Genomic DNA, 72,089 nt, shown 5'->3' with positions numbered 1-72,089 from the left:
CCAAGTATTTCGACTTGACGCCACTTCGGCTACTTTCGCGTCGATGGGGATGAAATGATGATGATTAGGACAACACAACACCCAGTCCCTGAGCGGAGAAAATCTCCGACCCAGCCGGTAATCGAACCCGGGCCCTTAGGATGGACATCCTGTCGCGCTGACCACTCAGCTACCGGGGGCGGACCGAGTGCCTCATTCCCAGTCACCGTTATATATACACTAGCGGAAAAAATCAGAACACCGAAAAATAATTAACTTAGACTAATGAAATTTCGAGAATATATTTGTCTAGGTAAAATATTTAAATGATTAGCGTTGCAAGGACACAAGTTAATATAAGCGCGATATAAGCCATAGAAAATGTGACATGGAGGTACATTAATAATCGATGTAACCGCCAGAAAGTTGAATGCAAGCATGCATGGAGTCATCGTCCTATGATGACCCATATGTACGCCACTGGAGACAGATCTGGTGATTGATCGGACGAAGGCAACATGTCGACACTCTGTAGAGTATGTTGGGTAGTAACAGCGGTATGTGACCGAGCGTTATCCTGTTGGAAAATACTCCTGCAATGCTGTTCGTGAATGACAGCACAACAATCAGAATCTGAAACTGACATACAAATTTGGAGTCAGCGCGTGGGATAACCACGAGAGTGCTCCTGCTGCTATACGAAATGGCACCCCAGACCATAACTCCAGGTGTAGCTCCAGTGTGTATGGTAAGCAGACAGTCTGGCTGCAGCCCTCATCTGGCCTCCTTGTAACCGAGATACGCCCATCACTGGCATCCAGGGAGAGCCATCTTTTACGAGGAAACACAATAGACCTTCACCCTACCCTCCAATCAGCTCTCGCTTAATACGCTGAAGTCGCAAACTGGGGTGTTTTGTGCTCACTGGAATGCACGCTGCAGGTCGTCCGGCTCGGAGCTGTCCTTGAAGTTTGCAGTAGTTCGTTGAGTCACCGTAGTGCCAAGTGCTGACCAGATTGCTGCTGCAGACACAGTACAATGCACCAAAGCCAAACACCATACAGGACTGTTTTCCCTTTCGGTAGCCCACGTGGTCGTCAGGAACACGTTCTTCTTGCGACCTTACATTCCCTTTCTGCGATATTTGAGCAGGAAGATCCACATTCTCGTAGGCCTAAGACACGACCTCATTGAAACACAGTGAGGTGTTCACAAAAGCGACTTTGTCGCCTAAGAGGTATTCCTGACTAATGTCAACTCACCACGTCTATTCTCAAATGCAATCGACCCACGTTGCGGCTTGCATTGGTGCCGTTGGTAAGTTCGCATCGTGTAATACGGATAGTGGCGTCTCGTTTTCTTCTTCTGTTTACTGACACCACTACATTTGCTAGTGTTGTCTGTCTGCGAGTGGCAGCAGCAGCGGTTATCAATATCTAGTACCATGGTACTATCTTTGGAAGGACATCAAGTGTTTTCCGGGTTGCGTGTGTCGGGAGTTGGGTTGGGACGGAGCAGCAGTGAGATCTGGCAGCGCGAGGACATGCCGGGACCGCTGGCGGCACGCAGGCACTGCTGGATCGAGGGGCTGCAGTTGCGAGGGTCACAACCTCGTTGTCCACTGTATCCAGGACGTTTGAGTTGAGTGAACACTAACCCAGTAGTGAACACTTCACTATTTTGAGACCACACCATTTCGTCGCCCGTTGCTGCTCATAGGGTCTCTAAGATGAAGAGCAACTAGTGGAGTGTTTGGAGCTGTCGAAATTAGTTAGCCATCCTCCACTTCTTATTATTAATCATTGAATGTCTTGTATTTATTGATGAAGTTCAACCAGCGGTATTTTTCTGCCTAGTGGCCGCTAACGACTCAGTTACCTGCCCTGGAGGTTAGCGTATTTTCGTCACAGCGTACCATTCCTCGCCTTACTGCCGCTGCCTAGTAAGGCGTGTAGTTAGACAGCCTCCTTGATTGTGGTTCAGATATGTTGTTTCTGTTGGAGTGCTTTGGTCGTTGTGGTTCCTTCTACTTCTGGATGTTATAAACGCCGGTTTCTGAAGACTCAGTACTGTCCGTCGGTTCCGCCTTGCCTCGGTTATTCCATCGTTGTATGGGTTATCAGACGTTAGGTAGATTTTGAAAGAGTGTTGGTCTGCGTTTAAACTGCCAGTAGTTTGAGTTTCCATCCGATTAAGTGAATGCAACTCTGGGCTGCCTGTCTCATCGGTTACGAAGTTGAGTGACTTTCCGAGGCCGACCCATGGAGCACTGTCTGAGGCCCACTTCTCTCTTGGTTCGATCAGATTGTGATGATTGTTTCTTTTAAAGAAAATTTACTTTTGAGTTATTAATATTGGAGCCTTCAGCCGACACGTAATTTGAATTTCTTGTCGATAAGGCTTTCAGCCGTGAATGCAATTGGTCTTAAGAATTTTAATTAGATTTTGTATCTTAATAGTCAAATTTTGATGTTGTCTTTTTTAAGAAATAGTTTAGTATCTCTTGCAGAACTGTTGTTAAGAATTGCTATCCAGGCCTTCAGTCGTCAAATTGTTTTTGAATTATCACTACTGCGGCCTTCAGCTGACAAATAATTTGAATTTCTGGTCAATAAGGCCTTCAGCCGTGAATGCAATTTGTCTTAAGAATCTTTAATTAGATATTGTCTCTTAATAGTGAAATTCTGATGATTGTCTCTTTTTTTTAAAAAAAATTGTAATTTTGAGTTATTACTATTGGGCCCTTCAATCGACAAATAATTTGAATTTCTGGTGAATAAGGCCTTCAGCTGTGAGTGCAACTTGCTTAAGAATTTTTTTAATTAGGCATTGTGTCGTAACAGTCAAATTTGATAATTGTTCCTTATTGTCAACCTTATTTGCAATTGGTTCCAAATAAAGTGTACATGATTTAAAGGGAAAAATATAGCAACCAACGGTAACTGAGTAAGGCCCCATCTACACCGAATCCTGCCTTTCCCTAAGTCCCATCATTACAGCAATTAACGCTCAGGACCGTTACATCTTTTATTAAAAGTAACCTGATTTGCATTCTCATGGTGGCACTACTAGCGCCATTCTAAGGCGACTGGCGCTTAATTTGAACAGACATCATCTTTCAGCTGTAGAATCACGCCTACCAACTTTCGTTTATGTCGCACAACGTCTTCTTCGTGCTGCAATTTTTTTCTGTCACTGTATTTGTGATAAATATAGGTGCGTCTCACTGTTTGGTCATCACCCCTTCGTGAACTAAAAGTTACGTTTAATACAGACACAAGTCCACAGATCAGAAAGTTAACAAGAGATGGCGTACTAAGAGGTTGTTGGCGACTTTCTCATATACTGATTAGCGAATGCAGCCGGCGTGCAGCTAGGCATGAATGGGTGGCGGCGGTCCCACGGGCAGCTGCGCTCAATGAGAGAGAAAGCGGTTGTCCTTGGCGGCCATAGCCGCGGTGCCTGACGTATGGCAACGAGCTGCCGACTTGCCAGCGTGACCCGCGGCTCGACACGCCGCTACGTTCAGCACACCATATACAGTCGATCTGGGCGCCGCGCCGGCGGCTGTGTGGAGAAGAATGCGAGGAAGCCAGGCCCGTTAACGGATAAGCACATAAACGGGAAAACATTCTTCCTCTAACCATCCGCCCATTAACCTATTCCCACGTTTGTGAGAACTGAAACACAGGCTTCAGAAGCTGAAGTAGTCTCATATTTTAAGGTAGGTAGTATGACAGTAAAATTTCCCTTCTGTGATAGTCCCAGTCTAAACCCATGAAGTATACATGGTGGTCCATTGATAGTGACCGGGCCAAATACCTCACGAAATAAGCATCAAACGAAAAAACTACAAAGAACGAAACTCGTGTAGCTTGAAGGGGGAAACCAGATGGCGCTATGGTTGCCCCGCTAGATGGCGCTGCCATAGGTCAAACCGATGTCAACTGCGTTTTTTCAAACAGGAACCCCAATTTTTTATTACATATTCGTGTAGTACGTAAACAAATATGACTGGTTTAGTTGGACCACTTTTTTCGCTTTGTGATAGATGGTGCTGTAATAGTCACAAACGTATAAGTACGTGGTGTCACATAACATTCCTCCAGGGTGGACGGTATTTGCTTCGTGATACCATACCCGTGTTAAAATGGACCGTTTACCCATTGCGGAAAAGGTCGATATCGTGTTGATGTATGGCTATTGTGATCAAAATGACCAACGGGCGTGCGCTATGTATGCTGCTCGGTATCCTGGACGACATCATCCAAGTGTCCGGTTACATACGTTATTTAAGCAAACAAGAAGTGTTCAGCCACATGTGAAACGTCAACCGTGACCTGCAAAAAATGATGATGCCCAAGTAGGGTTTCTAGCTGCTGTCGCGGCTAATCCGCACATCAGTAGCAGACAAACTGCGCGAGAATCGGGGATCTCCAAAACATTAGTGTTGAGAATGCTACAGCAACATCTATTACACACGTACCATATTTCTATGCACCAGGGATAGCATGGCGACGACTTTGAAAGTCGTGCACAGTTCTGCCTCTGGGGACAAGAGAAATTACGTGACGATGACAGATATTTTGCACGCGTTCTATTTAGCGACGAAGCGTCATTCAACAACGTAAACCGGCATAATATGCACTACTGGGCAACGGAAAATCCACGATGGCTGCGACAAGTGGAACATCAGCGACCTTGGCGGGTTAATTTATGGTGCGGAATTATGGGAGGATGGATAATTGGCCCCCATTTTATCGATGGCAATCTAAATGGTGCAATGTATGCTGATTTCCTACGTTATGTTCTACCGATGTTACTACAAGATGTTTCACTGCATGACAGAATGGCGATGTACTTCCAACATGATGGATGTCCGGCACATAGCTCGGGTGCGGTTGAAGCGGTATTGAATAGCATATTTCATGACAGGTGGATTGGTCGTCGAAGCACCATACCATGGCCCGCACGTTCACCGGATCTGACGTCGCCGGATTTCTTTGTGTGGGGAAAGTTGAAGGATATTTGCTATCGTGATCCACCGACAACGCCTGACAACATGCGTCAGCGTATTGCCAATGCATGTGCGAACATTACGGAAGGCGAACTACTCGCTGTTGAGAGGAATGTCGTTACACGTATTGCCAAATGTACTGCGGTTGACGGACATCATTTTGAGCATTTATTGCATTAATGTGGTATTTACAGGTAATAGCGCTGTAACAGCATGCGTTCTCAGAAATGATAAGTTCACAAAGGTACATGTATCACATTGGAACAACCGAAATAAAATGTTCAAACGTACCTACGCTCTGTATTTTAATTTAAAAAACCTACCTGTTACTAACTGTTCGTCTAATATTGTGAGCCATATGTTTGTGACTATTACAGCGCCATCTATCACAAAGCGAAAAAAGTGGTCCAACTGAAACATTCACATTTCTTTACGTACTACACGAATATGTAATGAAAATTGGGGGGTACTCTTTAAAAAAAAGGCAGTTGACATCTGTTTGACCCATAGCAGCGCCATCTAGCGGGCCAACCATAGCGTCATCTGGTTTCCCCCTTCAAGCTAGACAAGTTTCGTTCTTTGTAGTTTTTTCGTTTAACGCTTATTTCGTGAGATATTTGGCCCAGTCACGATCAATGGACCACCCTGTATATACAGGGTGAGTCACCTAACATTACCGCTGGATATATTTCGTAAACCACATCAAATACTGACGAATCGATTCCACAGACCGAACGTGAGGAGACGGGCTAGTGTAATTGGTTAATACAAACCATAAAAAAATGCAAGGAAGTATGTTTTTTAACACAAACCTACGTTTTTAAAATGGAACCCCGTTAGTTTTGTTAGCACATATGAACATATAAACAAATACGTAATCAGTGCCGTTTGTTGCACTGTAAAATGTTAATTACATCCGGAGGTATTGTAACCTAAAGTTGACGCTTGAGTACCACTCCTCCGCTGTTCGATCGTGTGTATCGGAGAGCACCGAATTACGTAGGGATCCAAAGGGAACGGTGATGGACCTTAGGTACAGAAGAGACTGGAACAGCACATTACGTCCACATGCTAACACCTTTTTATTGGTCTTTTTCACTGACGCACATGTACATTACCATAAGGGGTGAGGTACACGTTCGACGGGCGTTTCATAGGACGTGGAGGACGCATAAATTGGCCAGCCCGTTCTCCTGATCTTACACCTCTGGACTTCTTTCTGTGGGGTACGTTTAAGGAGAACGTGTACCGTAATGTGCCTACAACCCCAGAGGATATGAAACAACGTATTGTGGCATCCTTCGGCGACATTACACCAGATGTACTGCGGCGTGTACATTCATTACGCCAGAGATTGCAATTGTGTGCAGCAAATGATGACCACCACATTGAACATCTATTGGCCTGACATGTCGGGACACATTCTATTCCACTCCGTAATTGAAAACGGAAACCACGTGTGTACGTGTACCTCACCCCTCATGGTAATGTACATGTGCGTCAGTGAAAAAGACCAATAAAAAGGTGTTAGCATGTGGACGTAATGTGCTGTTCCAGTCTCTTCTGTACCTAAGGTCCATCACCGTTCCCTTTGGATCCCTACGTAATTCGGTGCTCTCCGATACACACGATCGAACAGCGGAGGAGTGGTACTCAAGCGTCAACTTTAGGCTACAATATCTCCGGATGTAATTAACATTTTACAATGCAACAAACGGAACTGGTTACGTATTTGTTTATATGTTCAGATGTGCTAACAAAAATAACGGGGTTCCATTTAAAAAAACGTAGGTTTGTGTTAAAAAACATACTTCCGTGCATTTTTTTATGGTTTGTATTAACCAATTACACTAGCCCCTCTCCTCACGTTCGGTCTGTGGAATCGATTCGTCAGTATTTGATGTGGTTTACGAAATATATCCAGCGGTAATGTTAGGTGACTCACCCTGTATATATATATATATATATATATATATATATATATATATATATATATATATATATATATATATATACTGTGGGACTTGACATCTGAGGTCATCAGTCCCCTAAACTTAGAACTACTTAAACCTAACTAACCTAAGGACATCACAAACATTCATGCCCGAGGCAGGATTCGAACCTGCGACCGTAGCAGCAGCGCGGCTCCGGACTGAAGCGCCTACAACCGGTCGGCAACAACGCATGAAGTATATTATAATAAAAATATACCAATGAAAAATCATTTCCAGAGCGATTCTTTCGTTCTGCAGTGGAGTATGTGCTATTTTGAAACGTCATGACATTAATACTGTGCGCTGAACCGGGACTCGAATGCGAAACCTTCCGTTCCGCGGGCAAGAATTGAACTGGCAGGGAATGCGCGAAACACGACCAGTGGGCACAGCTTCAGTTCTTCCAGCAACTTTCTCGGCAATACACTGAAAAGCCAAAGAAACTGACACACCTGCCTGGTATCATGTAAGGCCTCCACGAGCACCCAGAAGTGCGGCAACACGGCGTGGCATGGACTCGACTAACCACTGAAGTAGTGCTGGAGGGAACTGACACCATGAATGCTGCACGGCTGCCCATAAATCCGCAAGCGTACGAAGGGGTGGAGACCTCTACTGAACAGCACGTTAAACGGCATTCCTGATATGCTCAATAATGGGAAGAGGAATTCCGCCTTATGGAACACACCTTTTTCCTCTTGTTTCGCCCAGACATGTTTCACCACACTTTGTGCTGTCTTCAGTGGATTCTTTTTATTCTTTAACTGTAAAATTGTTGTTACATATTAACATTTAGCGAAACTTTTGGTACCTAATATTTACAATTGTGAATGAATAATTGTTGTATAATATTACACACCATTTGTTCATAGTTCACAGTTGAGATATTTATTAACGACCTGATGCACTATGTGTTGTTTATAACATTATGCCAAAGTTCTGTTTATAGCTAACTGGCAAAAAGAGTGGATTTATGGATTAGTTTACATACCTTACATAATACTATTGGACATTTATTTTGGTAGCTATTCTGCTACACAATATACGACTTCTCATATGCAAAACAGCAAAAGGAATTTTTCATTTTTCTGTTTATTATGTATTTATAAACGAAAATGAATATATATCACGTTTTTCACGTGTAACTTACGGTTTTATTATGGTGGTGCTTTCTCATGTGTTGTTGGTTAAGTGAATAGGCAGATTTCATGGCTTATGGTCGCTTGACACTGCACTCTCTCCGATTTTTCAAACCATAGGCAGAGTTTTCGCCTCCATTACGTGTTATTGTGCCTGTGTGGTGTTCATTTGTTTCGTAGCGCGATTGGCTCGGTGAGGCGCGCCAGTTTTAAGTGTATTTAGCATCTGTGGTGTTTGGTTTTCTTGAGAGAGGGAGGGAGGGAGAATTTTCTTTTCCTGGGTTGTTTACGTGTGGGTGTTATTTGTATAGTTCATCTATTGTGGGAAAGAGGGTTTTATTTCACAGTGATTTGTATTCATTGAGTACTTTCTTTCCTTGGGCTACTGATTTTTGGATGTGATAGTTTTCTTCTATGGTTAATTTTTGGTACAAGCTGCTACTGGTTTTAAGGATATGTAAGTCAGCTTCAATGTTTGTTGGGTGGTGATTGTGTGCTATCAGGTGGCCTGCAAATGTTGAGTGTGTTCTATTGCTTTTCAGTGCTCTGAGGTGTTCTGTGTACCTGGTTCTGAAATTCCTGCATGTTGCCGACCGCATCGCCGTATTCTGTTAGTTAACATATCTCTGTATGTGAATACGCATGCCTATAACAGTTTCTCTTGCGATTCAGTGTTTTGTTACACGTGAAAGGTGAGCTAGGGTTCGACTCCCGGTTCAGCACCCAGCTTTTATCTGTCAGGAAGTTTCGATAACTGCTGATGCAAGAAATGTCAAAAACATTGTATGTTGAGCAGCTGTAAAAAGTGCTAGTGGTTGTGAAAATTCTGCATCCAGTCGTAATGGGTAAACCGACGCTCGAAAGATAGCTGCACTAGTGTTCCAGCAATTAATATTGCAGGGAGAGCAGAGTAAACCTCGGTCCAGGAGCGACGTTACTTGTGGCCAGCTCAGAACTTGATCATTCACTAGTTGTGAACGTGATAGCAAACTGGACTATGCTTCTCGCCAGCAAAGCGCGAAATACATTAGTGAGTTCTAACGGTGTAGAATCACAGTCCTCTGGCAAATGGATATTACAGAGAACCGTATTGCAATTTGTTCAGGGAATGCTAATGTCACAATGACTTGCGTAGTAAATGGAAGAGGGTCGAATGCACCGGTTAGCAGACACTGGACCACGTAGTGTAGGATGACCGCAGTCCTGTCCACCTGGCCATTGCGGTCCATTCAGCGTCGTCTGGCTGGACGTTGCAGCAATGAAACGAGTATTGACCTTTCCCGTCGACGCTTGCCGTAGGCTTTAGAAGCAGGACGCTTTTCATTGCTTTTGACTCCGTAACACAAAAGCCACAATCACCTCTTACTGTAACGAGTGCGCGACCACTGTCGCTATAGCGCTCTGCGGGAGAAGTTTTTTGCTGAGTACCACTTCGGCCTGACCTACAGTGTCGGCCGTATTCGTGTCAGGCGGCAAAGTCGTGGCCACAGTCCTTTTGCCGGCGTTGTGAACCGATGGAGGGGACAAACGTTAAGTGTGGTCGCCTGCTCTGGCAATTGATACAATACACCACATATTAAGGTCACTCTGAGCTGCAGTCGTTACAGAAGGGAGATTTTAAAGGACGAGCTGTTGCCTCGCTAACAACCAACACCAACTACTACATTTGAGTAGGAGTACGACCTCATTCTGCCAACGGGCTTGTCAAAGAGGGCGGAGGAGCAGATAGAGGTTCAGGGCACTCTCTTGTCCTAGGGGTGGGAAATTGCCCCTAAAGGCGGAAGAATCAACAATGATCAACGACATGAGAATGCAGAAGGCAATGGAAACCACTGCGTTAAAGACACGTAACGTGTATCCACAGGACAAGTGGCCTGTAATTGAAGAAGTGTCATGATGATCTCTCCATTGGCAAAAGATTCCGGAATAGTCCCCCATTCGGATCTCCGGCAGGGGACTGCCAAGGGGGAGGTTACCATGAGAAAAAGATTGAATAATCAACGAAAGGATGACGTTCTACGAGTCGGGGCGTGGAATGTCAGAAGCTTGAACGTGGTAGGGAAACTAGAAAATCTGAAAAGGGAAATGCCAAGGCTCAATCTAGATATAGTAGGGTCAGTGAAGTGAAGTGGAAGGAAGACAAGGATTTCTGGGCAGATGAGTATCGGGTAATATCAACAGCAGCAGAAAATGGTATAACAGGTGTAGGATTCGTTATGAAAAGGAAGGTAGGGCAGAGGGTGTGTTACTGTGAACAGTTCAGTCACCGGGTTGTTTTAATCAGAATCGACAGCAGACCAACACCGACAACGATAGTTCAGGTATACATGCCGACGTCGCAAGCTGAAGATGAACAGATAGAGAAAGTGTATTAGGATATTGAAAGGGTAATGCAGTATGTAAAGGGGGACGAAAATCTAATAGTCATGGGCGACTGGAATGCAGTTGTAGGGGATGGAGTTGAAGAAAAGGTCACAGGAGAGTATGGGCTTGGGACAAGGAATGAAAGAGGAGAAAGACTAATTGAGTTCTGTAACAAGTTTCAGCTAGTAATAGCGAATACCCTGTTCAAGAATCACAAGAGGAGGAGATATACTTGGAAAAGGCCGGGCGATACGGGAAGATTTCAATTAGATTACATCATTGTCAGACAGAGATTCCGAAATCAGATACTGGATTGTAAGGCGTACCCAGGAGCAGATCACAATATAGTAGTGATGAAGAGTAGGCTGAAGTTCAAGACATTAGTCAGGAAGAATCAATACGCAAAGAAGTGGGATACGGAAGTACTAAGGAATGACGAGATACGTTTGAAGTTCTCTAACGCTATAGATACAGCAATAAGGAATAGCGCAGTAGGCACTACAGTTGAAGAGGAATGGACATCTCTAAAAAGGGCCATCACAGAAGTTGGGAAGGAAAACATAGGTACAATGAAGGTAACTGCGAAGAAACCATGGGTAACAGAAGGAATACTTCAGTTGATTGATGAAAGGAGGAAGTACAAACATGTTCCGAGAAAATCAGGAATACAGAAATACAAGTCGCTGAGGAATGAAATAAATAGGAAGTGCAGGGAAGCTAAGACGAAATGGCTGCAGGAAAAATGTGAAGACATCGAAAAAGATATGATTGTCGGAAGGACAGACTCAGCATACAGGAAAGTAAAAAAAAAGCAACCTTTGGTGACATTAAAAGCAAGGGTGGTAACATTAAGAGTGCAACGGGAATTCCACTGTTAAATGCAGAGGAGAGAGCAGATAGGTGTAAAGAATACATTGAAAGCCTCTATGAGGGTGAAGATTTGTCTGATGTGATAGAAGAAGAAACAGGAGTCGATTTAGAAGAGATAGGGGATCGGGTAGTACAATTGGAATTTAAAAGAGCTTTGGAGGACTTACGGTCAAATAAGGCAGAAGGGATAGATAACATTCCACCAGAATTTCTAAAATCATTGGGGGAAGTGGCAACAAAACGACTATTCACGTTGGTGTGTAGAATATATGAGTCTGGCGACATACCATCTGACTTTCGGAAAAGCATCATCCACACAATTCCGAAGACGGCAAGAGCTGACAAGTGCGAGAGTTATCGCACAATCAGCTTAACAGCTCATGCATCGAAGCTGCTTACAAGAATAATATACAGAAGAATGGAAAAGAAAATTGAGAATGCGCTATGTGACGATCAGTTTGGATTTAGGAAAAGTAAAGGGACGAGAGAGGCAATTCTGACGTTACGGCTAATAATGGAAGCAAGGCTAAAGAAAAATCAAGACACTTTCATAGGATTTGTCGACCTGGAAAAGGCGTTCGACAATATAAAATGGTGCAAGCTGTTCGAGATTCTGAATAAAGTAGGGGTAAGCTATAGGGAGAGACGGGTCATATGCAATATGTACAACAACCAAAAGGGAATAATAAGAGTGGACGATCAAGAACGAAGTGCTCGTATTAAGAAGCGTGTAAGACAAGTGTTGTGTCGGTAGCTGGGCCGACACCGTGAAGCTGAGGTGGCTGAAAATGCACGCGAGACTAACGCAGACGGACGTGAAGTACTGGAACAGGATACGTAATTAATGTTAGGAAGAAAAGTACGGAGCAGGTTTAATACTTAACTTTAATTAATCCTTGTGGTACATCGATCTTCAGATACACAGGAGACTTTAAGTACAATCACTGTATGGCTGATGGCGCCTTGCTAGTTCGTAGCCATTAACTTAGCTGATGGCTATTCTGTCTCTCGGCTAATGAGAGAGAAAGGCTTCGTACAACTGGGCGGTAGCTAGGTTCTCGTACAACTGGGCGATAGCTAGGTTCGCGTACAACTGGGGCGAGTCCACTCTCGTATCACTAGACCTGCCTTGGTGGTGGCGCTAGGTCTGCGATTACACAGTGGCGACACGCGGGTCCGACATGTACTACATGGACCGCGGCCGATTTAAGCTACCACCTAGCAAGTGTGGTGTCTGGCAGTGACACCACATTCCTCCCCCGCAAATCGGCGAACGGTCGTGAGATAAGGCTTCCGCCCGCCGTGGGGAGGACCACATGTTGACGTATGCGATGAGGTGGGGAGCCTAACAACAGGCGAGGCTGTGCCACCCGCACCCTGCCATTCGGTCCGAGGGGAGCTAGGAAACGCCTGCAAAACTAGTCCAGGGTGCACGTCAACATGCGGTGTATGCGCCCGTAAAGAGACAGGAGGGACCGAAGGATCAATTTCCATTGCGTCGGGGTAGCCGACGCGCGATGACGTCATGTGGTCCGGAGCGGGCGGGAGTTCCATGGCGGAGGACAGCTGGTCACGGGAAGCGATCGGCGGCGCGTGACCCTGGGAGGCGCTTGGCGGCTGCAGCGAAGCGTCGAATGCGGGCGGCGCCGGCGGGAGAACAAGCGGCGGCGGCGGCGGCTGCTGCTGCTGCGGCGGCGGCGGCGCGTCGCCATGGGGCAAAATGGAAGGCATCGTCGGTAACACCTGGGGATGAGGCGAGCCAGTAGATGGGTCCCCAGGGCGCTGACCGGACGGCACCGACGCTGAAAGCAGACGGGGAGCGGCAGAACCCGAGCGACGACAGAGGCGCAGCTGATTGAGATGTCGACGCACCTCACCAGAGGCCCCCAAAACCAAATACATCGCGCGGCCGAGGCAGCGAAGAATGCGCCCTGCGAGCCAACGCCGTGAACCGCGATAGTTGCGATAAAATACAACGTCGCCTGGAGCAAAAGCAGGAGTCTGCCGCTGCACAGGAACCTGATGCGGCGGATGCAGCAAAGACATCAAGGTGCGATGAGGACGACCGTGGAGCAACTCAGCCGGCGAGCGACCATCTCGGGGCTGAGAGCGATACGAAGATAAAAAGAGCAACAATGCGTCCTCCCGAGAATGCGACTCTTTCAATTTCAACATCTGTGACTTGAAAGTCCGAACCAATCGTTCAGCGGCACCGTTGGACTGAGGCGAAAACGGCGCGGAAGTCAGATGTTGAATACCATTGGCCTGGCAGAATGACTGAAATTCTGCGGACATGAATTGTGGGCCATTGTCGGAAACAATAGTCTGCGGAAGACCTTCAATGCAAAAGATAGCAGACAACGCTTGGATGGTGGCGGAGGACGTCGTGGAAGACATCCGGACAACAAAAGGAAAATTACTGAAGGCGTCGACCAGAACCAACCATCGAGCATTCCAGAATGGACCAGCAAAATCAATGTGCAAGCGTTGCCAAGGGGAAGTGGCTTTTGGCCACGCAAAGACTTTCCGCGGCGGTGCGGACTGTTGTTCGGCACACGCCGGGCACGAAGAACACATATTCGTAATCGCAGCATCGATTCCGAACCAAGTACAGTGCTGACGAGCAAGTTGTTTCGTTCGCACTATACCCCAATGTCCTTGGTGAAGAAGCCGTAAAACAGAGGACTGTAACGAACGTGGGACCACGACTCTGGACTGATCATTATCAGAACGCAACAACAAAACACCACGTCGAACAAAAAGTCTCTCCTTGTGAGCAAAAAATTGGCGAACCAACGGATCCTCGATCCGAGACTTTGACAAAGGCCATTGCGTATCAACAAAACGGAAAACAGTAGCAAGGACAGGGTCAGCAGCTGTGGCTGTAGCGACACGACGAAAATCAATCGGAAACGATTCGACCACTTCATCGGTTTCCGAATCAATGAACATGCAAGCAAGTTCGGAAGAATCGAATGCTTTATCCTCAGCAACAGGCAAACGGGACAACGCATCGGCGTTTCCGTGCTTAGCAGTGGACCGATACAAGATATCGTAGCGGTACTGCGAGAGGAAAATAGACCAGCGAATGAATTTCTGCGCTGTACGTGGAGGTACAGGCTTGGTCGGATGAAAAAGCGATGTCAAAGGTTTGTGGTCTGTGATGATGGTAAAGTGACGACCATACAAGAAATCATGGAACTTAGTAACACCAAACACGAGAGCCAAAGCTTCTTTCTCTATCTGTGAATAATTTCTTTGCGCAGACGAGAGCAATTTGGACGCAAAGGCAATAGGGCGATCATGGGAGCCAACTTTGTGCGCAAGCACAGCACCGATCCCGAAATCCGATGCATCTACCATCAACAAAAGGGGTTTCTGGGGATCGAATGGCGTAAGGCAAGTATTAGAAAGCAACGCCGATTTCAACTGGCGAAAGGCGCGTTCGCATTCCGTCGTCCAGACGAACGGAACACCTTTACGGCGTAAGCGATGAAGCGGAGCTGAAATGGAAGAGGCATTGCGCACATATTTATTGTAATAATTAATTTTACCCAACACACTCTGTAGCTGTTTCACATTTTGAGGGGAAGGCAATTCTTGTATGGCACGGAGGTGCTCTGGACTCGGATGTATGCCTTGGCATTAATGACATGTCCCAGGTATGGTAAGTCACGAGCAAAAAACACACATTTGTCCTTCCTCAAGCGAAGACCATTTTGCCGCAAGACCTGAAATAATGTTCGTAAATTCGCAAGATGATCTTCTTCTGTCTGTCCGGAGATCACTATATCGTCCAGATAGTTTGCTGCAGTAGGGACCGACGCACAAATAGTTTGTAAATATTGCTGAAACAAAGCAGGGGCGGATGCACACCCGAATGGCAGTCTTTTGAAGCGATACAATCCAAGATGCGTGTTAACCACCAATACGCGCTGGGATTCGTCGTCCACCGGTATTTGCAAGTACGCATCGGCTAGGTCCAACTTTGAAAAATATTTTCCCGGGCACAGTTTAGCAAAAAGATCTTCCGGGCGGGGCAAAGGAAAAGTAGCAGTCACTAGCTGTGGATTCACTGTGGCCTTGAAGTCCACGCAAAGTCTCAATTTTCCGGAAGGTTTTGGCAAAATGACTAAGGGTGAGGCCCAGAGAGAAGCTTGCACACGTTCAATTACACCCTGTGATTCGAGATCGTGTAACGTTCTTGCGACCTCATCACGCAATGCGTGGGGAACATTGCGCGCCCTGAAAAATTTCGGTTGCGCGTTTACCTTCAGTTCTAAATGTGCTTCATAGTTTTTAGCGCAACCTAAGCCCGGTGCAAAAACGTCTGCAAATTCGTCACACAGCCGAGAAACACTGTCTGTAGGCACAGTCTGATTCACTGATAGGACCTGATTGACAATAGACATGTTAAACAACTTAAATAAATCTAGACCAAACAAGTTCACTGCAGAAGAAGAACGAAGAACGTAAAATGACACAAGTTTTGTTTGTCCCTTGTATGTTGCAAGAAGGCTGCACTGTCCTAACACAGGAATTTTCTGTCCGGAATATGTAGTTAGCTTAACATTTGCGGAACGCAACGGAGGTTTGCCCAGTTGTTTGTACGTGTCGTGATTGAGCAATGAAACTGCAGCTCCGGTATCGAGCTGGAATGGTATCACTTGGCCGTCAAAGTCTAAGTCCACAAAAAGTTTATTGTCCTGCTGACGACAAGAGCGACTGTTTTGTGCAATTGGAACAGACACTGGTACAGAATCACTGGCTAATTGACGTGATGTCCGGCGACTTCGACGCACAGTTGTTGTGGGACGAACACAGTTACAGTTAGAGAAAGTGTCACTGGACGAAGTGGAATTAACGACATGAATGTCCATAGGCGAAGGTCCACGAGCCTGAGTGTCCTTGGTTCGATTCCGGCGCGAAGCAAAGGGCCTGGAATGATTGTGATTGTCTGATCTGAGCTTTTTCTGGCAAACACTTTGAACATGTCCTTTCTTATTGCAGAAAAAGCAAATAGCTTGGCGTGACGGGCAATGTTCACGCGAATGTCTAGTAGCACACCGCGGGCATGATTTCACTGCATTTGTGGGCTGGCGCGGCACACGTGGCGTAGCACGCGGCGGTCGCTGTGTCGACGTGCGCAAGGCCCGGTTACCGGGCCGCGCAGCGCGGCCAGCGGGCCGGTTAATGTTACACACGGCTGGCGAAGTTTCAAAAGATTCCTGAGCACAGTCAAGTGTGTCCTGTCTATCCAATATGTCTATCACTTGTTGAAGGGAGGGATTAACCAGTTTCAAAATTTGCTCCCGTATGCGAACATCAGAAACGTTCTGTGCAATTGCATCACGCACCATTGTATCTGAATAAGAAAGACCACAGTCACATTCAAAGGCACAGTCCCTAGTAAGTCCTTGCAATGTTGCTACCCACTCCCTATTAGTTTGACCGGCCGTACGTTTTGTACGAAAGAACGTATACCGTTTTGCAACCACATTAACTGTTTCTTTGAAATAGGCATCTAATGCAGACAAAATTTCCTCGTATGACAGAGTTGCTACGTCTCGTCGGGGAAACAATTTCACTATCACACGGTATGTGGACACACCGACACAAGAAAGCAAAAACGGCTGCCGCTCATTACCTTGAATTCTGTAGGCAGCGAGGTGAAAGTTGAACTGGCGAGACCACTCTTGCCAGGTCTCTTGGTTCGGGTCGTAGTGCCTAAAAGGCGGTGCCACGGCAGGTTGTGGCTGCGGTAGCGGTGAAGCGGCTGCGGCCGCATCGGTGTGCAGCGCACGTTGACCCTGGACGAGCTGTCCAAGGGCATCCAGTAACGCCTGCGTCTGCTGATTCTGCAAGCGATAAAATTCGGACAGTACATCTGGAGAATGTGGCGAAGCCATGACACAATTAAATGTAAGCAATCAGAAAAAGTTCACATATCCCATCCTCGTCGCCAATAAATGTTGTGTCGGTAGCTGGGCCGACACCGTGAAGCTGAGGTGGCTGAAAATGCACGCGAGACTAACGCAGACGGACGTGAAGTACTGGAACAGGATACGTAATTAATGTTAGGAAGAAAAGTACGGAGCAGGTTTAATACTTAACTTTAATTAATCCTTGTGGTACATCGATCTTCAGATACACAGGAGACTTTAAGTACAATCACTGTATGGCTGATGGCGCCTTGCTAGTTCGTAGCCATTAACTTAGCTGATGGCTATTCTGTCTCTCGGCTAATGAGAGAGAAAGGCTTCGTACAACTGGGCGGTAGCTAGGTTCTCGTACAACTGGGCGATAGCTAGGTTCGCGTACAACTGGGGCGAGTCCACTCTCGTATCACTAGACCTGCCTTGGTGGTGGCGCTAGGTCTGCGATTACACAGTGGCGACACGCGGGTCCGACATGTACTACATGGACCGCGGCCGATTTAAGCTACCACCTAGCAAGTGTGGTGTCTGGCAGTGACACCACAACAAGGCTATAGCCTTTCGCCCCTACTCTTCAATCTGTACATCGAGGAAGCAATGATGGAAATAAAAGATAGGTTCAGGAGTGGAATTAAAATACAAGGTGAAAGGATATCAATGATACGATTCGCTGATGACATTGCTATCCTGAGTGAAAGTGAAGAAGAATTAAATGATCTGCTGAACTGAATGAACGGTCTAATGAGTACACGGTATGGTTTGAGAGTAAATCGGAGAAAGACGAAGGTAATGAGAAGTAGTAGAAATGAGAACAGCGAGGAACTTAACATCAGGCAAAAAAGGCATTTCTGGCCAAGAGAAGTCTACTAATATCAAATACCGGCCTTAATTTGAGGAAGAAATTTCTGAGGATGTGCGTCTGGAGTACAGCATTGTATGGTAGTGAAACATGGACTGTGGAAAACCGGAACAGAAGAGAATCGAAGCATTTGAGAAGTGGTGCTATAGACGAATGTTGAAAATTAGGTAGACTGATAAGGTAAGGAATGAGGAGGTTCTACGCAGAATCGGAGAGGAAAGGAATATGTGGAAAACACTGATAAGGAGAAGGGACAGGATGATAGGACATCTGCTAAGACATGAGGGAATGTCTTCCATGGTACTAGAGGGAGCTGTAGAGGGCAAAAACTGTAGAGGAATAAAAATATACCAATGAAAAATCATTTCCAGAGCGATTCTTTCGTTCTGCAGTGGAGTATGTGCTATTTTGAAACGTCATGACATTAATACTGTGCGCTGAACCGGGACTCGAATGCGAAACCTTCCGTTCCGCGGACAAGAATTGAACTGGCAGGGAATGCGCGAAACACGACCAGTGGGCACAGCTTCAGTTCTTCCAGCAACTTTCTCGGTAATACACTGAAGAGCACTTGGCAGTCCCCTGCCGGAGATCCGAATGGGGGACTATTCCGGAATCTTTTGCCAATGGAGAGATACGTCAAGCAAATAATTGAGGACGTAGGTTGCAAGTGCTACCCTGAGATGAAGAGGTTAGCACAGGAAAGGAATTCGTGGCTGTCCGCATCAAACCAGTCAGTAGACTGATGGGGAAAAAAAAAAAAAAAAAAAAAAACGACCGGCTACATGTAGCAGGGAACAGAACATCGAGGTTGAACGGTGCCACTGCTTCCATGGCGTGTGCGTTCGCCCGGCGTGTCATTTACCTGACTCATTCGTCGTGTCCTCCAGCAACCTCTGTTGATGAATTCCAGGCCCTCTTTATGTCAACTGGCACTCTACCTTACGCACTCACTGCTCGGGCATTTCGTCGATCGAATACGACCGGTCGCTGAATTTCGCCCACAGCATCCGAGTGACGTCACACACACAGTCAGCCGCCAGTCAGGCGTCGAACAGGTGTACTGCTGCATCACACGACGGACAGTGGAGCTCTACTTTGTAGACCAGTGGTTCCCAATAGGTGGTCCGCAGACCCCCAGGGGTCCGGGAGCTATGCCAGCGGCGTCCGCAAGGTGCTATTAGAATAAAAAGTATATTAAATATACTTCGTATGATAACAGATTTTTTGTTTGGCCGCTTTCTGTATGAGCAGAGCTTTAGCGAACGCTAACTTCTGCGTCTAACGTCTTTCTAGAGCCAACTGACACTAGCACACTCTAGCGCAAAACTAGAATTGGATAGAGGAAAATAGTTCTGATGTATGTCGTTAGACTGCGCGCGGTGCCTCTTTGCTGCTGACAACTGACAGTCACTTTACACAGAAACTCGCATTTCAGACGACAATTGGCCATTGTTAATTTATTGCCAGTGCTTTCACAGACCGTGTTGTTTACATATTCAACATTCTGTAATAAAACAGTAGTGTTTGTAAAGCGTTGTTTTTCGTGGAAGCTACAGTTCACGTAATTAAAAGGGGACCGTTCGTTAAAAAGTGGTTCGTTAAAACGAGGAAGGCCTACAGATGAAGAGGAAGATAATGCATTTGATGTTCAAGCAAGTAAGTCATTCAGTTTTAATTTTTTCCTATCATTTTCAGTTCATACGCAATGTTTTTTAAGGAGTTTGTTATACTAAACACGCAGATTTGAAGACAAAGATTTTGAGCAGTAATCAAAAATTTAACAATAACAATGATGGCTAAATTGAAAAAGTTTGAAGCTCAATATTTTTTCAACAATGAAAATGCCAATGTTTTTTCTAAGTACCAAAAGTAGAAAACGTATAAAAAGACTCTTAATTTGGCTTTTTTAGGTACTTGATACTGCGATATGACAAGGTACCAATCATGCTCGATGAGGTGGTCCTCGAGAAAGTTTTGTTGGGAACCCCTGTTCTAGACAATGTGTACCGTATGATACAATAAACGCATCGGAAACAAAATTTCATGTTAGTCATCTTTAAGTCATATCGCTGAGCAACTGAAAAAATATAATTTTCGTTTTCAGAGGTGCTTTTCACCCATCTTTTTTCAGGCGTCTTTAGTGGCAGTATGCGTTGGAATTCTTAACATGTGTGATTCGCTGTTGCACTTGTTAAGCAATTTATTTGCTTACGCCGCTAATAATTCTTGTCAGCACAGCACGCAAACTGCTCACGTACCTGTCCACAATATCAGTACCACTGAAGATTGAGGCAAAATGCGCCTGATGAAACGAAATTTGCTCCTATTTGGTTGCACATAGGCAGACATGAGCTACAACACTTTAATTTATTTGGCTAGCGAGTCTGCATAAATCTATTAATATAATTTAGCTGACAAGTGAGGCTACACAGTCTAACAACATCAAACATGACACTAGGAGAACTGCATCATCTATGTGAAGACCGAAGAGAGCCAGCGGTAAAGTATTCTACTTCTTGCTACAGATAGACTATGGGAATGCCTTCAGTATTCCCTGACAGCTGCCGAGCATATAGTTACGAAACTAAAGGCTTTCAGAGACTCGGTACCAGTAGAGAAATATTGCAAATCGCTAACTACAAAGTATTTAATGGCCCCAGATATATCCTTTACGTAACCAGGATTGTTGTTGACACTAATCTCAATTTTTCTCTTCAGTTACATACTACAAACGTTCTTTTCACTTTTTATTTAATTTTATTTATATTTTATATATATTTTTTATGACAGCCTTGAATATACACTTTATGCAACGTTTACTTGTACTGGTTTCGTGAGAAACTAGATCAACTACCGATATTCAATAAATCTGACTTTTTTTCTAACTTGTGAGTAGCGTCATCATATACCTCTCACTCTTTTGTCCTCGACCCTAGCTTTCCTTGAACGTCACGTTGGCCATACGTCTTGTCTTGCATACCCTATTGTGTCCAATAAGATACGAAACACAATCAGACACATTACGTCCAACCACTCACACTTCACTGGGATCCTTCATTCAGTAGGCTGAGCTTGTATATTCAGGAGACTCTTACCCATAGATTTAGTGCGACTTAGAAGCTCTGATTACAGCGCGTGTGTTTTTCACACCGCAATGAAATCTCAAAGTGCGATTATGTGTAGTTCAGTAATTCTAGTCAATTATGCACTTCCGGTGTTTAAGCCTAAATGGTTCAAATGGCTCTAAGCAGTATGGGACTTAATATCTAAGGTCATCAGTCCGCTAGACTTAGAAATACTTAAGGCTAACTACGCATCCACGCCCGAGGCAGGATTCGAACCTGCGATCGTAGCAGCAGCGCGGTTCCGGACTGAAGCCCCTAGAACCGCTCGGCCACAGCGGCCGGCGTTTAAAACTAGTACCGCACTTTATTTCATTATAGAAACATAACTAGGAGACAGTTATTTAAAATACTAACAAGATCGTACACTGATGACGATTTCGAAAGTAATTTATGACAGTTTTAGTAAGTGAGAGCATGGAGATAGGCTCAGTTGACTTCCCCTAGCGTATGACAGCTGTCTACGTTACAATAGCGTTCTGCACGTTATGTAAGGAATTGTAACTTGATCCTGACCAGGAGTATGCCTTCTACGCTGTTTCCATAGCAGAAAAGGGATAAAAACGGAAATACAAAAAAACAACACAAAAATCAAATGAAACACTTTACTCGTGGGAGTCTTTATAAGATAAACGCTAAAGCTGCATTTCAAAGAATACTGAGTCGTGTAGTTTTTATTTTCAGCAGAAACTCATGCTGATATTTATACAGTAAACAAATATGAAGGACAATACTGAAAGCATGGAAAACTCCGCATTTATTAAATGAATACTAGCACTTTAATTTACTCACTGTGAATCATACTCACGAATGTAAAATACTGAATCCACATTTTTTTACCATTTAGTTTCATCTTATTACGCTTGTAATATTTCTGGATTTACAGCCATCATATTCGGCTACAGGAAGCTCTTTTTAGAGCAGTTTGGAAGGCAGCTGTGGCAAGATGACGTCATGTGGTCTGAGGTACCGATGACAGACGGTTTGTTCGGTATGGGTATGGTGAGAAAGACGGCCTAAATTGTTATTCTTCTCCGCGATTGGCTCCTGGATTCGGAAGTTGCTCGCCAAAATGACAATCCTCTGTTACTAATATTAGTCGAAGATGTCAAATGAAAGCATCTCTCAATAGCGTGCTGTCATTCCGTTATTTCACAAGTATTAATAACCAGCAGAACAATAAACAACTGCAAAACGAAAAGGCACACGAAGCACTTCGGCGATCTTCGGATCGCACCTAACTTGGATGGCGTGCGAAGGGTGGTTCGGCTGTAAGATCGGAGCTCGTTCCGCAGTCTCGGAGTACGGACATGTCAGCCGCATTATCAGTTGAGACTTAATTTTCGATGGTTTGTAAATGTGAAAACTAGTTGGGAAACCTCGGAGGACAGACATGTTGTCTGCCGCGGTATCAGTGACGACTTAACTTGCAATGTCTAGTCGAGAACAGCGTGATTGTAACTACAGAAACACGCAGTTAATTATTTTGTTGATGAATCGCAAGTACTTGTGACTCTGAAGTGGAATGTAATTGTGTGGTTTCTGGTGTTCTAATTAAAAAGCGAATGGCATCTCATAGAAACAAACTGATTGTAAATTAATCGTTTATAAAACAACAGTTCCTCGTTAAGAGTTTCCTACAGCCTCAAGATTACGGATTCACGACCTACGTGATGTTTTCTGCGCAGGGGACAACAACTATAGAAGACTGCAGGTTGGTGACCATTTGTTAAAACTTACGCATTCCACTCAGGGCGGTAGAAGCACATAAGCACCTCGCGTGTACTGCTATCTTGGTACAAAAGACGTCAGTATCACGTCGTTTGTGGTAGCACAGAGGAGGCATGAAGAAGAGAAATATTTTTGATGAAAGGGATTTATCATAAGCACGTATAAATGTCAACCTCTCTTATCTTTCTCCCACACTCCGCTACAGTGTCAACACACTCCGTGTCGATACAGATTTGCTAAACCGAAAGTAACCATTTGAAATGTGAAAGGCGCCCAGCTGCTTTGTTTCGGACGCAGATTGCTCGGCGGGAAAGAATACTAGAGGAACGAAACGTATTAGGAAGTAACGAATCGGTACTTCAAGTCTTGTGGAATACCAGTTACACAATAGCGAATATATCCGATTCGCAACAGTCCTAGCCCTCATCCTCGAAGCTCATCGTCATCTGCTTCATCCTAATTGAAAATATTTCTCTAAAGCATAGTGATGGTGCTGAACACTTCGGATCACGCTAGAGAGTGATAAAGGAAGTTGCCGATTTCCTTTAGCTGTATGACTTAAGCGTAGCCGGCCGGAGTGGCTGAGCGGTTCTAGGCGATTCAGTCTGGAGCCGCGCCACCGCTACGGCCGCAGGTTCGAATCCTGCCTCGGGCATGGATGTGTGCGATGTCCTTAGGTTAGTTAGGTTTAAGTAGTTCTAAGCTCTAGGGGACTGATGACCTCAGATGTTAAGTCCCATAGTGCTCAGAGCCATTTGAACCATTATTTTTTTTTTTTTTTAACTTAAGCGTAGGCACACTGAGATGCCAAAATTCGATAACTTCTCATTAGCTACAAAGAGGGCAGTCGTAACCATATTAGAGCATACGACGGGCAACAAGGGAAATCCCTAACAAGCACAACATGGAGGCAGCATTAAAACACTATGAGCAGACGGCCAAGAATCTGTAGAGAACATTCTACGTAAGCCAAAACCGAAGGAAATCTTACTATGCAACAGGGTGTGAAGAAATTGACTTGAGCACTGGATAGTGGCGTAAAGTATGGTCAGTTTGAAGGAGGTGGTATGATGGCGCAGATACCATGTCCAGTCATCTTTAAATCAGCGCGATTGGTTCTACCTGCTGGACAACTTTCCGGACACGTGCAACTTGTCCACTTAGATAGAGATGCTACACCACACTATCCAAAGCACGTGGAAATCATCCGATACGAGAGGCAGAGTTGCAGTAATGTCAAAGTCATTTCTATGGAGTGCAAAGTCGTGAAATGGCTGGATGCCACTGCAGTAAATCATCTAGGCGAGAGACTTCAGCCCTACTAAAATTACCCGGCATAATATCTCTTCTAGCATTTTATCGTGAAAATGTAGCAGACTACCGACACAACAGGGCAATGCGATCTGAACCATATTTCAGCCATGTGAGGAGGCCAAACATTAATAAAGGTTACTCTAAGAAAGCGGCAATAATCTACCGTTACATTGCCCATCAATTCATTCAGAACTAAAGGTGTGACACTAGCCCTCAGATTAGTGTGATAAGTGCAGTAGCTCGGTTCACGTTATTACGGAACAATAAACCAGCAACGCTGTCTTGTGGGTACTCACTTGCTATGTGCACAACATGTGGAAATAATTTCTTGGAATTATTCGATATCATATAATGAGCGATACTAAGAGGGAAGTGTTGTGTCTAGACAAGACAGCCTAGACACAATGAGAGGAAGCCGAAAGGCACGCGCTAAGCTAAAGCAGGATGGCGTGAGGTCTGAAACAGGATACGTAATGAATGCTATAAAGAAAAGTACGTAGCTTCTGGAATACTTAACTTTAATCCATCCTTTTGGTACATCTGGAGATTGTGGCGATACAAGTGAGACTCTTTAGACACATGCAATGTTACTAATGGCGCCTTGCTAGGTCGTAGCCATTGACTTAGCTGAAGGCTATTCTAACTATCTGCTCTGCCAATAAGCGAGGCTTCGTCAGTGTGCATCGCTAGCTACGTCGTCCGTGCAACTGGGGCGAGTGCTAGTCCGTATCTCGAGACCTGCCTTGTGGTGGCGCTCGGTCTGCGATCCCTGACAGTGCCGACACGCGGGTCCGACATGTACTAATGGACCGCGGCCGATTTAAAGCTACCACCTAGCAAGTGTGGTGTCTGGCGGTGACACCACAGGAAGAATACCTGGGAAACTGCGTATATCAGCGTTTGTACAGTTGAGAGAGGGAAAAGTAACTTTGATCGGGGTTCTTGTAGCGAGTGTCTTGTATCTCCGCCTGATAACGACACTGTTATGGACACTGCAGCCGATACAGATAATGTATACTGCGTATCGACTCGCGCGATTGGTCCCCACCTGCTGGTCTCGCAACACGTGCTTGAAATTGGTGGAGCCCGTATAGTTAAATGCCAGTGTACCACGCTGTTCAGATAGGGTCGATGTCATTTATGAAGTCTAATAGATCGACCCTGCATGTGCATTTGTATTTCGCATCAGATATCATCTCTCTGTTCACGCTGGTTCACGACAAGCTTGGCATTATTGTACTTTCTGTCAAAGTTCGAGATTTGGACTTGGTTGTAACTCCGCTGCGCTCTTGTGTATCGTTAGCTGTACACAGTGTTTTGGTGTATCTGCGGAGGAAAAATGCTTTTGGGTTATCTGTACCTAAAAATCACCTTGTCTGATGTAAGTTCTTGTGTGATGAGGGGCGCATTACGTTTATGTCTGGTGGTTGTTACTAACCAGTCACCAGAAAATTTTTCATGATTTTGATGAGCAACTGGCGTACTAAACATCCATTTACTTTATATTTTATACGTGTAGTATATTTGATGTTGTGATACAGAAATCGTGAGTAAACTGTTTTTCTTTGTTCAGTTGAGTGCATTACGCTGTTGGAAACCTCATTGCTTGATCTTCATCTGCTCTTCAGATGGTTAGTTGCGCGGCTTTTCAGTTTTTTTATTTTTAATTTTTAATTTTTTTATAGTGTTTAACCTCAGCGAACTATTTCTTGCTTAGCATTATGCTGGGGCTATAACATGCTGCAAGACCCATGGGACAGTTTCCTTAAATGTATCTTTCTCATTTCTTTTCTATATTTAATGTAGCCCGTACACATTTTTTCTGTACCTTTTTTGTTATGTGCGCCCTATGCTATTCCCGACGCATCGACCACGATCCGTCTCAGCTTTCTCACACTGAATGACAATTTTTTTTTTTTTAATATTCATATAGTGCAGCAATTTTAGCACTATTGACCACATTCTGACCGCTAGTGAAGTGATAAGCAGAGCGAATGAATAACAACTGCCTCTCTGCATTGCCTTTCTTGACTTTGAAAAGGCATTTGACTCCGTTAGCTATGTAGCTATCCTCCAAGCTTTGAGTGAGCAAGGAGTGGGAGCAGCATACATTGAAGTGCTCAGGAATATCTACGAGAATTCTTCAGCTTATGTTAACATCGGCGAATCAACTCAAGAATTCCGCATCATGAGGGGCGTCAAGCAAGGCGATCCCATCTCCCCAAAACTGTTTTCTGCTGTGTTGGAAATGGCTATGTCAAAGCTGAGCTGGGAAGGTAAGGGAATTAGAATTAATGGAAGAAGGCTTACCAATTTGAGATTTGCTGATGATATTGCCTTACTGGCCAAAGACTTCGCAGAGCTCCAAAACTTAGTTACAGATCTTGCATCGGAATGTCAGCTGGTTGGCTTGAACATGAACCTTTCCAAAACAAAAGTAATATCCAACAAATGGGTCCCAGCTGGAGATGTGAAAGTCAAGGACAGTCCACTAGAAGAGGTCAGTGAATATGTCTACCTTGGCCAGATTATAAATATGAAGGGAGACGTAAGACCAGAAATCTATCGAAGCATCAAGCTTGGCTGGCAAGCATTTTGGAAGAATTCAAAAGTATTCGGATCAAAAATGCCAGTAAATCTGAAGAAAGCAGTATTTGATCAATGCATTCTTCCGTGATGACGTATGACTGCGAGACATGGACACTGAACTCATTCACAAAAGGGAAACTTAGGACAGCACAGAGAGCCATGGAGAGATCAGTGCTGGGCTATACAAGAAAGGACAGGAAAAGGGCAGATGACATCCGGTCTGTGACGAAGGTTAATGACATCTTAGAGAGAGTAGGTTCCTTGAAATGACAGTGGGCTGGCCACGTTGCAAGAAGAAAAGACAACAGATGGACGAAGCTAGTACTGGAGTGGAGTCCGAGAGAGCACCGAAGGCCTAGAGGAAGACCACCAGACAGATGGGACAAAGACATCAAGAAGATCGCTGGTTACACCTGGCAGAGAACTGCCCAAGACCGTCCCACTTGGAGAAGACTCCTGAAAGCCTACCTGAATCCACGACTCGAAGAGGCCACATCATCTAATGATTGAATTGGCTGATGATGATGATGATGATGATTCATATAGGGGATCATGATTCTCCGATTCTTCTTCCAAATCCAAATTTTCTCATAATTACTCCTCTCCTCTGGTCTTATAATACGGAATTATGATCTGTAATTATCTACTAATTTTCTTTTTCGCGTTCTGCGACGTGTAATTTAAACTACTGCGTAATCTGTGTACTTCTTTCTATCAACGCAGTTATGATGGTAATTGCTGGCGACTTATTCATACTCACACTTACAACTTACGTCTGTTTTAGTAGGACCAAGTTTCGGTATTTACTTCAGCGACATCTTAAAGTAATGTATTCATATGTTCTGCATGTTTCCAAGTTTTATTATTCTGTATGGCAGGCTCTTTTCTCTCTGGAGGAACTCGCGAAACCTGTACAAGCATGAAGATACCCAAGTAGATGGTTAAATTTTCACTGCAGTTTCATCACTTACATTTTACTCACAGTTCTTGTCTCCCCCCTACCGTTACATCCGCGTCACAGGAGTTTATCTCACTCGGACGTTTGGGGTACAAACGGCTGTTTCCAACTTCCATCTCTGCGAACAGCTGCGGCAGTTTCGCGGTAGCTTGTACCCGTTTTTTAAAGCGCTCGCGGAAAAATGTCCCGATAAAATCTGCAGCGTCCCTCCTCAGAGTCAGCGCTGCTGGTTGTGCCTGCGACAGAAATGAGACAGAGGTACACGGCGTGTTCTTTACTTTTACGTCTCCGCAGGGGTAACGGTCAGTAGTGGACAAGGCGGAGATTTAGGGCACAGATAATTACGGCCATAGCTGAAACAGCTAAAACCACTTAAATGTCTGTGCCTGTCGCAAGTAGGAAATGCTTGGATGGGTAATACGTGTGGCTGTGAAACAGCGGTACATAAAACAGTTACGTAATTTTTTTCTTTCGGGACACACATCTAAAGTGAGGTAGGCTTTACTTGTTGTTTTTATTAACACGAGGCTCAACGGAAATTAATAAATGGCATTCTACTATATGCTTTTGAAGCTTCACTGAACACTGTGTAATCTATAGCGTGATGAATCACAAATGCACGATACGCTGATAAGTGAAGGGACATATTCGTATTTTACCGCTTAAAATGTCAGTACTTATTCATTTAGAGTTTATCGAACCTCCTCGCCCGTATCCAAATACCGCAGTCGTTAAAACATTACTTTATGCCCTTGTTAGCTGCCGGCTGCTGTGGCCGAGCGGTTATAGGCGCTTCAGTCCCTAACCGCGCTGCTGCTACGGTCGCAGGTTCGAATCCTACCTCGGGCATGGACGTGTGCGATGTCCTTAGATTAGTTAGGTTTAAGTAGTTCTAAGTCTAGGGGACTGATGACCTCAGATGTTAAGTTCCATAGTGCTCGCAGCCATTTGAACATTGTTAGCTGGTTTTTGTTACGATCTGCGTGAATCAGTGGTGTTTACTGTATACTGCTGACAATACGGACTAATGGCAGCTTCAACAGAAACACCTTGTCCGGCCATATCAATGTGACTACGTGTCAACAGCCTGAATAACCACCTTTTACAGCGCGGACCACTGCGAGACGCGCAGGAAGAGAATCAGTGAGATCCTGGAAGGTAGCGACAGGTATGTGGTGGAGACATGCCGACTCCTGCCCTTGAGGATCCATGTCGCGGACAGTTCTGTCGAGATGGTCCCACAGGTTCTCGATGGCGTTTAAATGCGGAGAGTTTGGTGGTTATGGGAGTACGGTAAACTCATGCTGGTGCTCTTGGAACCACTCATGCACACTGCGAGCTGTGTGACTCGTTGCATTGTCCTGTTGGTAGATGACATCTTCCCGAAGAAAAACAAACTGCGTAAAGGGTTGGACATGGTACCCACGAATAGATACACACTTATGTTGATCCACTGTGCATTTCAGATTGATGAGATCACCCAGGCAATTGCAGGAAAAAATTCCCCAGACCATAACGCTTCCCCCTGAGGCCTGGACACTTCCGTCGGTTGTTTCAGGGTGTTCGCTTTCAGACGTTTCGCTCCGTACACGCCAACAGCCGTCCGTCCTATGGAGCATAAAACGTGATTCCTCTGAAAAGGCCGCCTATCGCTACTTAGTGGACGTCCAGCAGTCGGCATGGGTGCATGAAGTAGGCACATACTGCAGAGGTCCATAAACAGTAACGTTCGCTGGACGGTCGTGAGATGGTACTGCCGTTTTGCCGTGCATGGTATTCTTTAACCACGGCGGCAAGCAAACAGTTTAGATACTTCCACGTTTCGGAAATGCTTCCACCCTTCACCCGAAAGCCAAACATCACACCGTTTTGGGCGACGTCCTATAAATGGCTCCGTTTCCGCATTACGACAACGACTGCACTGTTTTCCGCGTCCCCTAAGCACGCACTATGTACCCTTCACTGCTAGTGCTAACTACTTGCCGTCTGTGGGTGGCTGTAGCATGTTGATGACGAACATAGGCGGTGGTCACAGTAATGTGATTGGACAGTGCCACTCACATACAGTCGAAGGAGAACTAGCATATTTCGCATCAGAAAGCAAAGGAATGTGGCCACAGAGGAATATACATTAACTTAAAGCTACATTCATGCCCATAAATTAAGGATAATTGCAGAATGTGGTCGCACACAACGCGGCACTACACAAAACTGGCGCTAATAGCATTGGAACTTAAGGTACACACACGACACACATCTGTAACCCCACGGTATTGGTGATAAGTTGAGAAAAACCGTCCCGAAACACATGTGCTACTAAACGCCATTGTTTCCTGCGCATGTACCCCGACATCAATACGGGATATGATCATCATGCACACGTACACATGCCGCACAACAGGTTGGCATACTCTGGATCAGGTGGTCGAGCAGCTGCTGGGGTACAGCCTCCCATTCTCGCACCAGTGCCTGTCGGAGCCCCTGAAGCGACATGTGAAGACGTGCAGCGATACGTCGACCAAGAGCATCCCAGACGTGCTCGATAGGGTTTAGGTCTGCAGAACAGGCAGGCCACTCCATTCGCCTGACATCTTCTGTTTCAAGGTACTCCTCCACGGTGGCAGGTCGGTGGGGCAGTGCGTTATCATCCATCAGGAGGAAGGTGGGACCAACTGCACCCCTGAAAACGCTGACATACTGGTGCAAAATGACATTCCGATACACCTGATCTGTTTCAGTTCTTTTGTCAAAGACATGCAGGGGTGTACGTGCACCAATCATAATCCCACCCCACACAATCAAACCACGACCTCCATACACGTCCCTTTCAAGGACATTAAGGCGTTGGCATCTGGTTCATGGTTCACGCCAGATGAAAACCCGGCGAGAATGACTGTTCAGACTATACCTGGACTCGCCCGTGAACGTAAACTGGGACCACTGTTCCAATGACCAAGTACTGTGGTCTTGACACCAGGCTTTATGGGCTCTCCTGTGACCAGGGCTCAGTGGAATGCACCTTGCAGGTCTCCGGGCGAATAAACCATGTCTGTTCATTCGTCTGTAGACAGTGTGTCTGGAGACAACTGTTCCAGTGGCTGCGGTAGGGTTCGGAGCAAGGAAGGCTACCTGCAGTACTCGGTGGCCTTCTGCGGGCACTGCTGGTGAGATATCGGCCTTCTTGTGGTATTGTACACTGTGGACGTCACGTACTGCAGCGCCTGAACACGTTTCCTGTCTGATGGAATTGTTGCCATAATCTTGAGATCACACTTTGTGGCACACGGAGGGCCCGTGCTACGACCTGCTGTGTTTGACCAGTCTCCAGTCGCTCTAGTATTCTATCACTCATAACGTCATCGATATCTGTTCTTTGATCCATTTTCAACACACAGTCACCATTAGCACGTCTAAAAACGTCTGCACACTTACTCGCTGCACCGTAATCTGACATGCACCAACACACCACTGCGTATGTGGACTGCTGCCATCGCCACCGTGCGACGACCGCATGTCAAATGCACCTCATGGCCATGCCCTGAGGTGATTTAAACCCGCAAACTGCCCGCCAGAGCGTTGTTTCACCATGATTAGCATTATCCTTAGTTTATGAGCATGAGTGTATGTTGTTGTTGTTGTAGTCTTCAGTCCTGAGACTGGTTTGATGCAGCTCTCCATGCTACTCTATCCTGTGCAAGCTTCTTCATCTCCCAGTACCTACTGCAACCTACATCCTTCTGAATCTGCTTAGTGTATTCATCTCTTGGTCTCCCTCTACGATTTTTACCCTCCACGCTGCCCTCCAATGCTAAATTTGTGATCCCTTGATGCCTCAAAACATGTCCTACCAACCGATCACTTCTTCTAGTCAAGTTGTGCCACAAACTCCTCTTCTCCCCAATCCTATTCAATACCTCCTCATTAGTTACGTGATCTACCCACCTTATCCATGAGTGTATATATGACAATAAAACATCAGACGCACCGGATATTAGGGTTTAATGTGTAGTGCTTACATATGATCTGGCGACATGATTGCCAAGACGTTAGCTTGTATACAAACCATTATAATCCACTCTCATGTGTATTTCTGGACCTCCCTAAAACATTGAGATGGAGTTTCTTCTTCAAAGTTCCTGGCGGATTAAGATAATGTGTCGAACCAAGACTCGAATACGGGACCTCTGCCTTCTGCGGGCAAGCGCTCTACCGACTGAGGTACTCAGTCACGACTAACGACCAGTTCTCACGGCTCTAGTACCGACAGTACCGTATCTCCTACCTTCCAAACTGCGCAGACTTATTCCTGCTAAACTTTCAGGACTAGCATTCCTGGAAGAATTCGAGTCTCGGTCCGGCACACAGCTTTAACTTGCCAGGAATTTTCATATCAGCACACACTCCGCTGCAGCGTGAACGTTTCATTCTGGAAACATCCAGCAATCTATGGCTAGGCCATGTATGCAGGATATTCATTCTTCCAGCAGCGCTAGTCCTGCAAGATTCTCAGGAGAATTGTGTGCAGCTTGAAAGGTAGGAAATGAGGAAATGGGTGAAGTAAAGCTGTGAGGAGGGATCGTCTGTCGTGTTTGGGTGGCTCAATCGGTAAGAGCACTTGCCCGCTGAAGGCAAAGGTCGCGAGTTGAGCGTGCTACTATGCTAAACCGTACCCATTCAAAAAGCTAAATTCTACTCTGCAATCTGGTGCCTAATCACTCTAAACGTGAGGTTACTCATTTAAAGTTCCCCTCAGTATGAGTTTCCGCATATCCTCGTTATTTAGCCCTCATTACGTATCACGGTCTCTATTAAATTCTTAATAATATTAACCATATTAGAAATATAAATGTCTGTCACATTTTCTGCACAAGTCTGTATTGTATGTATAACTGTGATGAATGGTGATACAGTGTAATGTTCTACTTTTATGGATCGGTTTGGAGTAAAAGAATACAGGGTACTGAAGGACACCAAGGATAGACAAAGCTCAACAGCGTCTGTTGTCAACACTCCATGATAGGATCACCGTTGACACTGATACACTGTCTGATAATAAGGATAAGTTTTTTTTTTTTACCTTTTTCTGCACAGGTTGGCAAAATACTGGCAATCAGTAGAGACTTCCGGACGAGTGCAACCTCAAAAGGAAATAAACTGACTCACCGAATATGGGGCAGTAAGACCAAACCGTTAACGTAAGCATTCTGTGAGATGGCAATTCAACGCATCCAGGATGAGTGAGAAAGACAATAAAACACTCATCCTTTTCATGGGCCCATTTGCATCAGCACTTTCTCGTTTTTTTTCTCGATAAAACTCGACGGATATATGATTTATCATTGTGTAGAAGAAATACAATACAAGATGTTAAAATCACACCCGCAAGAAGCGTACATGTCGCTGTCATGAACTGCATATCGCGGATTCGGTTGGTTGGTTGGTTGTTTGGGCAAGGAGACCAGACTGCGTGGTCATCGGTCTCATCGGTTTAGGGAAGTATGTGGAAGGAAGTCGGCCGTGCCCTTTCAGAGGAACCATCCCGGCATTTGCCTGGAGTGATTTAGGGAAATCACGGAAAACCTAAATCAGGATGGCCGGACGCGGGATTGAACCGTCGTCCTCCCGAATGCGGATTCGGTACATGAGAGCGCACAAATAATTAGGATTGCGGAACGGTACATAGTCTGCGACTCCGAAATTTCCGTATGTTTTGAAGTGCTTATAAACTGTATTTATATCTAAATTTAAACCCGACTTCGGAAAACCACTGGGTCGCGTATGACGGGGGGACATATCATAGCACCAGATATTAGGATACCTTCTCGTTCCATCTTCGTATGAAACGCCAGAAGGAGTAAGTATGCACTTCAGTCCGTCTACTCTTATCTTTGCATCATAATGACACGTACGGCGTCGTATTCTGTTCCTAGATTACTCAAAACTGGGTCTTGAAACTCCATTGACGGGAAACAAATCGTCACATCAAAAAATAAGAGTAATTAATGTATAGTAGTGTAATGAGGAAGCAATGGCAAACCATCTCCGTTAGGACCTTGCCTAGTCGGCGGTACGGGTCTCCCGCATTGTCTCCTAAGCTCCTCGGAATATGGGACCTCATCATCATCAATGTATAGAAATGAAATTTCTGGAGTACATTTGTCTGAGTAACATTGCGAGATCACAGCGCGAGATAAAACATTGCAAATGTGAAATGCTGGTTCAGTAATAAACGGTGTAGGCCCAAATTGTCAAATGCGGCTTGCAAACGTTTATGTATTGTGCTGTACAGGCGCCGGATGTCAGTTTGTGAGACGGAGTTCCATACCTGTTGCACCAGTCGGTCAATACAAGAACCGTCGATGGTGTTTGTGGATGACGCTGGAGTTGTCGTCAGATGATGCCCCATACCTGTTCGATTGGAGATAAATCTCATGATCGAGTCGGTCAAGGCCACATGTCGACACTGTAGAGGATGCTGGGTTACAACAGAGGTATGGGCGAGCTTTATCCCGCTGGAAATCACACCCTGGAATGCTGTTTATCAATGGCAGTACAACAGGTCCAATCGCGAGACTGACAGATAGTTTCGCAGTTAGTGCGTGGCATAACAAAGAGAGTGCTCCTGCTGTCATAAGACCCCGCATCCTAGACCGTAACTCCAGGTCCAGCGTGTCTAACATGCAAACGGATTGGCTCTAGGGCCTCTCCTGGTCTCCTTCTAACCAACACACGCTCATCGCTGGTTCCGAGAAAGAGCCCGCTTTCATCAGAAAACACAACACATCTCCACCCTGCCCTCCAGTGAGCTCTCGCTTGACACCACTGAAGTCGCAAATGGCGATGGTTTGTCATCAGCGGAATTCACGCTACAGGGAGTCTGGTTCGGAGCTGTCCTTGAAGTAACTGATTTGTTGTGTCATTGTGGTGCCAACTGCTGCTCAATTTGCTGCTGCAGATGCGCAACGAGGCGCCAGATACATACGCCGAACACCATGGTCTTTCCTCTCGGTAGTGGCTGTCTCGAGCCCTGTCTTCTTGTGACCGTACATTCTCCTGACCAACGCTGCCAGCAATAGTGTACAGTTGCTACATTCCTACCAAGTCTTTCTACAGTATCGCAGAAGGAACATCCAGCTTCTGCGATACTGCAGAAAGACTTGGCAGGAATTACACGATCTCGTTCAAACGCAGTGAGGTGTTGATAACAGCGTCTTGTCGCCTTAAAGGCATTCTCGACTAACATCAGTCTCAAAGGTAACTACCACCGCGGTACACGGGTAGTTTCCTTATCGTGTATTTAATAAAAATAAATATCTATTAAATACTGCAATATCATTTATTTTGTTAAATATTGTGGGCTAGCATCAGGCTTTGAAATAACCCAATACAACGATAACTTACTTGCGGACCTTGGCTATTCCGAAGTACATGCGAAATAATATTTTAAACACAACGCGTGACTCACCGCCTTCCAATAGACAGTTCGCGTGAGCGCTGCTATTTTGAAAAGAAAATGTGCGTGCTTTTACGCAACCTGTAATAATTAATTTGGTTCTCAAGGAGCTACTGGTCATTATGCACCAAACTCCATAAAGAAACTCAGATGTTGTTTTGCTCGTGGAATGGAATATTTTTCATTATTTATTATTATTTATTTGCAAGGCAAAACTGGATAGAATCTCATTGGCGTTTAGTGGCCGAACTCAAAACATACTGAACTCATTCAGTAGTCTAAATATTAATAAATGAAATCTGTTTTTACTCTGTTAACTCTGAAACTATTGGAAGAGCAAAATAGAGAAATCTCTCACATTTACATTTAATATTATGACATTAATTTCTAATTATAAAATATCGTCAGCGTAATGGCCGACCAAATGCTGCTAGCGGAGATGAGCTCCCTACAACACGAAGTTCTGAAAATAAATTTGTTAATTATAATTAATGATTACTACCATTAGAGGTGCCCATTAAACCAATAATACACAATTTCTCATAACAATTACAAGTATATTTTGCTAAATTACAGCCAAACTTACATTAAATACCAGACGGTTATACAATTGCGGCCTCCCGATAGACGAAACAAAATAGGAGAGAGTTCAATAAAACAATAGTCTCTGTTCATGATCATTTTCATTACACAGATTCTAGACAAAAAAATGTTCTTTGTTAATCACATCGTTGTTTGTAAGCTTTCGTGGTAATAATTACACTTTTTAATATTTATTATAGATCGCGCACACGTACGCAGTCTTTAAATAATTTAAACTTCACACGTCACACAACCAAAAACCATTTTATTTTATTAAAATATCAATTTATGTCACGTACCGTCACACTGCCGCTCACGACCGTCACACACGCGTGTATTTAAAGAAAAATTATTTTGTATCCTTATAGCGCCACTATGAGGATGCAAAACAGTTTTTCTTTAGAAATTTTAACATCATCTTTCAGATGTACAAACTCACCTACCAACTTTCGTTTTTGACGCGCAACTCCTTCTTGGTGTTGCGATTTGTTTTCCGTCGGCATGTAAGTGTAGGCTTTCGCGCAGTACACTATTTCAGTTTTTCCAACATTTCCGCGACGCTCTCTCGTGAGTCGGGCAAAGATATGACCATTCGTGCTACCCTTCTTTGTGCACATTCAACACTTCCTGTTAGTCTACAAGGTTGCTGCTAGGTTTTGAAAATCGAATTACCTATGGAAGTAAGTTCGAATGTGCCCTGAATTAAAAATACGCCCTCGCATATACAATACTTAAATCCATAAATGAAACTAGCAATGCGATCTGCCTGCTACATTTGTAGAAAATTTTCTATACAGAAACATTTATTTTGCGAAACGATTTACAGCGAGCACATCAAAATGTAACTATTTACGTGAACCTGAGTAGTTGTAACAAATATCTCACCATGCGTGCAGATTTGAAATCAACGCGTCATGCGATGGGTATGGGAACCTAGCCTGTTACGACAGGTCACAAATACAAGCATCGAATAATAAACATTACTTTGGTCACATATATCAGCCCCAACACCCACATTTTTTGCTGGAAAATTACGCACAGAATCGCGATGTATATTGTACATAGTGATTGTTGATATTAACCGCAGTAAGAATTCTATAAAAATTCAATTAATACGGATTGCATGGAGTGATTGTATAGTACTGCTAGGCACAAGTCGGAATAAACTTGTCATGATAGGAACGCGAGGGCAAAGAAAAATTGATTTAAGAGAATGTTTGAATACAAATTTGTATAATTGTCTCCTACAGTGGTTAAATCACAATATCACAAGTAAGATGAATGCTCAGAAAACACGTGGCACATGGAGTTGCAACAAAGGAGAAAATTAAAGAAAACAAAATCTATACAAGTCCCAAAACATTGACAGGAAGTGTGATGAAACTAAAAAGTTATGGTGTCCAGATGTCTTAGTAACAAACAAGTTCTGTACCGAGTATCCAAATCGACTCTCCTTACGAAAGTCCGAAGACCAAACGTCCATGTGGGACACACTCTTCCATGTCATCAAAGTCTCAGAAAATACACTACTGGCCACTAAAATTGCTACACCACGAAGGTGACGTGCTGCAGACGCGAAATTTAACCGACAGGAAAAAGATCCTGTGATGTGGAAATTATTAGCTTTTCAGAGCATTCACATAAGGCTGGCGCCGGTGGCGACACCTACAACGTGCTGACATGAGGAAAGTTTCCAACCGATTTCTCATACACAAACAGCAGTTGATAGGCGTTGCCTGGTGAAACGTTGTTGTCATGCCTCGTGTAAGGAGGAGAAATGCGTACCATCACGTTTCCCACTTTGATAAAGGTCGGAGTACAGCCTATCGCGATTACGGTTTATCGTATCGCGTCATTTCTGCTCGCGTTGGTCGAGATCCAATGACTGTTAGCAGAATATGGAATCGGTGGGTTCAGGAGGGTAATACAGAACGCCGTACTGGATCCCAACGGCCTCGTAACACTAGCAGTCGAGATGACAGGCATCTTATCCGCATGGCTGTAACGGATCGTGCAGCCATGTCTCGATCCCTGAGACAGCAGATGGGGACGTTTGCAAGACAACAACCATCTGCACGAACAGTTCGACGACGTTTGCAGCAGCAGGGACAATCAGCTCGGAGACCATGGCTGCGGTTAATCTTGACGCTGAATCACAGACAGGAGCGCCTGCGATGGTGTGCTCATCGACGAACCTGGGTGCACTAATGGCAAAACGTCATTTTTACGGATGAATCCAGGTTCTGTTTGCAGCATCATGATGGTCGCATCCGTGTTTGGCGACATCGCGGTGAACGCACATTGGAAGCGTGTATTCGTCTTCGCCATACTGGCGTATCACCCGGCGTGATGGTATGGGGTGCCATTGGTTACACGTCTCGGTCACCTCTTGTTCGCATTGACGGCACTTTGAACAGTGGACGTTACATTTGATATGTGTTACGACCCGTGGCCTTATCCTTCATTCGATCCCTGCAAAACCCTACATTTCAGCAGGATAATGCACGACCGCATGTTGCAAGTCCTGTACGGGCCTTTCTGGATACAGAAAATGTTCGACTGCTGCCCTGGCCAGCACATTCTCCAGACCTCTCACCAACTGAGAACGTCTGGTCAATGGTGGCCGAGCAACTGGCTCATCACAATACGCCAGTCACTACTCTTGATGAACTGTGGTATCGTGTTGAAGCTGCATGGGCAGCTGTACCTATACACGCCATCGAAACTCTGTTTCACTCAATGCCCTGGCGTATGAAGGCCGTTATTACGGCCAGAGGTGGTTGTTCTGGGTACTGATTTCTCAGGATCTATGCACCCAAATTGCGCGAAAATGTAATCAATTGTCAGTTCTAGTATAATATATTTGTCAAATGAATACCCGTTTGTCATCTGCATTTCTTCTTCGTGTACCAATTTTAATGGCCAGTAGTGTAGTTACGCGTGCACGACACGCCCACTACGAACGATTAAAAAAAAGTCACGTTGGAAGTGCGCTCTTCCTGCACACAGCAAACTGCATCTCAACAACACGCAGGGCTGCAAACTGCTGGCTACGCGGCGTGATCGCGCGGTTTAGGGCGCCATCTCACGGATTTGGCGGCCCCTCCCGCCGGAGGTTCGAGTCCTCCCTCTGGCATGAGTGTGTGTGTTGTTCTTAGCATAGATTAGTTTAAGCAGTGTGTAAGTCTAGGGACCGATGACCTCAGCATTTTGGTCCATTAGGAATTCACACACATTTGAACATTTTGCAAACTGCTAACCGCGCCACCAGACCCCAAACGAGACCGCCCACTAGTTGTAAGCTCGCCAGAACACGTCTCCAGACATGCGGCACAGAACTTGCCGCGGGGTGGGATGTGACCTGATTGGCCACCTCATCCGGGATGTAAAGAGTACTTCCTGAAAACCTCGCAGATCTATGTTGTTCGCAAGAGGTAACTGGGTACAGAATCGTGTCTTTGCAGTAAACCTGTATTAACTAAGGTCCGAAATAATTAGATAGTAAAAACTGCAGGCTGAATAGAGAAAGTTGCGAATGTAAGATTGATTTTTCATGCTCTATTTGGTTTTAGTTCTCTTTGGCAATATTCTGATTTGCAAGCAGTCTCATCTGAAAAGTGACAGATTTTTTCCAGCATGTTAACAATGAACCAAATCCTGTCACTTCCCTTACCTACGAGTCAGGGAATGTAGTCATTCCATTTCAGATCCCCCAAAATCGACAGACCAAGTTTTTTATAGGAATCGACTGATTCGGATTGTGATCCATTGATATAGTAATTATAGGAAAGCACCTTTTTGTTTTGCAAGAAGAGCACATTTTTACGTTTCTAAATACTTAGAGTAAAACGCTAGTATTGGCATCATTATGAAACGTTATATTTATTGAGATCTAAATGGATTTAGAACAGATAGTCACAGAAACTACTTCATCACAGATAAGTGCCTCATTTGCAAAAAGAACTGAGATTACTGACTGTCGTAGGGTGGAATCAGGGAGGGTTTGTAGTGTCCCTGGGAATGTCTCCGCATGCCAGTCTCCGAATCATCAATGGTGGCTGCTGAAGTACAACAGCAATCACCTTGTGATCCATACACATGTCGTCTTGGATGAGTGACGCTGCAGACTACCTAGCACCTCTTTCTCTGAAGAAAGCTGAACCTTCCTCGCATTGTCCTGCTAATGTTAGCAGGAGCATCCTGAATGAGTGGCAGCACCGCTGCTTCTAAGTCGTCCTTGACGTAATGGCTGCCGTTCAGATTGTTTTCGATACATATGAGTCAAAACCGCATGTTTTATTAAACCAAAAATCTAGTTAGATGATTGCCCGCCACGACTCTCAAAACTACAGGATGCAAGACTACGGCCAGCCCAGTAACTTATCACACGCATATGGTAATCGCTTTACAATAGAAGATATTGAACTCCACCGAAAATATTATGTTTCGCCACTCATGGTTCTGGCAACAGCGTTCAAGTAGTCCATTACAAACTATGGCGTTTATGGCACCTTGCAAACACAGGTGCAATACTGTGCGATTCGCCAGTCCCGGTGGCCTCGAACTGTCGGTGCAGGCAGGTCCACAGTCGCTTCACTTCTACTGCGTCAATCCATCACCGTCACCAAAACTGAATAGTACGTTAGGGTCACACGGTAAAGATGCTTACCGTGCCGTTTACAGTTCCCCCGAATCCGTTCGCATCGTCATGCGGAGCCTAATGGGTCGGACCACACATGAACACTTCCGCAGGATTTTCTTCAGTGTCGCGTCCGGACCACAAGACCTCGTCCGCTATTGCTCTCTGGCCAACTGTGGTGTCACATGCCTACCAAAAATTCGCTGACAGTTCTTTTCGACTGAGCTCGCAACCCAAGCTACCACCCTTTCGCTCGGAAAATGCAGTCGCGCTGTGAGGTCCGGTTTCCGTTCACCTCCCAAATGTATAATTCGAAAGCCATCTGACGGTGTGTGGTGGAGGGTACTTTATGCACCATAATCACATTCCGCTTTTACGGTTTCTGTCACGAATGGTGTGGGGAAACAACGACTTCTGGTCTTGTGAGCTCGACTCGCTCTAATTCTAGTTCCACGGTCTATCGACGGCATACGCGTAGGAGAACCAATATATCGGGGGATCATCTAGGAAAGTGCGCTCTCAAAATAACAGTAAAGCCGTACCGTGACAATCAGTGGTTCTCTTGTAGAGGCTGCTCTTGAGTTGCACGTGGATTCCCGTAGCGCATTCGCGCTTGCTGAACAAATCTGCAAGCAAAAGTTCTGCTAAATTTTGCGTCTTTTGCCGGCCACGGTGGCCGAGCGGTTCTAGGCGCTACAGTCCGGAATCGCGTGACCGCTACGGTCGCAGGTTCGAATCCTGCCTCGGACATGGATGTATGTGCTGTCCTTAGGTTAGTTAGGTTTAAGTAGTTCTAAGTTATAGAGGACTGATGACCTCAGAAGTTAAGTCCCATAGTGCTTAGAACCATTTTGCGTCTTTTCTGTTTCCCCTATGATTCCTACCTGGCAGGGACATCACACACGGGGTTTTCGAAGCAGAAAGCGTTTTTATAAAAAATTCCCATTTTCAGATTAAAAGTAAGTGTACTGATGTAATACTGTCCTTTTCCGTTGATGTAACGACAGCAGTAAATGTCGTGTGACTAGGGCCTCCCGTCGTGTAGCCCGTTCGTCGGGTGCAAGTCTTTCGATTTGACGCCACTTCGGCGACTTGCGCGTCGATGGAGATGAAATGACGATGATTAGGACAATATAACACCCAGTCCCTGAGCGGAGAAAGTCTCCGACGCAGCCAGGAATCGAACCCGGGCCCTTAGGATTGACATTCTGCCGCACTGACCACTCAGCTACCGGGGCGGGAGGGGGGGGGGGGGGGTTGGACACCAAATTCGTAGTAGGAACATACAGTGCTACATTGGCCTCGTAGAGAAGGCTTATGATATGAAAACTGCCAAAGAAACTGTCTTTGCCCGCAGAAATCAACAACTCAGAAGTGCACAGGTGCTTGTTACATAACTCCCTTTACCTTGGGCTGCCTTTCGTGTAACTATATACAAACAAATTGAGTTGGCTGTGGTGAGCAGTTGATTGTGAAGGACGATGAAGCTCGCGGGGATGGGATGGGGGGTGGGGAGGGGGAGGGAGGAGTAGCAGACGACGACGCGGTGACACGTTCTGTCGAGAACGTTCCTTCCTGACAATGAATTTCTTCTTTCTCCTTTTGTCTATGCTCCTGATTTCCATAAATCTCAGTTTTCCTTAATCATCTTAACTGTTTATTAAAGTGAACTCGTATCGTACAGTGATGAGGTAAAAGGTATAAGGAAGCCGAAAACAGTGCGACACCCACAAACGACGCCTGACATTACAAGGAAACATTTTGGTTTGTAGACAGGAGTTTTACGTTTCCTAAAGACCGTGTTACTGCTTCAAGACCTTTGGAAAGAGAGTCTCAAAGGGTGTCTTCAGGAGTGGTATGATACAGAAAATACGTTAGAACTACTCTGACCACAAATCATGAAGTAGCTTATTTTGAGTGAACGTAATTAATGTGTTCGTTAAAACAAATTTACAACAGTGACAAGTAAGTTGAACGCTAAGCATGAACCTTCCATGAAAATATTCCAGCGCAAAAAATAAAAACAGATCAGAAATTCAACGAAAAGGTGGAAGCAAACGCTTTTTGCAAGCGAGAAGAAGTGCCAAGATGCACACAGTGGGTCGAAAAGTTGAATTATAAAACATTTACAGAAAAAGTCACAAAGCCGCAAAATAGAAGACAAATTGCTAAGATGAGGTAAAGAAGTTTGAGTATGAAAGCGTGTTTGATTTCGCTATGCTCTTGCACCGATATGCACGATTCCATAAACGCAATCCTAAGTCGATTTTGGATTTAAAATACAGTTGGTGGTGGTTAGTGTTTAACGTCCCGTCGACAACGAGGTCATTAGAGACGGAGCGCAAGCTCGGGTTAGGGAAGGATTGGGAAGGAAATCGGCCGTGCCCTTTCAAAGGAACCATCCCGGCATTTGCCTGAAACGATTTAGGGAAATCACGGAAAACCTAAATCAGGACGGCTGGAGACGGGATTGAACCGTCGTCCTCCCGAATGCGAGTCCAGTGTGCTAACCACTGCGCCACCTCGCTCGGTTAAAATACAGTTGTTACGTCTGCAGCGATAAAACATTTGCGGTATAGAGGAAGAGGCAAAATGTTAAATGTAGCTCTCTTGGAGACTCGGATGTTTCTAGTGAGTGAACATTACCGAGGAAAAAGCTCAATGAGTGAGGAGGAAATAAAAAAGAAACTTTGAAGATATGTACGTCTCTAGCTTAAGACGGTCGCCTGTCGTGAAGTACTAACGGCGCAGCTGTCGAAATTGTTCACAGAATGAAAATAAGAAGACCAACACGATCGTGCCTGTCAACAGCTGTCTCTCCACAGAAATCAGTCTTCGTTACCACTCTTTGAGAGAAGCCACGCCTCGTCCTGTCACCGGGTCGTCGTCTGCTACTCCTCCATCGTCCCCCCACACCCATCCCATCCCCGCGAGCTGACCATCCTTCACAATCAACTGCTCACCACAGCCAACTCAACTTGTGCAAAAAGAATTGAATTCGCTGGTGACGAGATGCATATTTATTTTTATATGTGCGTATCGCACTAGTTCTTCTTTATAAGACCTCTTAAACAGTTCAAGGTGTTATACTACACTCATGTTCATAAATTAAGGATAACTGCAGAATCTGGCGCCACACAACGTGACGCTACACAAAACTGGCGCTAATGGCATAGGTACATAGGGAACACACACGACACAGATCTGTAAGTCCACGGTATTGATGATAAGTTTAGAAAACCGTCCCGAAACACATGTGCAAACAAAACGCCACTGTTTCCAGCGCATGTACCCCGACATCAATATGGGATATGATTACCATGCACACGTACACCGGCCGCACAACGGGTTGGCATACTCTGGATCAGCTGCTGGAGTATAGCCCCCCCCCCCCCCCCCCTCCCTCCCATTCTTGCACCAGTGCCTGTCGGAGCTCCTGAAGTGTCTTAGGGGTTCGATACATCGACCGAGAGCATGCCAGACGTGCTCGATGGAGTTTATGTCTGGAGAACAGGCAGGCGACTCCATTCGCCTGATATCTTCTGTTTCAAGGTACTCCTCCGCGATGGCCGCTCCATCAGGAGGAAGGTGGGACCCACTGCACGCCTCAAAAGGCGGACATACTGGTGCAAAATGACGTCCGTATACACCTGACCTGTTACAGTTCCTCTGTCAAAGACATGCAGGGGTGTACGTGCACCAATCATAATCCCCATCAAACCATGACCTCCGTACAGGTCCCGTTCCAGGACATTAAGGGGTTCCTGGTTCACGCCAGATGAAAACCCGGCGAGAATCACTTTTCAGACTTTACCTGGACTCGTCCGTGAACATAACCTGGGACCACTGTTCCAATAACCACGTACTGTGTACACCAGGATTTATGGGCTCTCCTGTGACCAGGGGTCAGTGTAATGTACCATGCATGTCTCTGGGCGAATAAACTGTTGTGACTTGACAAGACAGCCAAGTCACAATGAGAGGAAGCCGAAAGGCACGCGTTAAGCTCACGCAGATTGGCGTGAGGTCTGGAACAGTTAAAGGAATTAATAGCAGCAAATAAAGTACGTAGTTGATGTAATACTTAACTTTAATCCATAATTGTAGAACATCTCTCTTGACGGTACATGTTATAACCACAATATAAAATAATATCCAATGCTATGGCGGCTTGCTAGGTCGTAGCAAATGACGTAGCTGAAGGCTATGCTAACTATCGTCTCGGCAAATGAGAGCGTATTTGTCAGTGAACCATTGCTATGAACGTCGGCTGTACAAATGGGGCGAGTGCCAGGACGTCTCTCTAGACCTGCCGTGTGGTGGCGCTCGGTCTGCACTCACTGACAGTGGCGACACACGGGTCCGACGTATACTAACGGACCGCGGCCGATTTAAAGGCTACCACCTAGCAAGTGTGGTGTCTGGCGGTGACACCACATAAACCATGTCCGTTCAGTGATCTGTAGATTGTGTCTTTGGAGACAGCTGTTCTAGTGGCTGCGGTAAGGTCCCGAGCATGGCTACCTGCAGTTCTCCATGGCTGTCTGCGGGCACTGATGGTGAGATATCGGTCTTCTTGTGGTGTTGTACACTGTGGAAGTCCCGTACTGTAGCGCCTGGACACATTTCCTGTCTGCTGGAATCGTTGCCATAATCCTGAGATCACACTTTGTGCCACACAGAGGTCCCGTGCTACGACCTACTGTGTTTGACCAGCCTCTAGTCGCTCTAGTATTCTACCCCTCATAACGTCATCAATATGTGTTCTTTGAGCCATTTTCAACACACAGTTACCATTAGCACGTCTGGCAACTCACTCCATCGTACTCTGCCAAGCACCATTACACCTCTGCATAAGTGGACTGCTGCCAGCGTCACCGTGCGACGACCGTAGGTCAAATGCACTGCATGATCATACCCCGCGGTAATGTCAACCCGCAAGCCACCCATCAGAGCTTTGTTGCACCATGTATCAGCATTGTCCTTAATTTGTGAGCATGAGTGTGTATGCAGAGAAAACTTTCAAGCAGTTTTACACTCTTAGTAGCATATACATTTCTCGGACATATTTTCCTAGAGTAAGATGAAATGCGATATACGAGACTAGATCACTATTTCAATAGAACTTTCATAAGGAAAGGAAAACTTTGGAAATTTGTGGTAAGTTCCTATGGGACCGAACTGCTGAGGTCATCGGTCCGTAGGCTTACACACTACTTAACCTGACTTACGGTAAGGACAACACACACACCCATGGCCGAGGGAAGACTCGAACCTCCGACGGGGGGAAGCCGAGCGAACCGTGGCAATGTGCCCATAGACCGCGCAGCTACAGGCTTGGACATCTCATTTGTGGACGAAACGCACTATATGCCACTGTTGTAGATAATCCCCGTTTTCCAGTTCGCATTTTATAGGAGATTTTAAAAGATTGTTACATCGCTAGAATTTAGAAATGAATTATATAAAAATAGGAACAAATAACTATGTTATTGATGAAATTTAAAAGTTAGTTACACTTTTTTTAATACGAGGCCTACCACCTCTCATTCTCCAACACTTCGCTGAAGTTTTGAGAAACCTAGGAGAGGAGGGATCTACAAAAATGCCACCGTCGGCTTAATGCTCCTCACACGGCAAAAACGTGTACTCCAAGAGTCTGTCTAGTACTTACCAGTCGCATATCCCTGTCTCTGACAATCGGTATCCAAACATCTCGACTGAATTTAGTTCTGGGCTACTCTAACTTCAACATCGTCTGTTCAGACGTATTTGGATGTTTTCGATGTGTGGACATGCTGTTAACGTACATGAAATGAGTGATAGTTATCTCTTCTACTGCATAAAGAGACGAAACTGTTGGCAGTATAAGCATGCGTTCTTGTAAAACGCGAACGCAATCCTCCGAGTCCATCCTGAATGAAACCCCAACCACTTCTCCCACTCCAATTGCAGCCATCCAACCACAGATAATCCTTCCACTTCGTGTTCTGTGTCAACAAACAGATCTAGAATGTAGCGAGAGCTATTGGGTCTCCATAACGACATTCGACCATCCTACAACGAAAAAATGGTAAGAAAAGGTTTTCATTGGACAAAATCTCGTAAGTCTTTGCCAACTTGGAGGTACTGAAGACAGGTCACCTTGCGAGTTTCTCAATAACGAGATGTAATGGCTTGTTTTCTTGAAAACTTGCGGTGATGGAAACCAGTATAATGAATGTGTTGACGAACTGACATCGATCCCTCTGTATAGTCCAGCAGGAGAATATAGTCATGTAGTTGCAGCGACGATTAAAGTGCCATAAAGCATGAACTGAAAAATGTATCCAGAATATGCAACTCTCATTAGCTCTAAACAATTCTGGGTCTTCAAAGTGTCCAGGGTAGCAGTCTCACAACAAATACCAGTAGATTATGCTAATGTGATGACCGCAAATGGTTTCGTTGCTCGTGGGCGATTTATGAAAATCTGTTCCTTAGCAGGTAGGACAACAGTTTGGTTTGCATGTGTTTGGAGGGGACGCTGACGCTATTGTGGATCTGACGCCATGGAGATAGGGTGAATTCGTGCACTTGTCTCAGGCTTTGACCTGCACTAATTTTGTCTTCCTTCGGCGCAAAATTCCTACTGCATAATTCTACAACTTCAGTTGCTCCTGATGTAACTTCCTGCTCTCATCTGTTGTGCCAAGAAGAAAGGAAAAGCCACCGGTGTACGTGAAAACATCATGCAACGTCAGCACTGGTAAATTAAGGTATCTTTTTTTTTTTTTTTTTTGTTGATTCCGGTTTCACTAAAAGAAAGAGGAATCACCTCGTACGTTAGGACAGCACAGACTGAGGAGTGCACGTGTGTTGGAGTTGTGGGTGTGTATACCTCCTTTATTGGACGACGCAATTTATTCACAATAGAATCATGATAAACACTCGCAGCCAGTAATATAGTTTACTGTAAATATAGGAGCTTGAAAGTAATTTTAATGCTCACCGGTGTGGGATCCGTACCAGATAGGTATGATAGAAGGGATAGAGAAGATCCAACGGAGAGCAGCGCGCTTCGTTACAGGATTATTTAGTAATCGCAAAAGCGTTACGGAGATGATAGATAAACTCCAGTGGAAGACTCTGCAGGAGAGACGCTCAGTAGCTCGGTACGGGCCCTTGTTGAAGTTTCGAGAACATACCCTCACCGCGAAGAGACCATGAGAATAAAATCAGAGAGATTAGAGCCCACACAGAGGCATATCTACAATTTTTCTTTCCACGAACAATACGAGACTGGAATAGAAGGGAGAACCGATAGAGGTACTCAAAGTACACTCCGCCACACACCGTCAGGTGGCCTGCGGAGTATGGATGTAGATGTAGATGTAGAAATACTTAAGCAACACAGAAGCATAGCAAATTTCAAGTCGGGTATTCAAGAATACCACTGCAGGCTTCCCATATAATACAGAGCAACAACAACTAGTCCTTAAATAATTAAAACCTACAACTAAAGGTCAAGATATAGAGAAGGAAAGGACAATACCAATAATACTAAAGACAACAAAATTTAATTACATTAGACTAAACCACAGAATTACAATTCACAATGAAGAAGTAAAATTTTATATTAAATCATCGCGCCCGGGTTCGATTCCCGGCGGGGTCAGGGATTTTCTCTGCCTCGTGATGACTGGGTGTTGTGTGATGTCCTTAGGTTAGTTAGGTTTAAGTAGTTCTAAGTTCTAGGGGACTGATGACCATAGATGTTAAGTCCCATAGTGCTCAGAGCCATTTGAAACATTTTTATTAAATGATCAACCTTAATGGTATCAGAAAAGCAAATTTAATTACGTTAGTGCCTAACAATCAAATGCAAAGGATCATCTGTCGTGCTCAGAAGCCCCACAAAATGAAACAATGAAATGGGCATCAAAATTAACAACATAATCTGCGCCAAAATTTTTTTATCTTGTAAGTGCAAATGTAAAGCACATGAATAAATTTTGCTTCTCCCTATACTGCTGCAAGGACTGCACGAAATCATATTTCCCAATGCACACGCTTTGCCCGAACTCTTACCGGACTCGGAGCTTAGTCTGCTGCGAGTAATGAGTGAATGGGTAAATATCTATTAGGAGCACTACGAATGTAGGTTGTGGGCAGTTTGGAATGTGGGTCTCACGGCAAGCGTGCAAGGGATAAGTCCCCGCAGTCGCGCTATCTGCTGTGCCCTCGGTGGCTCAGATGGAGAGAGCGTCTGCCATGTAAGCAGGGGATCCCGGGTTCGAGTCCCGGTCGGGGCACACCTTTTCAACTGTCCCCATTGATGTATAACAACACCTGTCGGCAGCTAAGGGTTTCTATTTAATCATCATTTCCCAGGAGATTCACTATCAGGCATAACAAATCACACACGAAATCAGTCAAAGGCAGTGTAAAATATGGTCAACATTGTACAGACCCACTGCCCATCCACGCCAAGTAGCGTTAGTGCCTGCTCTGTTTCCTGTACAAGCTCGGCCATATAGCGGACAATCTTAACAACTTGCACTCGTCCTTGCGAAGCGCTGTTTGCTAGGGGCACACACAGTCCAGGACGACAATCGACCCCGTGCTCTCCAGGGACGGCAATGAACAGACTTCCAGACACGAAGGCAACAACGGACGTCCTGTACTTCTCGCCCTCGGTATCGCTCACCCATCAGCCGCCAACCAGCACTCAGTTCCTCGGACGCCTCGCCAAGTTGATGCTGTTCCACTGCTTCACACTACACCGACCGCCCCACGACAACGGCGGCCGCCCCGTCATTCATACATACGGGGCCACAATCACAGGTTGCTAGCAGTCAGTCACGACTGGCCATTCGAGCTCGCTGCTGTTCTGCCAACTGCTGGACCGAGAAACAACACCGGCCTGCCCATACTCCTCCCATACAGGGCCGTCCCTTGCGTTGCCAACTTGCTGACTGTGACTCGTCTCGCGTAAGCCCGAAGACCGGGCAGTATTGCTGCTTGCGGGCTAAGCCAACCAGGAAGCAGCCATTTCGGGATGAAGACAACACCAGACGGCGCACCCACCCATCCGCCCAAAGTATTGCCCGGTAGCTGCCGCACACGGCCCCGGCGCCGTCTTCAAGTAGTGGCTGCTCCGCTGTCACACACCAGATTCCTTCCTGCTGTCACTTTGTTCCGCTCGTCGAATCGCGTTGGCGCTGTGGTCGCTTCCTCGTTCTGCTTCGAGCGCTCTCTGCCGGGCCAGGGACGCGTCACCAGCCTTGCGCCAACTGGAGAGTGGAGAGTGACTTTAACTATGCCGAGTACCACTAAATCACGGCACTGTTCCATTAGATGATTACGCTTCACAACAGCTAATGTAGTTGAGAAAATGTCCTTCATTTTGTATCCCGCCTGGAAGGCGGCGCGTGGGTCTGCTCCTGAAAACTGAAGGGTAGGCCGAATGTAGGAAGGTAGGCGGAGCAGGAGAGGTAGAACACTTGGTACTGCAATTAGGTTGTAACTCTTTTACTTTGCGTAAAGATGAGCACGTATGTCCGAAGCCGTTCATCCATCAAATCTAACAACGGCTAGAAGTTACAAAGGCAAAATCTGTAGTGGCTCGCCCTCTATGAAATAGAAACAATGTTGCTTGGTCGTCTCCTCGGAATCAACTGCGCAGAACACGGAGCGGCGCTCGTAGAGCTGCACAACGCCGGCTAGAGGGCGCTGTCGTCGGTGTCGGTGTCGTAGTGCCAACCTACGAACTTGCAACTACGCCGTGGCATCGTAGCTATCGATACCACACTTCACAAGCCACGAAACATCGAGATTAAAAGCACTGTGATCACATTAGTCTCACTGTGCAATGTACGAGGGACAATAAATTCGTTAGATGCAACGAATTCTTGGTTGCAAAAAAAGAAAGCGCAGTGAACATCCATAAACGTTTGTGCGTACTCCGTGTACATAACGCGTGGAGTCATTCAAGACGAGGAGCGGGTCCTTCCGGGTGCCACGATGAGCACAGGATACAGCCATCTGCAGGTAGTGGCTCACGTCGGTACCAAGGTTCCGTCTGGTATAGAGCGGCTATCTGAAATGTAAAGGCTGCCAGTCGTGCTTGCGAGATGAAAGCAGAGCTCACCACTTGCAGCATAATCGACATGATCAATTGCAGACCTCTGGTAAGGAACCGAGTGGAGAGTCTGAATCAGAGGCTCAGACGATTCTGCGACCGTGTAGGTTGCAGATTCCACGATTTGCATCACATGGTGGTGGTGTTCAGGGTTCTGCTAAATAGGCCAGGAATCTATTACCCGCTGGAGGCGGCTACTTTGGTAGTGGAGGCCACGTGGTATACTGTAGACTGGGCAGTTTTTTAGGTTAGAGTGTCTCGGGGAAACACAAAAAGCGCTAGAGTCTCAATATGTGCAGGTTGAATATTGGAAGAAGGTAGACAAAGAAACTATTGATGTAACAGTTGAAGATTGTCGTAGGGGTCTTGGGAAAGTATCAGAGCTCCAAGTGCTAATAGAAAGCAGTGATGCTCAAATCGCTATAAGCACTGAAAGCTGGCAGCAATCTTGGATTATGTCACAGATGAGAGCGCCCTTTGGCGGCAGTACTGTGTACTAGGTCAGTTGGAGTCCAGACCCCATGGCGAGCACACCGTTTTCATCCATTTGCCCCCAACCATCTTGGATTACGTCCCTGGGGGGTTGAGAGTGCCCTCTGGCATTGGTACTGTGTACTAGGTCAGTTGGGTTATGGGCCTTGTGGCGAACACAATCGATGGTGGTAGTGGCTCAAATTGTTTAAATAAAGACTTGTGCATGATTTCGACAGTTGACAATTAGCAGGCATGTTTGCAGAGTCTTTTAGTGGTTTGCATGTCTGTAGGCAGTGTGGCGTGACTCCAATCATGTCATAACATGTGTTTTGTATCAGTGTAATAAGTATACTTCATTCCTAAATAACTTTTTCCAAAATAAATAAAGTACACTCCTTCCTCTCTCCAGCAGCCCAGCACAGGCTGAGTCCTTTTCCCACCAATTCCTAGGAAGAGGTGGCAGTCAGGTGAGTTAGGTTAGTGGAGGTAGTCCAGGCGACCTATTTTCCCACAATTTTCGTAGGTTAGTAGAGGTAACTATGGTGTGATGCATTATCCTGATCGAATTTGAACTTCCCGCCATTTTTCTGGGGAAGGGGAGGGGAGGGGGGTTAGGTTAGTAGACGTAGCCCAATTGTCCTATCTTCCCGCCAAAATTCATACTTCCCGCCAAAATCCGCCATCTTGGATGACATCATGGCCACAATATTGGATGACGTCATCGCCGCCATATTGGATGACGTCATCGCCACCATCTTGGATAACACTACTTGGGGTGAGATGAACATAGCCCCACTACTAACTATGCTCAGGCACTTGGCGACCCTTGCATTGATTATTAGTATAATGTAACAGCAATAGCTTACTTGCTTCCTCCCAATATACTAGCACACTCGTTTAATTTAACACACCTCCCAGGATAATAATAGGTACCTTTCATCTATCTTACTTTACGAGTATGTTGTCCAAATACTCATTAATAATAGATGCCTTTTATTTAGCTCACTCTGCCATGATCATAGTAGGTATCTTTGGTCTGGCGACCCTGTCAGGTTCATAATGGGTATCCATCATTTGGTGACCATACCAGAATTTTAGCCCCATATCCATTAATAATAGATATCTTTCATTTAGTTTACCCTGCCAGGAACATAGTAGGAATCTTTCAATATATCCTGATGGAAAAAGAAAATCGTAAGATCAAGAAGAGTTTTTTGATGTAAATGAAAGGTGGTAGCCGTGTTTCTACATCTGAAAGACGATGTCTGTTCAGATTTCCCTCTAGTCCCATAGAGAGGCGTTAGTACCGCCACTATGAGGATGCAACTCAGCTTTACTTTAAATACACGCTGCACCTGTCTTGAGCGTTAGTTGCCTTTGAGTCAGATGTGGTGAGCTGATGTTAGTCAAGAATGCCTTTAAGTAGACAAAGATTCCATTATCAACACCTCAGTGAGGTCGTGTAATAGGGCTATGAGAACCTGGATGTTCGTTCTGCGATAATGTAGAAAGACTTGACAGGAATGTAGCCGCTGTATGCGACTGCAGGAAGCGGTGGTCAGGAGAATGTATGGTCGCAAGAAGCCCAGACTCGAGATGGGCATGTGGCATTACCGAGAGGTAAGACCATTGGGTTCAGTGTATGACTCTAGCGTATTGTAATGCATCTGTAGCAGCAGTTTGAGCAGCAGTTGGCACCTCAGTGACACAACGAACTGTTACAAATCGGTTACTTCAACGACAGCTTTAATCCAGATGCCCTATAGCACGCTTTACACTGACATTACACTACCACCATTTGCGACTTCAGTGGTGTCAAGTGAGAGCTCATTGGGGAGAAGGGTGGAAGTCTGCTGTGTTTCCTAATGAAAGCCGGTTCTGCTTCGGTGCCAGTGATGGCCGTGTGTTGGTCACAAGGAGGTCAATAGAGGGCCCATCTGCGCGTTAGACATACTGGACGTACACCTGGAGCTATGGTCCGGGGCGAGATTTCGGATTACAGGAAAAGCACTTTCGTGGCTATCCCACGCACCCTGACTGAAGAATTGTACGTCAGTCTGGTGATTCGACCTGTTGTGCCGTAATTCATGAACACCATTACGAGAGACCGTTTTCCAGCAGGCTAACGATCGCCCACATACCGCTCTTGTAACTCAACATGCTCTACAGAGTGCTGACTTGTTGCCATGCTCGATCACCAAATCTGTCTCCGATCGAGCACATATGACGCATCATCGGACAACTCCAGCTTCATCCACAACGAGCATTGATCGTCCCTGCACTGACCGTCCAATTGCTGCTTTAATCCAGATGCCCTATAGCACGCTTTACACTGACATTACACTACCACCATTTGCGACTTCAGTGGTGTCAAGTGAGAGCTCATTGGGGAGAAGGGTGGAAGTCTGCTGTGTTTCCTAATGAAAGCCGGTTCTGCTTCGGTGCCAGTGATGGCCGTGTGTTGGTCACAAGGAGGTCAATAGAGGGCCCATCTGCGCGTTAGACATACTGGACGTACACCTGGAGCTATGGTCCGGGGCGAGATTTCGGATTACAGGAAAAGCACTTTCGTGGCTATCCCACGCACCCTGACTGAAGAATTGTACGTCAGTCTGGTGATTCGACCTGTTGTGCCGTAATTCATGAACACCATTACGAGAGACCGTTTTCCAGCAGGCTAACGATCGCCCACATACCGCTCTTGTAACTCAACATGCTCTACAGAGTGCTGACTTGTTGCCATGCTCGATCACCAAATCTGTCTCCGATCGAGCACATATGACGCATCATCGGACAACTCCAGCTTCATCCACAACGAGCACTGATCGTCCCTGCACTGACCGTCCAATTGCTGCAGGCATGGGACTCCAACCCACAAACAGAGGTTTGGCATCTGTACAACACAATGCATGCACGTTCTAATGTTCAGTCGGTTACATGGGTCATTAATGTACCAGCATTTCACATTTACAATGGCTTATCTCACCTTACACTGTTGTTGTGGTCTTCAGCCCTGAGACTGGTTTGATTCAGCTCTCCATGCTACTCTATCCTATGCAAGCTTCTTCATCTCCCAGTACCTACTGCAACCTACATCCTTCTGAATCTGCTTAATGTATTCATCTCTTGGTCTCCCTCAACGATTTTTACTCTCCACGCTGCCTTCCAGTTCTAAATTGGTGATCCCTTGATGCCTCAGAACATGTCCTACCAACTGATCCCTGCTTCTAGTCAAGTTGTGTCACAAATTTCTCTTCTCCCCAGTTCTGTTCAATACCTCCTCATTAGTTATGTGATCTACCCATCTAATCTTCAGCATTCTTCTGTAGCACCACATTTCGAAAGCTTCTATTCTCTTCTTGTCCAAACTAGTTATCGTCCATGTTTCAGTTCCATACATGGCTACACTCCATACAAATACTTTCAGAAACGACTTCCTGACACTTAAATCTATACTCGATGTTAGCAAATTTCTCTTCTTCAGAAACGCTTTCCTTCCCATTGCCAGTCTGCATCTTATATCCTCTCTACTTCGACCATTTGCTCCCCAAATAGCAAAACTCCTTTACTACTTTAAGTATCTCACTTCCTAATCTAATTCCCTCAGCATCACCCGACTTAATTCGTCTACATTCCATTATCCTCGTTTTGCTTTTGTTGATGTTCATCTTATATCCCCCTTTCAAGACACTGTCCATTCTGTTCAACTGTTCTTGCTATGTTTGACAGAATTACAATGTCATCGGCGAACCTTAAAGTTTTTATTCCTTCTCCGTGGATTTTAATTCCAACTCCGAATTTTTCTTTTTTTCCTTTACTGCTTGCTCAATATACAGATTGAATAACATCGGGGATATTCTACAACCTTATCTCACTCCCTTCCCAACCACTGCTTCCCTTTCATGTCCCTCGACTCTTATAACTGCCATCTGGTTTCTGTACAAATTGTAAATAGCCTTCGCTCTCTGTATTTTACCCCTGCCACCTTCAGAATTTGAAAGAGAGTATTCCAGTCAAACCTTACATTAAGCTCTGATATTCCAGTATTAATCACTTAAATTTGTTGCCTAGATAAATGTATTCCCGAAATTTCGTCAATCTACATTAATTATTTTTTGGTGTTGTGATTTTTTCCCTAAATATATTATGACCAAATATGTTACCTAGATAAATGTATTCTCGGAATTTCATCACTCTACATTAATTATTTTTTGGTGTTGTGATTTTTTCCATATGTATATTATGACACCGTTCTTACGCCGTGTTACACGGCTGCAAGTGGTAGACCTACGCTATACCTTGTAGCCAAATGGACAGTCCACGATGTTACAGCGACAGATCAGGCAATTTAACTGATAATGTGGATCAAACACGATAGTTCCTTTCTGCCATTCTGTCTCATCTTCATGTCCATCCGTCTTACTGCAGTGAGTCACCACAATGGACTCGTACACTGGTGGGCAAAATTTAAGGCTGGAAGCACTTTCCTATGGTGAGTCACTGCCAAGCAATGTACTCGATGAAACTTGGACCATACACAGAAAGAAATTATACAGAATAGTAAAGAAGGTACTCTGAAAGAAACACGTGATGAGACGATCATAAATGGCACGTTTATGCAAAGACAATACTCAAAGAGAAGTCACCGCAATTCATAATAGTCCCCTGGACGTTACAAAACACCGCACTTGGTTCTTAATAGCGTGTGTGATCACCATGGACGCAGTGCATGTTCTGCAACGTGTTCCCATGCTGGCCACAAGCTTCTTGGGGCAGAAAGTCCCGTTGCTTCACCTCTTTGGTTCACCGCAGATACATAGCCGTTGCTGCATATTAACGTGTTATAATACGTACCCCAACACGTCCCACCCGTACTAGCTGGAATTTAAGTCGTGGACGCAAGTGGATTCGCCGAATATCCTCTCGTTCGAAGAAGTGCTCCACCAGCACTGTTCGATACGGTGGTGAACTGTCATTCGTAAAAGCGAAGTCATGTGAATGCACTCCTGAAAAGACGCTTATGGAGAAGGAGTTCAGTTTCAGAATAAAGCTGACCGGTGATTGCATGTTCTTGAAAGATTTGGATGTCAGTAGGCCCATCAATATTATGCCTCCCCACACCATAAGACCTTTATCAGCAAAACAAACACGTTCGATAGTGTTCCAGGTGCGTTACGTACCATCGCACCGCGAGAGCTGGGAACACGAAATGGATCCAGGAACATCGTAAAACGCGTTCTTTTTGATGGCCCACGTATGTCGCCTGGGCGTACTGGCCTACAAATCTTTAAACTTAGTTCCACTCGTCGGTCAACGTTATTGTGACCCTGTACTCCTACCACGTGTGGATCTTTTTTGGAGTGCATTTTTATGGATGACAGTGCGTGACTGCACGGAACAGTGTAATTGGAGGAACTCTTGGAACAAGAGGGTATTCGGCTCAAGGACTGGTCTGCCCGTTCGTCAAACTTAAATGCCATCGAGTAAGTGTGGGATGTGTTGCGGAGCCACGCAACCCGTCCTCATACATCGACGATGATCGAACAACTGTCAGCCGCGATGGTGGAGGAATGGTACGCCCTACGACAAAAACTCCTTACCAACTTTATGGCCAGCAAGGAAGTAAGTTTGAGAGCTGGCAGTGCCGTCCGTGGGGGCCACACACTGTACCAAGAACCATGTACCACCTTTCGTTACGTCAATCGAACCATAATGAATCGCGGTGACCTCAGTGCAATTACTGTCTTTGAATAAAGTGCATCTTTTTGAGCATTTTTGTCAACTGCCTACTGTAAGGGTGTACGGATTGCGTGCAGCCGTACGGTACGTGCGCTCGCCAGCCGACCTGTCTGGAATGGTGACAATTTGCTTGGTCAGTAGTTGCGCGTCTCGCCGCACTGCGACCCAAAGTACGTCACTGGTGGCCGTCCGCAGCGCGCCGTGTTAACTGGAGTGGCCTCGGGCGTGAATATGTCTCTTTTCTTAGCTCACCATGGAGCCTTTCGATACGATTGTAATTAGCCGGCGTTATGAAGTCAGACACAGTGATGATGGGTGCGCGTAGCGTGCGTGTTTATAATCCGCCTTTGTTAATAAAACTGAACTTACTTCTCGTGTTAGCACATTGCCGTTCCTCAAGGACCCACCACTTACAAATTCTGACAAATACACTCCTGGAAATGGAAAAAAGAACACATTGACACCGGTGTGTCAGACCCACCATACTTGCTCCGGACACTGCGAGAGGGCTGTACAAGCAATGATCACACGCACGGCACAGCGGACACACCAGGAACCGCGGTGTTGGCCGTCGAATGGCGCTAGCTGCGCAGCATTTGTGCACCGCCGCCGTCAGTGTCAGCCAGTTTGCCGTGGCATACGGAGCTCCATCGCAGTCCTTAACACTGGTAGCATGCCGCGACAGCGTGGACGTGAACCGTATGTGCAGTCGACGGACTTTGAGCGAGGGCGTATAGTGGGCATGCGGGAGGCCGGGTGGACGTACCGCCGAATTGCTCAACACGTGGGGCGTGAGGTCTCCACAGTACATCGATGTTGTCGCCAGTGGTCGGCGGAAGGTGCACGTGCCCGTCGACCTGGGACCGGACCGCAGCGACGCACGGATGCACGCCAAGACCGTAGGATCCTACGCAGTGCCGTAGGGGACCGCACCGCCACTTCCCAGCAAATTAGGGACACTGTTGCTCCTGGGGTATCGGCGAGGACCATTCGCAACCGTCTCCATGAAGCTGGGCTACGGTCCCGCACACCGTTAGGCCGTCTTCCGCTCACGCCCCAACATCGTGCAGCCCGCCTCCAGTGGTGTCGCGACAGGCGTGAATGGAGGGACGAATGGAGACGTGTCGTCTTCAGCGATGAGAGTCGCTTCTGCCTTGGTGCCAATGATGGTCGTATGCGTGTTTGGCGCCGTGCAGGTGAGCGCCACAATCGGGACTGCATACGACGGAGGCACACAAGGCCAACACCCGGCCGGCCGGCATCATGGTGTGGGGAGCGATCTCCTACACTGGCCGTACACCACTGGTGATCGTCGAAGGGACACTGAATAGTGCACGGTACATCCAAACCGTCATCGAACCCATCGTTCTACCATTCCTAGACCGGCAAGGGAACTTGCTGTTCCAACAGGACAATGCACGTCCGCATGTATCCCGTGCCACCCAACGTGCTCTAAAAGGTGTAAGTCAACTACCCTGGCCAGCAAGATCTCCGGATCTGTCCCCCATTGAGTATGTTTGGGACTGGATGAAGCGTCGTCTCACGCGGTCTGCACGTCCAGCACGAACGCTGGTCCAACTGAGGCGCCAGGTGGAAATGGCATGGCAAGCCGTTCCACAGGACTACATCCAGCATCTCTACGATCGTCTCCGTGGGAGAATAGCAGCCTGCATTGCTGCGAAAGGTGGATATACACTGTACTAGTGCCGACATTGTGCATGCTCTGTTGCCTGTGTCTATGTGCCTGTGGTTCTGTCAGTGTGATCATGTGATGTATCTGACCCCAGGAATGTGTCAATAAAGTTTCCCCTTCCTGGGACAATGAATTCACGGTGTTCTTATTTCAATTTCCAGGAGTGTATTTCGCCTAGTTATCATCTGGGGCGAAAACTCAAACAACCCCATTAAACTACTGTATTATACTGTAGCCATTATCCCCGCGGCTCCCCCCGTCGGAGGTTCGACTCCTACCTCGGTCATGGGCGTGTGTGTCGTGTTTGGCGTAATTTAGTTTAAGTTAGATTAAGCAGTGTGTAAGCTTAGGGACCGATGACCTCAGTAGTTTGGTCCCATAAGACCTTACCACAAATTTTTGTAGCCATTATTTCTACATACTTATACGAGGTCTGTTCAAAAAATTCCGGAACTTTGTTTACAAAATTTGTCTGCGGTTACCTTTCACTTATTGTGCACGGTCTCTTTCGAAATTCTCTCCACTACAGTTGATACACCGCTCCTAATGCCGTTTCCACTTCCGGAAGCAGTCTTGATACGCCCCGTGCCGGATCGCGCGAAGCGCAGTCTGCGAATTTTCTTTTATCTCGTCTATCGTTGCAAATCTTTGTTCTTTCAAAGGGGTTTTTAAATTTGGAGTTAAAAAGAAGTACGCAGGGACAAGGTCTGGAGAAACAGAGGATGAGGCAGCACAGTGATTTCGTTTTTCGTGCAACACTCACGCACCAACAGAGATGAAAGTTCGGGTGCGTTATCGTGATGCATGAGCCATGAATTGTCACATTTCAGGCCGTTTCTTTCTCTAGTTTTTTGACAAGCTTCGCAATACATCCCAATAGTACCATCTACTAACGGTTTGTCCCTGAGACACGAATTAATAATGAACTAATCTCTCAAAGTCAAGAAAAACTGTCAGCATGGCTTTGGCATTTTACCTGACCTGACGAGCATTTTTTTCGGTTTTGGAGAACCTTTTCCGACCCACTGTGAAGATTGAACCTTAGTCTCAGCATCATAACCGTAGACCCACGTCTCATCACTAGTTGTGATTCTCTTAAGGCACATATGGTTCTCATTTCTACGATCCAAAAGCTCTTCACAGACCCTGAGGCGAAGGTATTTCTGGTCTTGACTCATGTGTCGTGGGGCGGGCGGCAACACGATTCATTCCAAGATGCTGTATCAAGATTTCATGACATGATTCATCTGAAATGTTACATTCTTCTGCAATCTCACTGACAGTCAGTCTTCGATTGGCACGCACAATTTCATTGACGTTTCTGACAGCGTCGTTGCTAGACGTCGAAGGGCGCCATGAAAGAGCGTCATTTTTAAAGGCTTTCTGCATCATTTGATGCGTCTCTGTAAAGGCTTTCTTGAATTTCGCCCAAAATTTTAATGCAAACGCGTTGCTCCTCTAACTCTGCCATCTCAAAATTCGCAAACTGTGCGACACAGTACTGAACAATAACTCACACACATACAACAATGAAACTTCGGGCAGTTACACATTAAACACAGGCGTGCACAGGGATGCGAACCGCATTTCGCTCCAACACACTACTGGCGCGAAGTTACGAATGTTCTAGAATTTTTTGAACAGACCTTTATACAACTTCGCTACCATTAGTTACGTCAGCGATTGGGGGGAGGGGGGTTCACGGAGTTCTGTTATTATCAACAGCGCTCCAAAGCGACCAATGTGATCAGCTTAAAAGAGTGGTACAGCTAGATCTACGTGATTACTCCGCTATTCACAATTAAATGCCTGGCAGAGGGTTCAATTGTCTCTCTACCATTCCACTCTCGAATGGCGCAAGGGAAAAACGACCACTTAAATTTTTCAGTGCGAGCCCTGATTCCTCTTATGTTATCGTGATAATCATTTCTCCCTATGTAGGTGGGTCCCAACAGCATGTTTTCGCAATCGGAGGAGAAAACGGGTGATTGAAATTTCATGATAAGATCTTGTCGCAACGAAAGACTCCTTTGTTTTAATGATTGCCACTCCAATTCACGTATCATATCTGTGTAACTATGGTTCAAATGGTTCAAATGCCTCTGCGCACTATGGGACTTAACATCTCAGGTCATCAGTCCCCTAGAACTTAGAACTACTTAAACTTAACTAACCTAAGGACATCACACACATCCATGCCCGAGGCAGGATTCGAACCTGCGACCGTAGCGGTCGCGCGGTTCCAGACTGAAGCGCCTAGAACCGCTCGGCCACCAACGGCCGGCTGTGGAACTATCTGCCCTATTCTGTGATAATACAAAACGAGCTGCCCTTCTTTGAACTTTTTAGATGTCATCCGTCAGTCTCACCTGATGTGGATCCCACACCGCACAGCAATACTCCAGAACAGGGCGGACAAGCGTGGTGTAAGCAGTCTCTTTAGTAGACCTGTTGCACCTTCTAAGTGTTCTGCCAATGAATCGCAGTCTTTGATTTGCTCTACCCACAACATTACCTATGTGATCTTTCCAATTTAGTTTATTTCTAACCGTATTGCCTAAGTATTTAGTTGAATTTACAGCCTTCAGATTTGTGTGACATCGTGTAATCGAAATTTAGCGGATATCTTTTAGTACTCATGTGAATAACTTCACACTTTTCTTTATTCAGAGTCAATTGCCACTTTTCGCACCACACAAATGTCCTATCTAAATCATTTTGCAATCTGTTTTGGTCATCTGATGACTTTACAAGACGGTAAATGACAGCATCATCTGCAAATAATCTAAGAGGGCTACTCACACTGCCTCCTATGTTGTTAATATAGGACCTATAACACTTTCGTGTGGAATACAGGATGTTACTCCTGTTTTACTGAATGCCATTCTGTTTATTATTACGAACTGTGACCTTTCTGACAGCAAATCACGAATCCAGTCGCACAACTGAGGCAATATTCCATAGGCTCGCAGTTTGGTTAGAAGATGCTTGTGAGGAACGGTGTCTAAAGCCTTCTGGAAATCTAAAAATACTTTGTCTGGTGACATTACCTACACAGAGAGTCGATCCAACAGTCAACGAAATTTGAGCAATTTACGCCTGTCAGTAAACAAGTTACGATCGGTTTTACATTATTTTCGATACAGTTTTCGCATTTCATAACTTTTCAGAATTTAGGTTCACCGGCGCAGACAACGCTCGGAACGCGAAGGACACCGCAACCGCTTGTCCTCCGTCGGTAAACACGTCACGCGTAAGTGGAGCCGTAAGCGAGAAAAACTTTGATGGACGTCGGACGCGAAAAGGAGTATGCATGTTTAATCCGAGGGAATACTTGCTGCCGGCCGCCGCACATCAGTCAAACCCGCAGTAAAACCTGAAGGCCCGCCGGCCGCTGCGCCGGTAACTCCAGGAGCGGTGCGCCTCGCCGCGGCAGCCGATTGGTGTCATTAAGGCGCGTAACTCTCCGGACGCGGAGCAGTTTCCATGAAAAAAGCGGGCCGGCCGTGCGCGACTAATTCCCGAGTTATAGCGCGCCAGATGGATGGCTATAGGAGCCAGTTCCTCACCGGGGCGTGTCCCCCGCTAGCGCTGTGGCGTCGCATGACGTTAAAAATAATTCCGTCTTACCGACGAAAATTGATTAATATATTCATCGAAGTCGACGGAGCCCGTAGTGGATACGAGCCCTGGGCTGGACCAGCTGACAATTTTGAGAGTGCGACTAATACTGTATGCATTGCCAAACTGTTCCGTGGGAAATTTGAGGAAGGAATCTAACAGCTAACCGCATTATTTAAGAATGTAACTTAGGCCAAATAACAGGGTGTGTCACTTGCAATGTAAATACTGGTAATTCATTGCTGAAGATTATCGACCCCGGAATAATACTGTAGATAGACTACGAAGCGACCCAAACGACAACTAATCTGAGAGTATCTTGAAAATTACTTCCTTCAGTAACGGTGTTGAGTCAATAGATAATCACCTGAGAAAAATAAGAGTCTTGGGCACATAGCTCACGAGCAAGCTTCCTGTGTTCGATATTGTGAACCAACCATTAAGGACACACGGAGTGAAGACTGATAAAGTACTGAGAGGTAATCTTCTCTCCATTATAAGATATGGGGTATGCTTTTTTTCCTCGACGAATTTCATTGTTGAAATCTTCTCGGTTCATGAACCAAGTCGTGACATTGTGTTGCTGCAACGTTTGAAAGAGTTTCCTGTTCGTTCTGTTTGCCTGACGATAGCGAGAAGGGAACATGTCGAAACGCTGCGACAACTTGGCGCCACGACTCGGCAGTTGACCAGAGATTTCGTCAAAGATAGGGAAATGACCCAGCTGAATGGGGGTATTGGCAGCGGAGGAAGTCTCTGCGCCGCTTTTGTATATTAATTACATTAATTTTTTATAAATAGATAGACTTACTACTCAGTGCGCAGCCTCTATATTTGACAAGCACTCGTATTTACTAACCTTATACACTAAAGGCCAATAAAATTGCTACACCAAGAAGAAATGCAGATGATAAACGGGTATTCATTAGACAAATATATTGTACTAGAGCTGACATGTGATTACATTTTCACGCTATTTGGGTGCATAGATCCTGAGAAATCAGTACCCAAAACAACCACCTCTGGCCGTAATAACGGCCTTCATACGCCTGGGCAGTAGTCAAACAGAGCTTGGATGGCGTGTACAGCTACAGCTGCCCGAGCAGCTTCAACACGAGACCACATTTCATCAAGAGTAGTGACTGGCGAATTGTGACGAGCCAGTTGCTCGGCCACCATTGACCAGACGTTTTCAATTGGTGAGAGATCTGGAGAATGTGCTGGCCAGGGCAGCAGTCGAGCATTTTCCGTACCCAGAAAGGCCCGTATAGGACCTGCAACATGCGGTCATGCATTATCCTGCTGAAATGTAAGGTTTCGCAGGGATCGAATGAAGGGTAGAACCACAGGTCGTAACACATCTGAAATGCAACGTCCACTGTTCAAAGTGCCGTCAATGCGAACAAGAGGTGACCGAGACGTGTAACCAAAGCCACCCCATACCATCACGCCGGGTGATATGCCAGTCTGGCGATGACGAGTACATGCTTCCAATGTGCATTCACCGCGATGTCGCCAAACACGGATGCGACCAACATGATGCTGTAAACAGAACTTGGATTCATCCGAAAAAACGACGTTTTGCTATTCGTACACCCAGGTTACTCGTTTACACCATCGCAGGCGCTCCTGTCTGTGATGGAGCGTCAAGAGTAGCCGCTGCCATGGTCTCCGAGCTGATAGTCCATGCTGCTGCAAACGTCGTCGAACTGTTCGTGCAGATGGTTGTTGTCTTGCAAACGTCGCCATGTGTTGTCTCAGGGATCGAGACGTGGCTGCACATTCCGTTACAGACATGCGGATAGGATGCCTGTCATCTCGACTGCTAGTGACACGAGGCCGTTGGGATCCAGCACGGTGTTCCGTATTACCCTCCTAAACCCACCGATTCCATATTCTGCTAACAGTCATTGGATCTCGACCAACGCGAGCAGCAATGTCGCGATACGATAAACTGCAATCGCGATAGGCTACTATTCGGCCTTTATCAAAGTCATAAACGTGATGGTACGCATTTCTCCTCCTTACACGAGGCATCACAACAACGTTTCACCAGGTAACGCCGGTCAACTGCTGTTTGTGTATGAGAAATCGGTTGGAAACTTTTCTCATGTCAGCACGTTGTAGGTGTCGCCACCGGCGCCAACCTTGTGTGAATGCTCTGAAAAGCTAATGATTTGCGTATCACAGCAGTTTCTTCCTGTTGGTTAAATTTCGCGTCTGTAGCACGTCATCTTCGTGGTGTAGCAATTTAAATGGCGAGTAGTGTATTATATACACGGTCGAGTCACATTAATGTGACCACCGCCTATGTTCGAAGTCAACGTCTCACAGACGCCAGGTAGCAGCACTAAGAGTGTAGGGTATACCAACCACGTCTGGGCGACGTGGAAAACGGTGGACTCATTGTCGTAACGCGGAAACGGGTCGAATTATCTGACGTCCAAAAGGGCGCGATCATTGGCTTTCAGGCCAAAGTGGAAGAAATTCTGAAACGGCTAAGTTTGTGAACAGTTTCCGCAACGTCGTAGCTGAACTAAAGTGCGCACGGCAAAATGATGCCATCCAAAACTGGCGCCGAGGAAACTGTGGTGCACGACGGGCCATACATGACAGTGACAGGGGTGAAGGACGGCTGCGGAGAAGTGTACATGCGAATAGACGTGCAATGCTGAGCAACTGACCTCCCAGATGAACCAAGAGGCTACCAACAGAGCCTGCTCAACGATCGTTCAGTGAACGTTGCTGCTTATGGACCTCCGCAGCTGGGTGAGTGGCCACAGATGGTCTTTCCACATGCATTACGTTTTATGCTCCATCGGCGTGACACGCCTGAAAGCAGACATCCTGCAACAAACGGCGAATGGGTCCTGGCCGGAGGAAGGAGCGTCGTGAGTTGCAGAATGTTTTCGTGGCATTCCCTGGGAGATTTCGCCAGTCTGGAAGGCACTATGGAACAAAAGACGTTTGCATCTATCATTGGGGACCATGTTCACCACTACATGCAGTTTTTTCCTCGGCACGATGGCAGCATCTACCAGCAGGACAATGCACTGTGTCATGCCGGTCGTAGTGTACGTGCGTGGTGGGAAGAGCACCACGATGAGTCTACCGTACTGCCCTGGCCACCAAACTTCGCGGATTGAAATCCAATCGAGAATCTGTAGGACCACTTCGATCGGGCTGTCGGCGCCATCGATTCTCAACCCAGAAATACAGAGCAGCTGGCCACTGGCACTGGAGTCCTCATGGCTCCACATTCCAGTCAGTACCTTGCAGAACCTCACTGACTCTCTCTCTCTCTGCACGACTCTGTGAAATCCCTGCTGGCCGGCCGAAGTGGCCGTGCGGTTAAAGGCGCTGCAGTCTGGAACCGCAAGACCGCTACGGTCGCAGGTTCGAATCCTGCCTCGGGCGTGGATGTGTGTGATGTCATTAGGTTAGTTAGGTTTAACTAGTTCTAAGTTCTAGGGGACTAATGACCTCAGCAGTTGAGTCCCATAGTGCTCAGAGCCATTTGAACCATTTGAACCAAATCCCTGCTGCAAAATGTGGCTATTCAGGGTTTTGGTGAGTGTTCAAATTAATGTGACTTGACATTGTAAATTTTTATTACGAACGTTCTAAGTTCCGTGGGAGGAAACTGACTGATTCTAAGTGCCATTAAGAAAGTTTTTTACAACTTGATTTCCGGCAAAAAAGCAAGCACCCACTGTGAATAACGCTATTTATTTTCACAAATGGGTTTGTTACTGGTTCGAACCGACACGTCATCTTCAGTTGGCTGTACACGTTTACAATACATTCATTGTTGTTTACATTAGGTGTTGGCTCTTTTTTCCAATGACTAATGCTCAAATGGTGCAAATGGCTCTGAGCACTATGGGACTTAACATCTGAGGTCATCAGTCCCCTAGACTTAGAACTACTTAAACCTAACTAACCTAAGGACATCACACACACCCATGCCCGAGGCAGGATTCGAACCTGCGACCGTAGCTGCAGCGCGGTTCCGTCCTAATGTAGACTACGAGAAATGTAATGTAAACGTGAAGAGGCATCTCAAGATGATACGTCGTTTCGAAACCGGCATTGTCGCTATTTGTGTAAATAAATAGCTTTATGAGCAATGGCTGATTGTTGTTTTCTTCTTTGGAAGAATGAAATAGTATTTTGTACACTGTCATGGTCTAGAAATATCAGTTATGGACTGAATGGCAGGAAGAAAGTGTTCGGTCCAAGTGCCATTAATTGTGAGTCACTATTTTTATTTGTGATTATACACGTAAGGAATACAGCATTATGTTTTCAGCTAGTAGTCAATAAATGCGGCTTCTCATGTCTTCTTAAATTTGGGACTCGAGGGGGAAGCACAGACTGGTAGATAGACCGTGCACCGTCTCCTGAAGCATATTAGAAAGACTTTCTCCATGGTTGGTCACCTGGATATAGTCCAGGGATATGTAAAAGAGTGCCGAGAACACAGTAGCACTGAAAAGACGTTTTGTGAAAAACGACCCTTTGAACGTTTTCCATTTCCACTCTTCTTAAACGTTAGCCTCCAAGGTTATCTGGTCTGAATACTTTGATTTTTTGTTTTGGATCATCTTAAAAATATCATTCACAGCACTCGTGCTACTGCTGTTGAAATGGAGCAGAAATCTGTAAATCCTTGTAAAAAAATTGGAATTGATCCGACAATGCTGGAAAGAATTTTTTTTTCATTTTTTTATTTCTCTGACATTGAGAAGATACAGTCATCACTAATGTAATCGACAATGTAATTAAAGTAACATCAGATGAAGAACATCGTAATTATCCCCCCCCCTCTCTCTCTCTCTCTGCCTCTCTCTCTCTCTCGCTCTCTCTCTCTCTCTCTCTCTCTCTCTCTCTCTCTCTCTCTCTCACACACACACACACACACACACACACACACACACACACACACACATTACTCGTAGCACCTTAGTTTACTGCAATTTATTGAAATAAGATTCAGTGGAACCAAAAACTTCCACTATATTGAGTGAGTAAATCGCTTGACATCAAATTACGTCAAGAAATATATGTTGCTCCAAATACTAGCGTGTTAACTATACAAGGCAAGCAAAAGATATTATCGTATTAAAGCAAAATGCATTTATAGGCTATTAATGGTAATGTTCAGTATTAGAATGCTCTGAAACTATTTTTGAAACAAATTAATTGCTGCTTGTATTCGATATTTTAAAATAGGTAGACATTATCTCATCATCTGGTCAGGAGGGCAAGCTGAACCGTCTATCAGTGCTTGCAGCTGAATTCTAGCCAACTAGGTGTATTTAAGAGGAATGTATCTGAAATTAGTTAGGTAAAATTAAATATAGCTCCTACTTGTAAACTTCACACTTATTAGGGGAAATGGAACAGTTCAACTTTTTAAATACCTGAATAGACAGCAAACAAACAAAATATATCCACAATATCGCACTTATTGAGATCCTTGGGAGAACATACCATGACAAAACTACTCCATCTCCTACCTAAGACGTACGAAACAGGCCACAATGCTGTCAGACTTCAGGCACGATATAATAAACCCAGATCCAAACACGGCAAATGCTAATAGGTGCGAACATTGCCAAGAAATAGGTTTAATATGTCACGGCTGTAAAATAATGAAACTAATTATTTACAAAAGAATGGGAACACTGTTAGAAATAGACCTCGGGATATATCAGCTTGGGTTCCGGGGAAATGTATAAGGGGCGTTCAAAAAGAAACGAGCCGGAGGCATAATTACAGAAACCACTACTTGTATGTTAGAAGTATTGGCCCTGGCTGTTGAGACACTTGTCCCACTGTGACACAAGGTGCAGAATGGCTGTCTCATAAAATTCCCGGGGCTGCGATGTTAACCAGTTCCGCACGTACAGCTGGACATCGTCGTCCGAGGTGAATCGTTTGCCCCTCAGAGCCTTTTTAAGGGGACAAAAAATTCATTCCTTCTGATTGACTTCCTGCAGCATGGGATAACAGTGAATGCCCAGCGTTACTCGCAAACCTTGACCACCTGTCAAACCCTGACCACCCCAAGTGATCAAATTTAAACGACCAGGCAATCTCACCCGGGGGGTCATTCTGCTCCACGACAATGCAAAGCCTCATACGGCCAACACAGTCGCGGCACTCCTGCAGAAATTCAAGTGGGAGGTTCTCGGCCATCCTACATACAATTTGGACACCTCTCCCTGTGATTACGCCATTTTTGGTCCCCATAAAAAAGCTCTGAGGGGCAAACGATTCACCTCGGATGACGACGTCCAACCGTACGTGCGGAACTGGTTAACAGCACAAATTGTATAACCGGTGGTCAATGGTAAATAAAAATTATGCTTTTTTCATTTGTTTACGTTTTCGGTCCACGCGCTCCTATTAATCCATTACATATGAAGGGCTTATTTCAATAGTGGTACAAGTCCATTTTTGTTCATTTTGAGATGTAGAGTCCTAAAGTTAAATGAGCACTGAAAAATCTGCAATTGAGATACCAGGAATATTCAAGCATATGGCTTGTTGCTAGAGATGAACCCTTCTTTCTGTTTGTTTGGATCATTAATTTCAGAAGCACTATAGACAGAAAAGTGGAGGTAATGGACTTGTACCACTATTAAAATAAACCCTTCATATGTAAACGTTTATACTAGGCTTGGAACTTTAATAGTGACATCTATTTATTTACAGCTCGTACAAAATATATACGTGTTTCAAAGTTTTACTGACCTTCAAAGTAGTCACCAGCACTGTGTATGACCCGTTGCTAGCTATGTGGAAGTCGTAGGATACTCTTACCAGTGCCAGTTGTGTTGACAGTTTGAGCGGCGCGGTCTATTGCCCGACGAAATTGTAGCAGTTCTGAAGTGAATGCTGTGAAGTGTTTCCTTCAGTTTAGAAATCGAGTTGAACTCACAAGAGCTTAAGTGAGGGAAGTGCAGTAGGTGGTATAGCACTTAGCAGCCCCATCAGTCAAACAAATCAATAACAGCTTGCACTGTGCGTGCTTGAACACTGTCCTGCAAGATGATGGTCAGGTCCTGCAGAAAGTATCATTACTTCTGTCTCTAAGCTGTTCATTTGTGGAAAACACCTACGACCAGACAGAAGTGATGACACTTTCTGCAGGACCTGACCATTATTTTGCAGGACAATGCTGAAGCACGTACAGTGCAAGCTGTTACTGATTTGTTTGACTTATAGGGCTGCTAAGTGCTATGCCACCTACTGCACTCCCCTGCCTTAAGCCCTCCGGCTAAGAGGGACGGGCGGCTAATGTCCAGTTCCGACGATCTCCCCGCCGTAAAGTGACAATAGGCGTTCAGCATAAGCTTGAAATGATCGTTTGAGGCATGTCAAAAGAGTGAAAATTTTACACAAGTGGCATTGTCCCGTTCACGATTTGAGACAAAGCGCGCTCTTTTGAACTCGCTGATAATGAAGGTTTACTTTTGCTTCCATTACCCAGGTGGCTGTACGTAGCGTTTCAAAAAAGCATAAACTACAAACTGTTAAGCGTAAGGGCGGTGTAAAACTTTATTGAGCAGTGCAAATCAGAAACCGTATGTTTCCTGGTTGGGTCTGTCCAAAGATTAGCTTATTCCACAAATTTAAACACTCTTTTCTTAAATCAATATTAAATTCACCTTGGCAGCCGTACAGTGGCGTGTTACATTAATTATTTTCCACTTTTCACAGGTAATTTACCAGTTTAACCAATGCCAAGTCATTGAAATATTATTTACGTATGAAAAACGTTGAAGAATGGGCTCCAACATAAACTTGATCATCTGTGTTTTGAAATACGTTATATGTATGCACGGCCTTGTCACGTTGAGAGGAAATACGTAAATAAAGGTAAGGTCATCAGCATCCACCAACTGCTCTGTAGAAATAGATGGGATCGTCGTAGTGTAATTTGATTAACTTTTCTTTAAAACGCTTATACCAACTTCCAATTATTCATTGCATTCAGCCACTTTCAAGAAGTAAAATTGGCTCAAATTACTGACATCAGTCAGTAATTGCCTATTAATTACAGTGACCAGTGGTTTCGCAAACCCGTGCACATGCGCAGAAGTGTGTAATTGTGGCACGAGAGCAGCAATAAAATGACCGTACCTCGCGTAACTACTCTGCACAAACAGGTAGCACTGCATCTTTAGTCTCTCATATAAAACGAGTAAATATCCCTGGACAACCTCTCCAATTTTGTCGGTGGAGTCCGTGTTCACCGTGTGTATGTGTGAAACCATGGTAAAGAGCATTTCTGTTTGATGAATTTTTCGCGCTGGAATTAACGGAGACTGTACGTAAACTGATTTGTTTGCTCTATCAGTTCGGGAGGTAAAACAACACCTTAAATGTACTTTGTACACCAAACTCACTGACGCGTCCATGACGCGTCCAAGAGCTTTGATAACAATTCAACTACCTGTGAATGAATAAGACACTATTCTCGATGTAAGAGATAAAATTCATGAAAGTCTTCTTTCTAGTAAACTTGCACCTGTTGGTCCGACAGCTTGTGAAACGTCCCTGACATTTGAGACGTTGTTCCATTCTGTCTTTCAGATTTTCGTTGAGGTTCAAACAGAGCTACTACGCGGGTTTCTCCAGGTTTGTGATTGCTTCACTATGTTTGTGAGAGGTTCAAAATGGTGGTTCAAATGGCTCTGAGCACTATGGGACTTAACATCTGAGGTCATCAGTCCTCTAGAACTTAGAACTACTTAAACCTAACTAACCTAGGGACATCATACACATCCATGCCCGAGGCAGGCTTCGAACCTGCGACCGTAGCAGTCTCGCGGTTCCGGACTGAAGCGCTTAGAACCGCTCGACCACAGCGGCCGGCTTTTGTGAGAGTAAACACTACTAAGGCATGAGAAGTGTCATCTTTGAATAGTTAGCTGATTCTGTTGCTATATCTACATTTGCATTCTACCATTTGCGAAAATAGGTCGGGAAAGACAGATATTAAAATGCGACTTATATTTTTAATAATGGGTCGAATTACCTGCATACGTTCGCGATTTGTAGTGATTGTCTTTCGGGTTCAATTATGACTCGTAATGCCAACATACCGGGTGATCAAAAAGTCAGTATAAAATTGAAATTTTAATAAACCACGGAATAATGTAGATAGAGAGGTAAAAATTGACACACATGCCGACAGATGGCGCTAACTGCTACCGTGACGGGTGAGAGGTAATATGTTTACAGAATCGCATCATCCCCAGCCTGGCTGATAAACACCTGCTGGAACGTACGATGTTTATGCAAGATGGCACTCCATCCCATATTGCTAGACGCGTGAAACATCTCTTGCGCGCGTCGTTTGGTGATGATCGTGTGCTCAGCCGCCACTTTCGTCATGCTTGGCCTCCCAGACCTCAGTCCATGCGATTATTGGATTTGGGGTTACCTGAAATCGCAAGTGTATCGTGATCGACCGACATATCTAGGGATGCTGAAAGACAACATCCGACGCCAATGCCTCACCATAATTCCGGACATACTTTACAGCGCTGTTCACAACATTATTCCTCGACTACAGCTGTTGTTGAGGAATGATGGTGGACATATTGAGCATTTCCTGTAAAGAACATCATCTTTGCTTTGTCTTACTTTGTTATGCTAATTATTGCTATTCTGATCAGATGAAGCGCTATCTGTCGGACATTTTCTGAACTTTTGTATTTTTTGGTTCTAATAAAACCCCGAGTCATTCCAAGCATGTGTGCCAATTTGTACCTCTCTATCTACGTTATTCCGTGATTTATTCAGTTTTCAAATTTATATTGACTTTTTGACCACCCAGTATATGGTTGTCTTCACAACCACTAAAACCGCAG

The 72,089-nt window shown here is 45.4% G+C and overlaps 1 non-coding gene across 1 annotated transcript; it reads left to right on the top strand.

Annotated features, from left to right (window-relative positions):
• The first annotated feature begins 48,768 nt into the window (after nt 1–48,768).
• On the top strand, nt 48,769–48,843 carry Trnat-ugu. Its single transcript has one exon. It is a non-coding gene; the product is annotated as a tRNA-Thr (tRNA).
• Nucleotides 48,844–72,089: the final 23,246 nt, after the last annotated feature.

Source organism: Schistocerca piceifrons, chromosome 1 (genome assembly GCF_021461385.2).
Source record: "Schistocerca piceifrons isolate TAMUIC-IGC-003096 chromosome 1, iqSchPice1.1, whole genome shotgun sequence".
NCBI classification, from domain to species: domain Eukaryota; kingdom Metazoa; phylum Arthropoda; class Insecta; order Orthoptera; family Acrididae; genus Schistocerca; species Schistocerca piceifrons.
Note: the sequence above shows the minus strand (reverse complement) of the source record. Positions and strands in the feature narration are given on the sequence as shown.